Below are 72,089 nucleotides of genomic sequence, written 5' to 3'. Positions count from 1 at the left end.
GCATCCTATCTGGTTTAGCACAAACGGGTTGTACAGACTTGCAGACATAGAAACATAAGCATCATAAGCAACTTCCGCCAAAATCGTTGCAACCAGCGATTGCAACGATTAAACATCCCTGATGCTGTTGTAGGGTGTTGTAGGATAACCACAAATCAATAGAGGACCAGCTTTCTGTTCATTTAAACGTGAAACCAATTGCAGGGATTCAAAGCACGTGTACTTGGTCGGTGTTAAGTCAGACCGGACTAAGTGACAAAATATTGATATCGAGAAAAACGAGTTTAAAATTTCAATCGCAGCATCCTTTACATTATGATTGGAAATTTTTTTTTGCCATAATTCTTGTTTATTGTTACCTATTTCAAATCTGGCAAAAGTCGAATGTAGCTGACGATATTCTTTATCCAGAGCTATCATTATCTCATTTTTTGATGTTTTGCGACTCAGTCCGGTCTGACTTAACACCGACCACTTCTCTTCAAAACAATGCACTTTTTTCATTAAATCTTAATTGAATATGGTTGCAATGGAATGCGAAAAAAAATTCTTCCAGAACCCTACAAAGTGAGCTGCAAAATACTCTGTTGTAGGGCGATTTGGAGGACAACTACAAATCGTCAGAGGACAAGCCCTGCATGCTATCCAACAAACAAACAACTATTGAAAAAATTAGGAAACATTACATTCTTACCATTTATGTAACATTCTCATGCAATTGTTGGCTAATTCGATGAATAACATACTTTGGCGGGATAGGGTAAAATCTCTTTTACACCAGGGACATCATTGAATGGAGGAGTGATAATTTGTGGTTTTTGATTTAATCGAATGAGAAAACATAATTGAGTGTGTTCATAAAGGACATATACTGCTATAGTTTTCAGGATTGCTTTATCTAGCGAAAAAATCTTGACCAAACCCTCATTCTTCATTAAAATAAGGAAAAATTATGAAAAAGTTCAATAAACTCATAAATAACGTCAGAGCGAGTAGTCACACCAAAACAAAATGTTCTAACGACTGAAGGTAGGGGTGACCGGGGCTGGTTGGCCGAGTGCCTTTTATGAAAAGGCTATTATGCGCAGTAGCGACATCTATAGTAATTTTGGTGGGGTATTATTTCACCAATGTACCGACGTAATTTCAGTTATTTTGGTGGTGTCATTTGTACAGGAGCACGTTTGTTCTTTTTTCGGCACTGGTGAGTAAATTTCTGTTTCTGAAAAATAATATGTGTAACGCGAATCAATTTACATCCGATTTCCAATAACTTTGTACTGCTGGAAAGGGTATTCAAAACCCAACAAAATGGTATAACGGTTACTAGTGTAACCTTATATTTGTTTGTGTAAATGGTGATTGTTCTCGAAAATATACATTGGGGTAGGTTGACCGAGTTCTGTGCGGAACTGGTTAGTCGAGTTGTAAATTTAGTGTAGAGTAATGTGCACTTTGATATTTATGAAATGCCAACCTTTTTCCAAGCAAAATTTGATATTATGCTAATATAGATGATTATAAGGAAAAATATACACGAGAAATAAGTAATTAAAATAATTTAAAATTATTACCAAACAGAAATAAGAGATTAGAATCATTAAAAGTCGGAAATTGTTTATTAAAAAGATGATTCCGATATTTTATGAATTGAATGCCAAGCAGGTTTAAAAGGTCTGGCGTGTTCCGCATCAATCCTGAAATTTTTCCTCCTGAGGAGTTTCTGGCAGGATTTGTCACAGATCGACCCAACCCCGAGCAAAACTCGTCCATTAGCATAGAATCTGCTGCAGATGTAAGCCTCTCTGAAGACGTCAGACCTCTTCCCAAGGCGAGTGCACGATCCGATTTGAAGAAGTGGCAAGTTCGTAAACGCTGATCGTCTCAAATTTTGAGCTATTCCCCAATAAAAGCAGTATTGGAGGAGCAGAAAAATGAAATCAAACGTAAGCGTACGCTGGCGGAGGAAAAAAATCAGCGAGATCTGGTAAAAAGTTCACTAAAGCTCCCAAAACTAAGTCCAAAAACATTAAAAAGACTAAAAAATGAAGAGTGGGTTTTATTTTCCTAACCAATATACGAAAAAACTGTTCTTAATTAATTAAAATTTTCCCACTGATACATTTGAAGTGTTTAACTTATTTTACCAAACTCGGCCAACCTACCCCAGCCCTGGGGTTGGTTGGCCGATTTTTCTTTCCGCATTTGTTTGCTAGTAACTTTCCCCTGATTTTTATTCATGAATGAAAAAAATACAAATGTGCTCAAGGGTTATATCTTCATGACAGCGCAAACCGGTTTTCAAAAAGTCTAACCAGAATGAGTACAGAAATTGCGAAAGCAAAACTCGGCCAACCAGCCCCGGTCTCCCCTACATTCTATTACCATTAATTCAACATAATAATATTTCATATCGATGCACTACAACCGAAGGTATTTGGATTTTACTGAACACACTTTTTTATTTTAAAGTTTAAAAATTTAAGAAAAGTTTTCGAGTTACAGCAAAAAAAAATAATTTTAATTTTTTTACTGTAACTCGAAAACTTTTCTACCGTTAATTTATTGGACCTTATTTTTGGATTCAGCACGCAATTTTACATCAGAAATGGTGTCCGAATATTGAAGTTCAGATTTTTATTTTTATTTTGTAAGCTAATGATATCGGTCATTTGGAAATTTCTCTAAGGCGCGTCAACATTTTCGAACATTTACATTGTATAACTTCGATAAGCTAGCAAATCTTTCTACGATTTTCAATTGCATCCACCTTTGGTAAAAATAAGGCTCTCAGTGAAGACAAATACACGAACACATAGACCAGCTCGATCTTATCGCCATTTTCTCGGTTGGAGACGTAATGTTTTTGGATTTGAACATTTTGCCTACAAGTATTTTGCTATTTACGAATTTATTCTGCTTCAGCTTTTAGGCGTGTATATGGCTCAACCATAGCCTCAAAGTAATGTCACAATAACGACGACCTCGGCGCAGCCAATGAGCTGAAAGGATTTCCAAAAATTCGATGCAATCCTGCCAATTCTCGCTCTTCTAATTACACCTTTCAAAGTGATATGAAACATTAGGCAAGGTGGTGTTGCCACCTGGTTGTAACTCTGTTCGAGATTATCTATTGTCGCTTTGATCAATTGTGTTTGTCCGGGAACTACATCACCAGCCAATGGAATAGAAAACGGCTTTACAATATCCCCTAGGGACATGATTGTATCATTCTACGATGATTATTAAAAAGCAATACTCCGTTTAATTAGCATACATAAAGGCAGCGACAGAAACAGAAATAGAAATCTAACGACTACGACCGAAAGGGAAATCCATCCTGTTAATCGATATAAATACAACCTTTCTACGATATGTATGGAGCTCCCGGTGGCTCGCCACTCTTTCCAGTTTGCTGTAATCTGCGACCGGTTTTTCACTTTCCTTTTCTATAATACTCGACCATTTTCAGTGTTCAGAGCTGAAATCCGCAAACGACGCGCAGCCACTCCTCAGTCCAAATGGCAAATTGCGGGGGCCAGAGCGCTTCGGAAAAGCTTGTTTTTTGCCCAACCAACTTGGTTCGGCAGCGGCGCTATAGTCACGCTGAAATGACCATTAGCAGACGGTGGCGTTCACGCTGGAATCTTCTGCGCTATTCGGTCTACGGTTGGATTTAATCGATCTGATCTCGACCCGCGCCGCAAGGCTGGTAGTCATGAAGATCAAGGTGAGTTCCATCGCAGTCAGCGGCGGTGACGACGGCGGCGGCTAAGAGCCCTGCTAACCACTGGCGAAGATGCCAAGTTCAAGGAGGAAGCAAAGTGAAAGACACTCACTTTAGGCCGCAACCGGGCGTCACTCGCCATCGCTATAGGTTTTTTTTTCGAGTAAGTCAGTGGAAATTGCAATCTTGATCTTGGTGGCTGGTACGGACATACCAGCATAGGCGTGAGTTCGTCCACTCCGGGTGGGTTTTGGTATATAAGCATGAAATGAAGATGAACACCACTTGAAAGGTGTTGATACCTTCGAATCGCGCGGAACATAATCGGATTGGAAAAGTGGAAATCTATGGGTTAGAGTTGTAGAGTGCGTACAAAGTGATTAAGGACTGTTATCGTTCAAGGACTAACATCTAGTGGTAAACTTTATTCAGTGATTCGAGCGGAATAATTTTAATGAAAATTTATTGACTCATTCCATACCGGATTACAGTCTGTGAGAAAATGCTGCTCAAGGTGAGTCCAATTAAGAGTTAAATCGAACCAAAAGGACTCAACGATCGGGCCCAACAGAACATGATTTCTGACTCCTAATGTGAAAATGTTGATTTCATTGCACCGCGGCGGCTGGAAATCCGCAACGATGGCGATGAATTCTGCACTTCGTTAGCTGTGCAAATGTGTTGTTTATGATTTCGTTTGATCCTACCTCTGACACTGACTGACTTGGTGGTGACTTGATGCTTACCAAACGATAGATTTGCACTCGGACCCGCACCAGCACCTGTTCTAATGTGTTAATGTCTTTGCAGTTGATTTCGAAAATGAAAAGTCTGACGCTTCGAGCGAGATTAGAATTGCATGAACAAACACGGGTCGGCTGTTGCCAGCCTAATAGGCAGGCCTAAGGACAGCTGCGACATTTGATACTTTGTAATGCGCAGAAATCAGTGTGGTGAGAAGAGAACGTGCTGGTAGAGCGCGTTTCGAACAGCTTTGGTACAACTTTTAACGGATTAAGCATAAACCGCCAGTTAACAATTTACCATTTGCAACAGAGTTGATTGCAACTAAACTAGATAGATGACGAAAAGAACTACACAGAGTTTCAGTGGAAGTTGACATAAAAAACACTCAGCTAATGATATGTATGATATAATGCATTGAGTTTGGTTCAACGACAATCTTGATTCCGTCTTGTCGAGATATGAATAGCGTGCTGTCTTTAACACATCCGATGAGGTTTTCCTTTTGGGTTGAAAGGATTGACACAAGCAAGGTCGTAGTCAGCCAAAGGGCCCGTCCTCTAAAACCAAACTAATTTGTTAGGAAAATAAAAAATGGAAACTACCCAAAGTTTGGCGACTTTAATAACCTGTGGTGAAGTAATTTATAAAAATGGAACGTAACTTTAAAGTTTAAAATCAGTTTATGGAGATATTTCTTAACAACGGTTTAGTAGAAACCCTGAAGCCCTGGTTTTTATTCTATTCCGCAGTTCAGTTCGTTGGAAAATTGGAATGATGTATGAATTACGATATTTGCGTAATTCTAATATAAAAATCAAACACTACAAAAAAATTGAGTTTTTGCGAAAACATTTTCGAACGCTTTTTCGGAATCACTTTCGCTAGTTCCCCCTTAAGATACTATTCTCTACATGCAGCAATATGACTGGAAAGCTGCATGTTCGCGTCCTATTACAGTATAGATACTAATCCTGGTCTAGCTTTGGTCGCAGAATTTTCCGCGAAAAATTGTAATTTTTATTATTATTTTATTATCTCAAAAACTCAACGTAGGAGTTAGATTTCATAAAATGTGTATACAAAGTTTGAAATAAATCAGTTAGGTAGTTTTGAATGGCAGTTAACACCGCAAATCGTGTTTTTCCAGAGACGTTCTACAAAAAGCTTTGTCAGCAAGTGGCTTGACGATATTTTTGCATAGAAAAATTACAGTATGTTATTGAAATGATACAATATAATGTATTCAATTGTTATATTTTATTCGAAAATTGAACTGTTTTAATTATTAATTTTTATTTTTATTATAGAGGTTTAAACCATAAGGTCATTCGCCTCTTCGGGTTAGAAAAATCCCTTATGAAAAATTTCTAACCCTATGTACAGGGTCGGGACTCGAACCCAGGTGCGCAGCGTACAAAGCAATCGATTCAGCAACTACGCTACGCACACCCCCTTTTAATTATTTATCCAGCTTTAATAATTCTATTAATTTTATTCAGTTTTATCAAATTTATCAAGTGTTCAGTTGTATTAGTTTTATTAATTTGATCTATTCATTCATTTCATTAATTTGAATCGGTTTTTTCAGATTATTCATTTTGTTCGTGTTATTAAATTTTGTTTAATTTATGGGGCCTTTCAAATGATTTTATAGTAAATGAAAAACGAAATGTCAAAATAATAACATATTTCTCATATAAAGAACAGAAACAAATCATTCTTCATTATTTATTCGCACGTCCTAATGGCAGCTGGCTAAATCTGATCATAATACAACTAAACCACCATGGGACTCAATTAAGGGTTTAATTTGTTTGTTGTGGCACTCTATTTTAAACACTTACAACACTCCGTTTTCAACACTTCCAAATTTTTATCCATCACAAAATCGTTTTGCTTCTTGCTGCAGTAGCAAATTCATTGCTAAACCATATTTTTTCATGAAAACAAAATTGAATCTGCCAGAAAATTTGTTGCGAGCAGGATTGCTCCAGGATTCGTTTAAAGTCGGTTTTTCCAATGATTCATCGTCGACCAATACACATCCATTGAGCTTCATCAGCACCTGGTCGTACAGCATATGGGCTCGGGTTTTTTGAGCATTGCACTACGGAGTGGCTAGAACAAAAAGTTGGACAAAACAGGAAAAAACTTTTTTTTTCTTTTTTATAAAATTATTTACGGATAGTGGACAACGTATTACAAGAATGTTTGATTGGTAATCAGAAATCTATACCAGCGAATCACAGTAATTTGATGACCATTTCAATAGATTTTTAAACTCTAAGGTATCACGATTGTAACGGTTTACATGGAAAATTCCAGTGTAATTTTACTAGGCAAGCTATAACTCCGAAGCCAATAATCAGATCTGAATGAAATTTTTCAAGGCAGTCAATGGGATTACTGTATCTTTCAAAAGAAATCCGGTTTGTGAAAATTGTTCAAGAATTGGCTGAGAAATAGGTGTGATATTAGTGTAGGAGCTTGGCGATTTTCCCGAGGTCATCAAGAACCGTCACATGTGGCCAATGTTGTCAAAGCTGACTTGATTGGTCATTAGTGATTTTAACCCGCAAATTCAAGTAATGTTTCACCCAATTTAATATGTAATACATCATTCGGACACCATCCTGTTATCAGTTTATATGGGAATTTGCCGTATGACTCTTCAACCCGTAACTCCGGAGTCGGAAGTCGGATCAACTAAAAAATCAATAGCAGCTTATGGGAGCGTTAAACCTTTACTAAGTTTGTGTAAATCGGTTCAGACATCTGTGAGAAACTTGTGTGAGTGCAAATGACACACACATACACGTTTCACGTTACACGTTTTCCGATCTCGACGAACTGAATAGCTGCCCCTAAACGTTCAATATTTTTGTACAGTATTGACGATATTGTTACAATGTTTCAATCACATTGCACAGTGTTTCTAAAACCATTATTAACTAAAAAATGACCATAAATTTGGCATACGGCATTCGAAAGAAACAGTATCCAAGCATCTTCTCAGTGAATTTCAAAATGATCCATCGAGAGATTCGAGAGAAATGGCGATTTGAAGTTTTATGACACGTTTCATAAAGCTACCAGCAAACACCCACGGGTTTGGTCTTATCATTATAGACAAAAAATTTTGTCTGCTTATTTGGTACTTTGCATTCTAAAATTATAGTAATCAAGTATATCCGCTGAAAGTTTGAAAATATTTCATTAACGGAATCGAAAGTTATAACGATTCGAATGCGGTATGCGGTCATGGATGGGTTTTCTACCAGATTTCAAGCATGAAGCCATGTTTGTCCATTGACTATTTAAATCGTTTATACGTGTCGCTGTTTTAAAGAAAAACCTTACCATTTAACTATACAAATATAATGCCCAAAAGGTGTTATTTATATGCTGCGCTGAAAAAATGTGAAAATAGGCTTGTCTACGTAAGGTTAACTATAACGTGTAAATTAAATAAATTGAATAAAAGTTTGAATGTTTACTTGAAAAGGCCATATCTCAATAGTTTGTTGACTGACTCTAATTGTTTTTTCATTACTTAACTGGTAGACGTTTTATCAACAATTTTCCTTCAGAAGAATATAAAATTCAATTAAATGTATTGCTTACTTTTCAGCCGCCATTTGCCCCAACTAAACATGGTTCAAAAATGTAAACAAAGTTATAAAAAATGGCAGTTGTCTTGTTTCACAATGAAATATGAGGTGCAATGATCCCATTAGTGCAATAATAAAGCAGTTATCAGTCTATTTTCTACTTCTGACGCAGTCAGACGTACAATCGAGCCAAGTGAACAACAGGCCTCTCGATCTAGTGTGCATTGTCTCGAGAACAAAGGAAATATCGGATTATTCTTGTCATCATGAGTAAAGTTGACGAAAAAGCTCTACTTCGACCCAACGCTGCGGTCGTTGACTTTAAATTTTGTTTAAAACGACCGAGTTTTAGTGAAGTGGAATACCTTCTGAAGGTAAAAATGCAACTTAGGCTTGCGGAAGTCTTGTACCTTCAGTACCATCATCTTCGCAATGTAGTGTTAATATCATTCAACACGTTAGCACAAGCCGAGCGTTTCGTTTTGAAGAACAATTTAAAACACGTGGTTGAAAGTGACAACGTTGGAATTAAGATTCCCGTATACATTGAGAATGATTATATAGATGTAAGGTTATATGACCTATCACCTCGTACCCCTCCTGAGCCAATTGCAAAATGCATGTCGCAATACGGAGAAGTAGAATCCGTTACACCTGATACTTGGAGAAACTTCTTCCCGGGTACACCTAACGGCGTTTTTGTAGTGAGGATGCTGGTTGAAAGGCCTATACCCTCCTACTTGGAAATAAAACTCAATACTCACGGAACTACAATTATGCAAACTACACTATGCACCCATGAGGGGCAAACTCCTACGTGCAAGTATTGTAATCAGACAGCTCATCATGGACAACCTTGCGCGGAAGATGCAGAGGAAAATGCATCTCAACCGATTACCAACTCATCTACGGCAAACCAACCTAAAACAGAATTTTCAATACCAATGCCTGAACCACAAACGGTGGCCAAATTTGTGGCAGCTGTTCAGAGCATAATGACAACCGCAAAAGAATCATCCAGCACCCCAAAAGCAACTGTAAGCAACATCAGCAACGAATGCAGTAACAATGACGACGGATTTACACTGATCAACAATAAGTGCAAGAAGCAAGGGAGAACATCTGATCCCGGACACCAAGCCAGCTTCGACCGGGACGTGAAAAACAAGAGAGAATTAAATGACCCCCCTGACGCTGTTTGTCAACAGACCTCGCGAAAGAAGGTCTCCGCTCGCAATAAAAAGTTGCGCGCACGAGATCCAATTAATTAATTCTTGTTCGTATTTTTTATTTTTACATGTATTGTAAACGTATAAAAGATCCACGGCTCCGTTAAGCTACCGCTATGAGCCGTGTCAAATAAACGAATTAAAAAAAAAAAAAATAAAGCAGTTAGATGCCAAAATTCTGTAGTAAATACGCGTAAAACGATGGATAGTTCTGCGTATGAAATTTCATACGCTAGGATATAATGGGTTAATAGTCAATGGACAAACATGGCTTCATGCTTGAAATCTGGTAGAAAACCCATCCATGACCGCATACCGCATTCATATCGTTATAACTTTCGATTCCGTCAATAAAATATTTTCAAACTTGCAGCGGATATACTTGATTACTACAGCTTTCGCATGCCAAGTACTAAATAAGTAGACAAATATTTTTTTGTTTATGAAGATAGGACCAAACCCGTGGGTTGGTAGCCTGGTAGCCTTATGAAACGTGTCATAAAACTTCAAATCGCCATTTCTCTCGAATCTCTCGATGAATCATTTTGAAATTCACTGAGAAGATGCTTGGATATCTTTCGAATGCCGTATGCCAAATTTATGGTCATTTTTTTAGTTAATAATGGTTTTTGACGCACCGTGATTTGAAATCCACATCGTCAATACAACCTTTTTTCACTACACCTGCAATACTTTTGTCAATACAATTGAACGTGTAAGGGCCGCTAATCGAATGGTGCCAGAATATGGTGGGGTTTGGGCAGTAGTGAGCTTTATTAAACCTCCAAAAAAGCCATAATTCCGAACGCAGCTTCGACGAAACGAGACTCGTTTCTTCTAAGATCCTTAGATTTTAGAAATCTAATATCTTAGCAATAAAAGTACCCTTACGTCACACTGGTCATTGGGAATGTCAACGGACAAGACACGGATCATAAATTGGACGGCGACTTTGGGATGACAGGCGTGCTGCTCTACTCCCTGAGTAAGGGAGGGTGACACCGACTTTAAATTGCGGGTGAGCTAAAAAACCTGGCAGGTCCTTGGGTATGTTCAAAATGCGCCGTCAATTAGTTGGTAGTATTAGGTTCGGATGAACGCCGATCCGGCTCTGCACACTACTCCCTGTGAAGGCTAGTTTCAACCCTAGCAGAACCCTAGTTAGAAACCGGCGATCGAACTGCACAAATTTGTCGACGAAATGAGTAACGGGCACGTTGCACTGCACAAGGACATCAAGATACTGGTTATGAAGATACAAGGAAACCTCGGATTGGCCGAGGAGAACCTTGGATCAGAAAGCGGAATTAACTAAAAGGGAGTTGGCTATGAGCAAGAAGTCTTTGAAAATAAGGAAAACAGTGGCCCACAAAAAGTAAGGGAAACAGGTAATGCGAGACCCAGCCCGGTCGTTATAGCCGGCGATTTCAACGCTTGGGCAGCATAATGGGACAGCCGCTTCACCAACTCAAGGGGGAGTAGTCTACTCAAACCCTTTGTAAATCTGTACTGAACTGCCAACAATGGTTCAACCAGCACCTAGCGCCGGGAAGGTCGAGAATCAGTTATTGACGTTACCTTCTGCAGAGCCCCGATATGGCAGGAAGTTTGAATTGGAGAGTATGCGAGGAGTAGGGTAAACAGGTCTAATACGCCCCCCTTAAGCAAAAATAGCTATATTTCACCATTCGACGCTATGATCTTCTCACTAACTACTCTAATTTATTGTTTTATTAGTTAGAAATTAGTACCCGTTTCATTTTTTATTAAAAACGCTTTTAATCCACCTAACAGTGTGATGAGACATTTCTTATCACTCTCTTCGGATATTATATCGTTTGAGAACATTTAGAACTTGATGCTTCGCGATGTTTTTGATAACACATACTACATGGGAAAGTGGCAGGACTCAGAGAATCGCTCAAATCAGCATAGGACAACATCAGTGCTAGAAATCTCAAATCAAATCAATGGGAAGCGAAAAAATGGCCCATAAAATAGACATAGCTACGAATTATTGTTAATGCTCTGTTAATAAAATATCTAAATTGTGGTGGGAAAACTGAATTTTCCTAAAGGGGTTATATATTGTACTGAGCCAAAAAAATCGCATTTTTTTTAATCGATTTGAAGTTTATACTTTACCCTTTGGCGATTGTTTACTTTTTCGGTCCCACCTATCACCATTGAAGTATCGTTCTTACGTTTTTTTACAATAACTACAGTTCTACACCACCGATTTCGTCCGGGTTTTTTTCAATAGCGATCATTGTTACTATTTACAGCTGATATCAGCTTGATAATCCTAAAAAAAATACGAAAATGACAGTTTCGCTTCTAAACTGCTAGCAAAAAAAGTATCGCCCTGTTTGTTTGCATGGAGCGTGGAGGGCGAAACTTTAAATAAACAAACAAAAATACAGTTTCGCCCGTTGTATTTTTTGCTGTAGTTTAAGAAAGCAATATCATAGAATCCAAATTTTTAAGTTAATTGGTTGCGTTTCAAAGCCCTCATTCGCATGTATGAAAAAAGCCTTATGTTTACATTTGTAAGTATCGCCATTTTCACAAAAAAGGGTTGAAATGAAATCGCAGCTCCGGATATCACGCTATCTCTGAAGTGCATGCGTGCATAGTTCCAAATTTTACTTCGACATCGACTTTTTCTAAAGGTGACTTCCCAGTAGTATCCTTGATTTGAATTATTATCGCTAATCCTAATGCCAAAGAACAAATAAAAACCTCTCGAAAACGAACCGTTTGGCAAAATCATCATCATTACTGGAATTTTCATTTTCACGAAACTTTTCGATAACCTTCCGTCACTTGCGTTAATGCACTGGGTGCACAGTGCTCTGAAAATCTAGCGAAATAGTCTTAGGGCACCAGCGTAAAGAATACTAAAAATTAATTTCTATTCCATAATTTTCAGTTCAGCAATTCGAGAGATCGTGCTCACCGCAAGCCATGAAAAATAGACTACGTTGTGAAGCGATGGTCACTATTTATTAAAAAATCACGGTTAAATAAAAAATAAAACTATTAAAAAATTTCAAATAGTTTATAATTTTCACAAACTTATTAAGAAAAATTGTTTAATAATCTTTAGTAATATTGTGTAAGAAAAAAGCTGAAAATTTTAGTATTTTCTCTATCTGCAACATATTAACGCTTAAGTATACCAATTAATTGGTATACGAATTGGAATAGGTTCGCCAAATTTTGGAAGAAGTCTATAAAAAACCCCTTGAAAATTACCTTGTTGTAGTTCGATACAATAAAAAATCCCCAAAAATGAAATGTACCTATTAATGTGAAACACAGTGAATAATACATACAATAAAGACCCATTTTTATCAGTCTCATGGTGTATTTTAGGCTGACAAAATGGGGACATTGACTAAATCGGGCAATTTTTTTTCTTTATAATAAACTGAAGCTGTTAAAATATTCTTCCCGTCCCTTGATGTAGTCTGATAACTATTTCTGATTATGATGAACTTTTTATTTTTGCATATTTCCATCTTCATGATAAGGAAAACATGCTCAAGAAAGGATTTACTCGAATTCAGTCTTGTTCGTCTGCTAGAGCCCATCAAACATATGTTCATATTTGGCTGATAAAATCAGGGTTTCAATGTATTATAATAGATATTCAGCATTCGAAGAAGTTTCTTGTGAACGAGTGTAGAACGACTTTGTTTCTACTTACTTGAAGTCAGCGGCGTAGCCAGAAATTCGGTTTGGTCCCCCAAAATCGATCATACTGTCCAAACGGCATAATTCCGAAACCGTAATTTTTGAAGTTTTAAAATTATGCAGAATTAATTTTTCAGAAAATAGTAACAGAGTTCGTGTCTAGCGAATTTGTTGAGACTTTATTGTAGTCATGAATATTAACCTGAGAAAAATCACCATAAATACTTCTTGGACGATATACCGTCAAAATTATTTTATCAAATGATGCGCTGTTTAACGTTTGTAAAACTCATCGAAGATACTAAACCTCCGAAGTTGGCGGTTTCAAAATGATGCTATCTTGACCTTAAATTACTGATTTTAAACATTTGACCTAAACATATAATTGGTCAAACAACAAAATCAAATGCTCATCAAAATCGATCAGAACCTGCTAGAATCGAATGGAAATCGTCATTTTTCATAAATTTCTCTCTACATTCGGAAAGTGTTATCCTCGTTATTAATCATATTACGTTTTCGTCTCAACTCGACGCATTCCCAAAAAAACCTGTCTTAATCCACCTAGTGGTGCAATTGTGCTTGTCTCATTTGTCCAGACTACGATTCCATGGCTGGTTATGTTCAATACAATGGTGGAAATGAATATTACATGTTCAGTACGATTTGCACATACATACAATGGATCGACAGCCACGATCTTGAGATACTATGTGATACTGAAACGTCGCTTAAAACCAGGGGCGGATCATGGAGAAAGGTCCGGGAGCTCCAGATCCTGCCGAAAATTTTCAACTTGTTAAGAAATTTTAAACTAGTTTTAATTTTAAAGTAGCTACCCCTCACTGCATACTCCCTCCGGGCCGGTATGATTGACGATTTTTAGAGTGATTGCATAACCTTTCTATATGAGAAAGACAAAAATGTACCAAAGTCCAAAAAAAGTCAAAATACAAATTTGATTTTGAAAATTTTTCATTTCAGTTTATATGGGAATTTGCTGTCTGGTTGCACTCTTCAACTCGTAACCCCGGAACCGGAAGTCCAATCAATAAAAAAATCAATAGCATGGGAAGGTTGTACCTTTCATTTGAGACTAACTTTGTGCAAATCGGTCCAGCCATCTCTGAGAAACAGAGGTCACATTTTTTTCACATACACACATACATACACACACAGACATTTTCCGATCTCGACTAACTCAGTCGATTGGCATATGACACTCGGCCCTCCGGGTCGGGATTAGATTGACGAATTTTAGAGTGAATGAGAAAGTCAAAAACATTTTTGGCAAATGTTGAAAGTTATGCATTTTTTTGGTGAGCAGTTCTATGTTTCATAGACATTAAATCAATTTTAACTTCTCTTCCTATTAAATAAAGACCCTTATTACAGTACATCTCTACAAAAACGAGATCAATTTGAAAATAAATCTGAGGACTATGATTGATTACAGAACTCTGGAATTTTCTATTGGAATGTTTTCAGGCAGGAATTTGATATTGATGCTATTAGACAACTGTGAAATGAAGACCAATAGATCAGGTACATATCAGGACCCCATTCCGACAATTTATCAAAAGTCCTCATGATGTTTACAACAACAGGTTATCAATCTACGGATCAGATAATTGTTATTGTAATATTGAATTAAATCAGTCTGCATCAATAAATTTTCAACTTCAATCCAATATTTTTTTTGGGTGTGGTGGGGGGGGTGGGGGGGTTGTATGGTGTTAAACCCCAAAACCTTCTCTGGGCTACGCCGGTGCTTGGAGTTATTTATTTGGCTTTTCATTTTCCGATATGTTTCAGATCGATCCGATGGTCATTAGTTAGAAAAATTGCAGTCAGAAGGTTCGCACAAATGAACATTTTTGCACTGATAAGTTATCAAGTTCCTTCCAGACAACTTGGAAGTGTTCGGTGCGGTGATTATTTCTAGCGGTTGTAGATAGAAAAATGAAATACAAAATTCGATTTGTCGAAATAATGTTTGGCTTATTTCAATGGATTATTTCTATACTGAACAATAAATAGGCGACAAAGAGTAATCCACAAACAACAAGCCATAACTTTTAAAGTATTCAAAATAGATATTTGAAGTCTTCAGTAAAGTTATTCGCAAAAGTAAGAGCTACAAATTTGTAGAAGGCATCATTTCGATATAATCACTTCCAAGAAAATTTGTGAAAATATCTCACTCATAGGGGGATTAATCAGCAAAAGCACAATACCAAAAGAAAGGGCATATTTCCTCCATTAAATTCTCCGAAGATACTATTGACCTAAAATAAGCCGTTTTGGCGTTAATAATAGATTACATGTTTTTGGTCATATTTCTGGCAATGGGAAATGATAAAAATCTTTCGTCCGCATTTAATGTTAAATATCTCTTTTGATAATAGTCCGATTTCAACAATCTATAGCTTTTTCGAAAGGTATTTGTTAAAGCTGTCTAAAAACATATAAATTGTTAATCTATATTGTCAATTTCGGCAGATAATTCAAAAAAACTGCAAAAAACGCCATTTTTACGCATTCAAACATTCATATCTTGGAAACTAAACATCAGAATCAAAAACAAATTAATAGCGTTCATACTGTTTTTTAGTCGTTTCATTTAAAATTGGTTTGGATAAGATCGGTTCAGCCATTGCTGAGAAACACGAATGAGAATTTGTCCGTTACTTACACACACACACACACACACACAGACATTGTCCCAAATCGTCGAGCTGAGTCGATTGGTATATAAGACTCGGCCCTCCGGGCCTCGGAAAAAATCTTGAAAGTTTGAGCGAATTCTATACATTTCTTTTATAAGAAATGTAAAACATCCCGATACAAGTACAGTTAAACATTTTTCAAAGATGCCTAAATTCTAGTTTTTTCTTTCACCCAGGGCAAAATGCCCCCGGTGAAAGTCTAATATGCCCCACAGCAAGAGGACGGTATGCCCCACAGCAATCGGTGAGTATGCCCCACAACAATAAGTGGGGCATTTTGGCCGGTGATGAGCTGTTGTGAATACATGAATAATTCTACACACACATAGTTTAAAGCCAAGCTATAAACTAAGATAGTAACTATAACATTCTAGTAAGCTACTTGAAATAGTTCTATCGAATCCGACTATTTCTAATTGGTAATGCTTCTGGAAAAAGTGGAAGCTTACATAAAAGTAGCTCTTTTGAAACTTTTGTGTATATTGTTGTTTTGCAATATATTAAAAATACAAAATTAACTTAGTACGTTGATTTCATGAAACGATACTGTTATCAGTCATTTTTACTTTTTAGATAATTCAGGAATCCTGGGAATCGAAGAGGGGCATTTAGCCCCGGTGGGGCGTATTATACCCTTTTACCCTACACCCACAGCGACCACCTTGCGATCCGGTACAGTATCGAAAACAATAGACAGTCGAAAGCGCTTCTGACCCAATCAAACAAGCGGAGGTGGAAAACAACGAAGTTCGACAAGAGAGTCTTCGTGAAAGCGCTGGGGCGTGAGTGCATCACCTTAATACAGCGCAGATGAATTAGCATTAGCAAGAGTTGCCGCCCAGCCTTCTGATGGAACTCAGCGATTGCTGAACTACATGTATGTTACCACCAAGCCCGGAGGAAAATGCAGGGAGCGCACAGCATAGCTGAAAGAGCAGCTCTAAGACCAGTATATAAGGTGGCATAAGCCGCCTTTAACAAGGAAATCAAGCTCAGTAAGAAAGCCTTCCTACTGGAGCTCTACCGCACCGCCAATTCAAGTCCGTGGGGCGACGCCTATAGAGTTGCCTTGGCGAAGATAAAAGGCCGGATCGCACAGTGGTTCCATTTCTTAAGATTTCTTAAGATAAAAACACGCCTTCGCCATATTTTTTAGCATTATTGGCCTATGGACCACTGTGGATCGGTGCCCGGAGAGGATGAGAATCACCGTAGAAGCGCTATTTCCACAGCATGAACTGACCACCTGGCCGCCCACGCCCTACGAGTTCGGTAACCAACGAAGAGCTGATAATGGTGGCAAAAGCCTTGAGAACCAAGAAGATTCCGGGACCAGACGGTATCCCTAACGAGTTATTTAAGGTAGAGATTACCCCAAAAATATCGCAAAATTGGGAATACCTTTTTTAATTCAAAAGATAGGAAGTAACTATGTTCGGCAAAAATATGTGTTTCGATACCGCAAACAACTTTGTGGAAGGTTCCAAGAAGGTGGGAGAATATCTAAAAAAGTTATAATGAAAAAACTAACTTTAAGGGGTCTTTCATATAATATGTTCCATAACTTGCAAACTATTAAAGCTAGATATATCGTGGCTTCAGCCATTTCTTTTGTAGTTACATTTGCTACAACTTTGCCGAAGACAAAAGTCTCTATCTTGATTAGTTCAGAAAATAAATTTCTTATATCACTTATAGATGAATTAATCACTAAATAATATACTCCTGTAGATGTGCAATCATAAGGGCAACAACTTCTCCGAACAAACTATACTTCTAAAGTTAACGGTTTAGACGCTATTAATTTTGAGCACGAAAACGACGTTTTAAAACACTGTGCATTGGGTTTTCTAAAACGGAACACAGTCGATTTTGTGGATTTCTACGCACTGAAATCTTTATACTGTACAAGTATGGGCGCCATACAACATTCAAAGTATCCGACTGGAACGCATTCAGAGAAGTTTTGTACGATTTGCTCTCAGAAAATTTGCCTTGGAACAACCCTATCCGTCTTCCGCCGTATAATAATAGACGCATATTGCTAGATTTACCAACGCTGGAGTCTCGCCGCACGTTCTTGCAAAGAATGTTCATTTTCGATATGTTGTCGAACAATATTGACTGTCCCGACATCTGTTATAGCAGATTCAACGAAACTGTTTTAGTTTATGACTTCTATACCACTAAATCTAATTATAAGTTAGCAATCAGAAATTTTTAACATTGGCACTAGCTATAGCATTAAGTACAATCTCTACGATATATATCGAAGATGTAATAATAAATAAAAAAATAAATAATAAAGCAATTAGATGTCAAAATTCTACAGTAAATACGCGTTAAACAATGGATAGTTCTCCGTATGAAATTTCATGCGCTAGGATATAATGGGTTAAGACTAGGGTTGCCACCCCTCCGGGTTAGACCGGGAGACTCCGGTTTTCGGGAGCGATCTCCGGGCTTCCGAGTTTTACATCAAATTCTCCGGGTTTGGTGAGAAGAAGCATAATTTCATTTTTTTTTAAATTAATAGATTCTTTACAAAATATTTAAAAAGTTAACTATTACTCAGGTTTAAATTTTTTTTACCCGACTAACCCTTCGTTTCAAGGTGGCGAAGATGAGTTCACCGAATATTGCTGATTTCATTCACAAAGCATTGAAAATGAAAAGCAAATCAAATTTACAACAATTTAAAGATAGTTATATTTCGCTATATGCTACAATTCAAATGTTGCATCCCACTATGTCGTTCAAAATGGTGTAAAAACGTTATTTTAATGCAATTTTATCAAATCACTTTACTGTTAGTGGTGCTTATCAGTAGCTGCACCAAGGTATGGCAGATTTGTTCTAATCCAACTGGCTAGGTCAACATCAAACGAGTTCTTCCGGTATTGTTGCTACTCCTGCGACGACCCTTAATTGTTGGCTAGGGAGAGGAGTTTTGCCCTTTGTTGCGTCCTCTGGTGATGAATAACAGACACCACATAGTGTTTCACACGTGATGTCGAAGCCCTGCCTCCTTTTCCTGTCAGTTGAGGACGAGAGAAATACTCCTTCGACTTATCCTTCACAGCGAGAGTAGCTGGTGCTTTTGTATTATTGGCACTTAGTCGGGGGACTGAAACACTGTACCAGATTAAACCCACAAAACCTTTCTCAAACGTGAAAATTTACAGCTTTATTTTATTACTACGTTAAAAGCGATTAAAAATTACGAACAATCGTTTTGATTCCAATTACAGTCTAGTTCCACTCAAAAGTGAAATTCTCTGTGTCAAAGCCTCTCCAGAGGTGGCAACCCTAGTTAAGACTAAGTCGATCTCGGATCAACTATTTATTTTTAAAGTAGAGCCTAGATCACTATATCGGTAGAAGGCTGATAGCACCCAGTCATCGCCGGTCGAACGTCCAGATATCATCAATAGACTTAGACTCGTGTGGAGCAATCAGAAAGTACACTTGTGGGAACTATATTAGGGTGATGTGCCTATTATGGCAGTAGAGCCTATTGTGACCCTATTTCGTACCCCTTGGTTTCGAACCAAGCATATGAGATAATGACAATATCGATTCGGCTAAAACAGGTGTGCAAAAAAAAGCTCAAGTTATATTCTTTATTTGTTGTGCACATACGTATTCAGAACTATCCACTAAATCCAACTTTTAATTAAAACAAAATCACCTTATTGAAATATCTGCTGATCCGCCTCACTCGCGTAGTGAACCGAAACAGGACGCAACGGCGCTTAGCAAAATAAACACTTTCGAGCCAGCATTTACCGCCTCATATCTCGTTATTCCGGCACAAATATATTAAATATTGCACTGATACATACCTTTATTTTAGCTGGAGAACCTTTTTACGATTATTTCACTTTAAAAGCACTCGTCAAACACTAGAATAGGCCTAGTGTTATAATAGGATAAAACTAAATACGGGGGTTCCAATTATTGGCATGTTTTGCTGATACACTACCACAATCAAAACCAACTTTTTGCATCCATCATACAGAAAAGAATCACCAGTGCGGCCAAACCAAAACATGAACTTGAAAACATAATGTTATGCAATTTCAGGTATAAGTAATCAATTATTTCAAGTTATTCAACTAATTGTTGATCGCAGATATTTTATTTTCATCTGCACATACAATTTGGATCGGGAGGAAGTAATGTGTGATGTGAACTTTATATTCCAGTTGTTAACTTTCGCATGGTTATTTCCTGCATGTACAGTTCTGGGCGCTCTTCTACTAACAGCTGATGAGTTTCTTTCGTGTGCGTAATGTTTACGTTTGTTTTGATCGGCTGAAAAAAGCAGAATAATTCGTTTTACAAATCACGCGTTGGCGTCCATGATCTGGATACCTAGTTAGAATCGACGCAAATGAAATATGAGGCATTGCGTTTCAACTAGATTGTTTTTCGATGAGGTGGAAATCGGCACACCCATGAGGCGATAATTGGAACGTTCAGGTGGGAATAGATGCACAGAATAGAACATTTATTTTCATTTATGCTGAAAATTGAGACAATTCTGCCAAATAAGCATTATACAGATGTTTAAGAAACAGTACACTGATACTTTATTCTGAAAAAGGTTATAGGTAATATGGCTTCTTTTTAAGTTATTCAAAAAATAGTGCGACCCTCTCCATAATGGTGCCAAAATAGGCTCATCACCTATCTCAACGTTTGACGACCCCTAGCCCACTGCATATAATAAATTAATGCTAAATACATACAACTTTCTACTATTGTCAGGGAACGCGCATTCGAAATTCAAAAATCACATTCGCTCCCATTTTTTTCATCGGGTTTAAGCCGCCTATGATAATGAACTAATATAATGATTGAACAATGCCTCAGATCGAGGGAACACTAAAGTTCTCAACCACCTTACCTTTTGCTATATTGTACGGACCAGTGCCACATAAAATTCCTCGCGTCCAAAGGCTCTCCAATACGGTAGCAGAAAATCACTCTTATCCAACATTTCAATTAATTACTATTTGTGACAGCTGAATGTAACATTCTCGGAAAATGCGTCCAATGCGTGTTTGTCGGCAGCAAGCGCGCCGTGAGTTGTGATGACTCAGTTACCGCGAGGTGTCCGATCGATTGCCATGATACCTGCCAAAAGCACTGATAAGTCCGAGGCAAGCGTAGTTCACGTAAGTGAAATTTTACCGAAAAATTGCTCGTGTATTCGAGATCAGTACCACTTACAGGAACGGTAAAACGCTGTTCTAATAATGATTTATCATATTGCTGAACTAAATTCTATCTAGATTTTTTTTCGAATCTAACATAGTTTTGAAACACCGCAACCGCTTACAGCTTGATATCGACGCGGGAACCCTCTTGTAAAGCCACGATTCATCGAGAGTGCTGGACGACAGTTAGTCACTTGTAGCAGTCGAACGACATGCTATCAGCTGGGAATCACTGCCGTGACCACGCTGCTGCCATAGTTTAAAGCCGTGCTGAATCAAAGGAAAAATCAGCTCGAAAAATATTAGATAATCGATTGCATTTGCATGATGTTATAGAGCCGGACGGGGAAGGAATGCAAAGGCGTATACTCGAGTGAGTTTCGTTTTTGTATTCCTGGAAACGAAGGGCTCGACTTTTTGTTTGCTTCTATTGTTTTGAACAAGCATAATGCTTCAAGGCGGAATAGATTTACATACAGTTTCCGATGTTGATCGGTTGCAATTCATAATTCGAGTTCCCGATGGGTGAATGAGTAATTTTTCGGTGATTAGTTTTTAGTTTACAATACAGTAGATATGCTTAATTACATCCTATCGAACAGGTGATAGAGCATTTTATGATCGCTGCTTGTGAAACGTATTACATCAGAGGCGCGCATCGAAACTACTGACAATGAGACTCCCATGAACAACATTGACAATGTTGAACCCGTTTACATCCCAGCTATGTTGTAGACTATTAAGGGTTTCCAATAATTTTTTTACGTAAAATGCTGAAGGTGAAGAATCACAAATTACTTGCATTTAAATTTTCGAATTTTACTCGTCAGTAAAAGACACCAACTTGGACCAGACAGACGATTAAAATTAAAAGCAACACCAAATTGGCACTAGTTAGATACTAAATACAAATAGTCATACAACAAATGTGAACGACTTTTGTATGAATTCATATATATCGTGATCTAATAACTACACATGACAAAACGCTCAACTCCATTTACATCTCGTGTGAGAAAGGGCACCCACCTATTGATGAGAGATATCCTATGTTCGACTCGTGTGATGCATTTAAATGACCTACCCCAATGCAACGACGGGTGGATCAAAGAAACTTGTTTATCGATTCAACTACTTGCCCCGCTGGCGAATTCGTTTGCTTCGTGGCTTTCAGCTGGAACTAAACTCTACGTGGGAATAGTGAATGTGATTAGCTGTTTGATCATATCTAAGTGGAAGGTATCGAAGCTCGACTTCACCTGTTGTCATCGGCTATGAATTGACGATTAACGTAACTATTGATATGGAATCAAACGATTCATATGAGTAAATGATGGAAACCGGAAAATGCTTTCACTTTCACGAGTTGAATTTTAACATATCGGGTGATGCGCAGTGCAATAAGTGTACAGAGTGGACACCAATAATTTTATTTACAACTTAGCCTTACAATATGTTTGGGTTAGTTGTTGTACTTTGCAAGGCCCTTCTTTTTCTTTAAACAAAAGCTAGGATGGTTTTAATTTTAGCAAGATTTAAAATTAAACTTTTCAACGGTTCGAGGGAGAGCTTGACTATCTTCGATGAAGTTATAGAACAACACATTTTAGACAAATTTGCTTAAGACACGCAAGTTCTATCTTTTGTACTTTCCAATGCATGAGAAATACAAATGTAAGCTTTAGGGTGTTCCTTAAAAAATTGGATTTTTCGCAGTGACAGTGAATTTCTGAAGGCACCTCGAAAAAAATACGGTGTGCGTCATACCCCAAAATCTACTGGGCCAATCGTTTCGAAATTTTCCACAGTTCTTCTTTGCATCATTCTCCAGGATAAAATTATTATTACAACTAGTTTTACAAAGTTTTACTAGTTAGTAGATTTTTTTAAGCGACAATGGGACTTCAACGTGTTACAAAAAAGTTAAAAATCAAAAAAAAGGAAAAGCTAAGATGCTTTCCAACCCACAAACCAATAGTAACGGAGAGAGAATGCAAGTCGCGAAAGAGACAGATTAATATTTTTATTTGTTTCTTTAAATAGATGTAAGTTGAAAGTAGTTTGAAGTACATAGGCTATTTAGTGATTATTTCAATGTGGAAATGACCAATGAGCTTTAAAGGTAATGTCGCTCTTTTAGTTGATTGCAATGCCAATATATCTTCTTCATAGTTTGCGATTAATTGTTGTTTCATTTGAAACTCTTGTTCCGGAGAAATAGTATAATAAATCCTATATGAATCAATATCACGAAAACGAAATGGTTAACACTATCAGAATAAGTATTGAAATATATTTTTTTATATTACGAGTGGGTATAAACAATTTTCTTGATCACAAAAGCAGCTTTTGACGATTCCGGAGCTCATTAATATAAGCATGTACATTTTTGAATTTACAAATCATGCTATTTAAAAATTTCAAATATTTGGTTACATTGATCGTGTTAACGGTAAGGTGGGTATTCAAGTACAACTCAGTACCATTTATTGTTACACAGTAATGTTGTAGGGCAAAAATGTAGTCAGATCAACTATCTTTTCAATACATAGACCCTAATTTCAATCCACGCTCATTTCGTTGTGAAATATGAATCAATCAAACATGTACTGAAATACCCTTTTCTGGTAAACTAGTTGAGACTGCCTTTAAAACTTCAAGTGATGCATTATCAGTTTAGGGCAAATTCGGGCAACTGTAATCTTCGCTATAAGTTAGAAGATGCATTATCCTTGCATCCCCCATCGAGAATTCTGGAGAACATTGGGGGACTTTTTTCCCCGGATCCAATTTGTGGATATTTTAGGACTTTGAATGGTTATTTTTTAAATAAATCCATACCAATGCAATATATATATATATATATATATATATATATATATATATATATATATATATATATATATATATATATATATATATATATATATATATATATATATATATATATATATATATATATATATATATATATATATATATATATATATATATATATATATATATATATATATATATATATATATATATATATATATATGCATTTCCAACGATATAATCACAAAGCTGGCATTTTTAGCAATTTTCGATTTTTGGCCACATGCCTCCCCATAGTGATGCTGGTCGTTCCTTATGGTCCGCTGCTGTTGGCGATGGCGAGAAGGCGACGGTTTTTTCCGACCGGCCGAGACTCCAACGGCCGAGTTCTCCTACAGGTTATCGTTTGCTGCTCCGCCAGCAGTCCTTGACTGTTAGTTAGGAACAGGGTTGTTAATACGATACATTTTTCACGATAATTTATCGGCGTTACTCGTTAACGATAATGTATCGTCATCGGAAACTCCGTTAACGATAATGTATCGTCGCCTTCATCGTCATCATCGATAATTGTATCGTCGTATTCATCGTCATCGTCAGTTCATCGGTTATCGCGATACATTTTGCGTTACTTTCCCGTTTATTGGAGTTGAAGTTGATGCGGTTAACTTTCAATTTTTTAGAAATAAATACCTATTAAAGGACATGTCGCTGGCAGTTATCAATAGTTTTGGACATTTTCTATGCACAGCGGGGTCCGACGATAACTTTTCGGGAAAGTGTATTATATTGAAGGGAAAGTTAAAATCAATAATTTTCGACAATACGCAGAAGAGTCCAACGATGTGTCAAAATGGATTTTTTTTAACTTTTCGAGTAAGTTGCACAGAAGAGTCCCAGGTGCACACTGTTTCCAAGCGGCAAAAAGGCGATAAAAATTGTTTTGACCATGAAGAAAACAAATTTTTGAGCCACTGTGTAACTAGTAATTTTTAGCACACAAAAACATACCTTGAAATAACTACTAAATCACTATTATCAGGCCATTCACAAATTACACTACACATTTAAGTGGTGTGGTGATTAACAGATTTTATTATTATTTTAATTTAAACTAGAAGATTTTGGATTTTAAAAAGGACAATGAATACATATTTCCAATGTTTGATTTCCTTTTCTAGTTGGGAAGCTTTTAGCCCCCTGCTCCGTTTCTTCTCTCCATTATGCAACAAGATGCTTCAAGTTTCCTTCTTTTACCCTTAAATATGTAGTGTAATTCATAAACGGCCTCATAATAGTTTTAATTGTTTTTTGAATACAGTGAAGACCCGTTTTATCATTTTAATAAACCGCAGCGGTTGAAATATTCTTCTTTAGTCCCTCGACAAAGCCTCATAACCCGTTCTGATCATTTAGTAAAAATTTCCCTTAAAGATGTCTTACAGTACAGTATTATTATTTTTGTATATGTTGCATCTCTAAGATAAGAAAAATATGCTAAAAAAGGAATTTACTCAAATTTGACTTGAACGTAGGCTAAAGCCCACCAAACGATGTTTGTTGATAGTGTTTTTTACAGATTCGTATTGGTATTCGTCTGCGGAAATTTGCGGCTTCCATACCAAAATATTGCTTTTTGGACACTAAAACATTCGATAACTTCTAAGTTGTAAGAGATACAAATCAACTTAATTTACAAAAATTCTGTATTTTCTTATGCTGAACAAAATCTTGGAACATTTTGAAATTCTACAAAATTACCAGGAAAAGTATATCAAAGAAATCTCCACAAATGTAAATCAAAATCGACATGCTCTCTTCAGCTAAGTTAATACTTAAGATATTCTCAACAACTTTGCCAAGTAAAGTTTTTTTTTATTTTCATAAATGACCAAACCAAAACTTGCTTAGGGGTAGGCGTAGCGTAGTTGGTAAATCGATTGCCTTGTACGCAGCGCACCTGGGTTCGAGTCCCGACCCCGCACATAGGGTTAGAAATTTTTCATAGGAGATTTTTCTAACCCGAAGAGGCGAATGACCTTAAGGTTAAAACCTTAACCTATAATCGAAATAAAAAAAAAACTTGCTTCTCAGCTTTAGAGAGATTAATCACCCATTTAATACTTTTTAAATGCAGAAAAAAATATAAATAAATTTCGCTGAAGACACTATAGCTAAAAACTGTTTTTCGTGGTTGAAAGAATTTCTTTCACCTTTTTTGCCACTTTGGAAACAATGTGCACTGGTGGATCCTCCTGTGAATTGAAAATGTCAAAAACTATCGATTTTCAACTGCCAACAACCTGCCCTTCAATGTAAAAAGTTCGCAAAAACTTGAAAAAAATTCTATTTTGACGCACCGACGGTATATTGAAAATGCCCAAAACTATTGATTTTCACTTACACTTCTTCAATATAATAAACTTTCCCCAAAAGTTGTAAAAATCCATTTTGACACGTCTTCGAACCCCCGATGTATTGAAAATGTCCAAAACTATTGATTGTCAACTGTCAATAACTTTCCCTTCAATATAAAACTCTCCCGAAAAGTTGACAAAAAATTCCATTTTGACACATCGCCGGCCCATTCCTGTGCAAAGAAAATATCCAAAACTATTGATTTTCAACTGCCAACAACATGTCCTTCAATAGTTATTTATTTCTAAACAATTGAAAGTTAACCACATCAACTTCAACTCCAATAAACGGGAAAGTAACGCAAAATGTATCGCGATAACCACCGATGAATTATCGACGATGACGATTAATTATCGATTAACAACCCTGGTTAGGAAGGTGAGCTTTGCTCCTTTGTTGGAACCTCCCCAGCGACGATGACGAATTATCGCCAGTGTACTTCTCACCTTTGGCCGCCCTGCTTCGCTTTCCTTGACGTTTAGCTGTGAAGGAAAGCTAGGCTCGCTCGGCTGATTCTTAACAGCGAGAGTGAAAAGGCGTCTTCTGGGTCCCTCAAACTTAGCCGCGTTAACGAGTGATTCCTTGGCGCTTAGCTTCCTCTTCCGGCAACCCGACACCAAAACACTAGTTCTCGAGCTAGGGGCCGGCACTTTTGCAGGAATATTCTTCCGCACACTAGAACTGGACTGGATTGGTCCAGCGAAAAAACGTCCAAGCAGGGCAAAAAACACACGACGTCGTTCGCTCACCGTGACTCAAATCTTCAATTAGGGCACTTAACATTAACCACCGTTGCTGCCATATGAAATATTATACTATGTTGTATAGATCACCAAAAATTGCAAATACGAAATTGTTATATATATTACAACATTTACTAAAAAATAGTTTTTTTCTAGTAAAAAGTATATATAACTTTAAAACGAAAGAAGCTAGAGGTTTAGTACAGGTATACCTCGATAGTACGTTTTGTTTAGCGTACGTACTATTGAAACGTACGTACTATCGAATCATAAAAAAAAATTAAAATATTACTTTTTATGTTTAACATAAAATGAAACTTTACAAAAATAATATTTATCACAAAATTCATCACACCATTAGTGATAAACTGACCTATCACCAAGTACATAATCTTAGAATTTTAGGGTTACCATCAACGACGATGGTTGAAAATGAAAAGTAAAAATATTTCCTTGGTCTCGTACAACTCGTTTGAATTTGTCTTGAGCATTTCCCCAACTTTATTAGGATTTTGTAGGATTTCATTGATTTTCTTTAAAGTTCTAGCACTGAATCTCTGAAATTCGTAAAATTTGCTTGAAATTCATAGAAATTCTCTAAAGATGTTCTGGAATTTTTGCTTTTCCTGAAACAGAAGGAGTTGTTTTTTGTATATTTTATTCGTGTAATAATAACAGTATATTTTATAACACTAAAGCAACAAACTAAAATTTGCTACACAAAGAAGATTCCGTCTTGTGGGTGCGATAACAATTCTTCTCAATTACATACGGGATTTTAGATTGATTTTTTATTCCTTTCAATTTTGGTCGTCAATAAACTTCAAAAACCCGAAAACGGATATTTAAATATATTCGCAAAGTCGATATGATTTTAAATTGAATTATGCCGGCATATGAGCTAAAACGTATATAAACCATAGTTTTTGACTACACGGAGAAAAATCCGTTCATAAATTCATGAACAAAAGATCCTGATTTCGTGAACTGAACTACTTACAAAAATCTTGACCAAATTCCTGAAATAGTGAATAATAAACCTCGTAAACTCGTAATAATAAACCTCATGAAACTATTTTTGTTTCTAAAAAACTAGTTGACCTCGAATATATACATGGCGTTACATTCGAATGTTTGGTTGGGTTACTGTTGTTGTTTCTTAGACATGTTTAGTTTTTGTTATGGTTATTGTTCATAACTTGAGAACACATAGCCGACAGTCAAACGATGTTCATGATTTCAGGAGTTTATTCGCGATTTTTGTGATTTATCATCACGTTGCCGTGATACTTTATTAATGAGTTTACTATCAGATTTATTTGTCAGGCTGGCGGGATTTACGTTCATGATTTCAGGATCATAGTCGCGCATTTCGTAATTTATATTCACTTTATCGTCATATTTTAGTCATGAGTAGAGTGATTCATGTTCATTATCTCAGGATCTTAGTCACGAGTAATGAGATTTATGTTCATGATTTAAAGAACTTTGTCATGATTTCTGTTTACGTTGTCGTGATATTTTAGTCACGAGTAGAGATTTATGTTTATTTATGTTCTTGATTTCAGGATCTTAGTTACGATTTTTGACATTTTTGTCACGAATAGTCTGGTTTATGCTAATGATTTCAAGATCTTAGTCACTATTTTCGTAATTTCTGTTCACGTTATCCCGATATTTTATTGTAGAGCTTACTTTTCAATTTGACAGGTCTCGCAATGTGACTCATGTTCAAGATATCAGCAGTTTTATTTTGTGAACTATATTACCAACTCGATTTGTGGTGCTCAACGCAGTTTTTGTTTTCTGTCAAGACATCACACTGAACCTTATCAAATGAATAACGATGTTCGAGGCCCTAGTAGTTTTCTTATATCTACTGCTAGTACCTAGCAGGCCGCTAGCAGCTGAACATTTCATGAAAAAGTGCATGGAACAATGATGGAATGATTCCACAAATATTACCCCAAATTTCATACCACAATTGACCTCCTCCGATACTAGATTGGCCTTATCAAGCCGTAACGCGGGTGGCTTCGTGAAAACTGTCGAATAGGAGTTTAGAACAGCTTGAAGCAGCATTGTTGTTCAAAATGTATACAATTGTATACCGTACATAACTAGACTCACTGTTCTCGCTTCACCAATTGAAGGTCAGACTTCTTTGAAATACCTAAAAATATTCATAAACGACTTTTTTTAAATTTTATATTCTCACTGATAAGCGTTTAAAGCATGGCGGGATCAACATCTGCCGGGCCTTTCGCTTGACTACAAGAGGTTTTTCAAAAAGCACATAAACTTTTCTTTCCTGTACTTTTGAGATAAAGGCGATATTGTTAACCATTTGAAAGCTACATGAAAACAAAAATAAAAATATGATTCAATTATATACTTGAATCATCAAATCATACAATTCAATCACCTTGATGTAAAAAGAAAAGGTACAAGAAATTTTATGCGCTTTTGCAAAAATTATTGATAATTTTTTCTCCTTGGAGTGAAAAATAGCACGGTGCAAATTTTTTCGTCTTTTGTTTATTTGATTAGGCTCAATGCGTTAGCACAACTGAGCCGTGGGTTTTTTATAATTTTTACAATATCCAAAAATTAAAATTAACTTTCAACTGTTCATCGGGTTTTCTTGGCGCATCTTGCTGCTGTGTGTTGTAGATTGTAGTTCTCTCACGCTTTCGTTCACATCCGTGTCGTCATCGGTACATCATTCTTGTTGATCACGGTCGATGTTCTTATTTGTTTCTTGTTCGGTTCACTGTTTTAAATTGGTCTTCATCGGCATCTGACTCTTGTTGGTGATGTTGGTTATCGTTGTGGGAGCATTTGGTGTAATCGTAATTATATGTAAAACCTGGTGATTTGCATTGGATGGTCTGGAATGAAGGGCACGGCTTTGTCGGATACATTCTCACCACACGAATTCCATTGCGGAGACCTGGGAAGAAATTCCTCCAAGTATCTTCCTTAACGGTTTCTGCTTCGCCGTATTTTTATATTGTTTGATAATGAAAGCAATAGTACGCGGTGTCAGGTCATGAAAATTAACTTGAATAGTGTCATTGTCTACGTATGCTGGGATGCTGTATAAAACATCATTACATTCGACAACATGTTTCAAGTTCTTTCGCGAAGCAATTGATTTTGCTTGACAAAATTTTTTAAACATAATCATTACCTCAAGACGGTGAAATTGCACAGCATTAACGTCTGCTATGTTGCGCTTCATGTTCATCTACAGCAATTGCTCCACTTCACGAATGAACGATTTTGTCGGACACTTCGAAAAGTCGACAGCAACACAATTCGACCGTATCGGGGAATAAACTGGCTTTGCATTGTCGCTTTGTTTTGTTCACGTTTCACATACTAGGTAGTAAAAATTTGAAATTTTACTTTTGTAACTAGACAAAGCGGTGCACAAGTAAATTTACCTTGGTATACTGCCCATAAAAGCATAAGAGTCCCATACGGATTTTTGTCGAAAATGAGTTATCTGTTGGATTGTATTCTGTATCTCCAACCAAGTTTGTTTTAGAAAATATTGAAAAAATACCAAAACGTGGTTGTCCCATCCATAAGGCTCAATGAAAATGTAAATCTTGAGCAGCGTTTTTCTCGACCTGCTGTTTTTCAATATGGGACTCTTATGCTTTTATGGGCAGTATAGCAGCAGAGAGATTTTAAGCTTCTAAGCTAGGCAAGATGAGAAACCGAAACGATAGTGCGAAATAATTGTTTTTGTTGAAACAAATTTTAAAATATCTTAAAAACGACAACATTTTCAGAAAATTTTGTTTTGAGCATTTCGATTGAAAATGGCATTTAGAATTACATTCTATAAGAAAATTGTATTTTTGATTCCAAATAGTATAAAGTACCAAAATACAGGGTGTTTGGTTCATAGTTAAGAACCTCTCGAAAGGGTGATTGACTGTCATTTTTGAAGAAAAAAATCGTTCTACACATACCATCAAATCTCAACCGTTACAAAGTTATTGAACGTTTTGTTTATTTGTCTGAAATACCTCTAACTCAAAAAATATACTATGTATTTCAAATCTTTTAGTTCCATTGGGAAGGTGAGAAAATTTCCGATGGAGTGATTCTCTCACATGTTTCAGCTAATTGTTTGAGTAATTTATTTGAAAACTTACAATTTTTATCAATTTTTCGTTTATTTCTCCAAAGTCTTAATAGTTAATATCAAAATTTTAATAATTTATGTTGTTAGTCTTAAAGAGCTGCATAATTCGTTCTTTGACATGATGCACTTATCTTTTGTTTCCATGTGTTTGGGTTATTGAACTTGGATGTTTTTATCTTATTTTCACTAGCTCTAATTGAAAAAGTATGGTACTTATTGTACTTTTTCTTCTTTCCATTCGAAAGCCAAGAAAATTTTACAAAGAAAATTGTATTTCTGTTAAGTTAATTCAGAATTTTTTTTGAAGTAAATTAGTTTAAAGTTAGTCTTATTATTAGCAATTTTGTTAATTTTCGTAGAATAGTAAATGATAGTAAAATAGAATAGTAAATAATGGTGATTATAATGGAAATAATGAGTCACGGCAAGTTCTACAATTCTTTCTTTGACTCCATTCAATTATCTCTTTTTGTTTCGACGTAAAATCATTTTTATCACATCGTTTCGCATGCAAAAACAACGATTTCTAACCCACTATATTCGTGGTGAGATAATGTTGTGTTAACTATTAAATAGCAGCGAAATGAGAAGAGATAGGGATAAAGTGTTGAATAAAAAATTATAGAGAATGTTAAGGGGCCCCAAATGAATAATACTAACGATAAATTTTGTTGATTGATAATCAGAATAGTTACAAAACTCCTCGAAAAACGCTAATTGCAAGCTATTTTACTAGTAAAAAAGTCATTTAGTACCCTTAACTAAGAGATATTTGTACATACATCGATCGAAATTTTTCTCAGTTTTCCAATGAAACTTTGGAAATAACGATATAAAGCTTATTTATTATGTTAAAGTCTTTTAAGCACTTGCAAGTCGATTACAGAAATAGTTTAGTAATAAAAGTACAATGAAATGAGAAGTGATAGGAATATGATGTTGAAGAACAAATTATGAATCGTCCTAGTATTCCATTGAAGCTCACAAATTGTATCGCAGCACTGGAACCTGCTTTCGGAAATCTGGATTCCCGGGAACCGTATGAAGTAACCCGATTCGTTTTTACCAAGTCTTAAAGTGGATGAATTCACCCAAAAGTGTTGAAATCGGTTGGAAATTGCTTTAGTTATTGGCATTTCAGTTTTGTGGGTACCCGGGTACTCACGTCGGCCTGTTACGTAAAAAAATGCAGGAGCCCCTCCTCACTCCCCCCTTACTATATCAACGATAATTATAACCCAAAAGCTTGACTTAGTGAAGTTCTAAGACGTCACAGAGTTTCAATTTCCAACTATGGAAAAAACATGATTATTTCATTAATTGAAACTTAAAAAGGTACCCGGGTACCGCATCGGACACATAACGGTTAACTGAAAGATATGAGTACACCATTCAATAGTTAGTTTTCTCACCTTTTGAATGGACCTAAAAGATTTGAAATACAAAGTATACTTTTTTAGTTAGAGGTATTTTAAAACAAATAATATTTTACCCAAAAAATTCAATAACTCTGTAACGGTTGAGATTTGACGGTAAGTCGTCGCTGTTGTGCTATCTTATAACAAACGCCATTTTGGGGTAAACTGTGTTAGATATGCCACATTACTTGTCTAAACAATCTCTACAAAGTGGCGTTTACAGAATTTCGACTTTCTGCATGGTTACTGAGATATAGCGAGAAATGCGCTGAGAAATTTTGTGTAGTGGGATTGGCTCAAATTATCTTGATGAATAAGATGTTTTTATATGTAAAACTATCTCAGAAACACAATGGCATAATCATTTTTAAAACAAAAATGCGCGAATTGTGAAAAAAATGCAATTTAAGTTTTAAACTAGAAATATAGCATATTTGGCAACACTGTAACCAAAAATAACTATTTTTGCTAACTATCGTTTTTCTCGAAATGTGCAAAATGGCGCTTGTCATAAGATAGCACAACAGCGACGAAGTGTAGAATTTTTTTTTCTCCAAATATGACAGTCAATTACTCCTCGAGAGATTCTTACCCAGAGATTCTTCTTATGTTAAAAGTTGTTACGAAAAATTTCTTATTGATAGTTTCTCCATGATAAAAAAAAACCTGTTTTAATCCACCTAGTGGTGCGATTGTGCCTTTCTCATTTATCCAAACTACGATTCCATGGCTGGTTATGTTTAATATAATGGTGGAAATGTCTATTACATATTCAGTGCCGTTTACACATACGTACAATGAATCGACAGCTACGAACTTGAGTTACTATGTGTCGACGCTGAAACACTTTAAACCAGCGGCGGATCCAGGAGGAGGGTTGTTAAAATACAGAAAACCTATGCAAGTAAAAAAAAATAAGTTGACGATGTTCAGAGTGATTACATACCAAAATTTAAAAATAATAAATCTTCTGCTTAAAAACGTAAAAATAATAAATCTTCTGCTTAAATCGATAAATATATGATTGTTGATAGTTCACGAAGAAGAAACGCGAGACATTTCGAAAGATTTTAGTTAATTTGAAATGGCATTTATGATGGGCTAATTTGGCATTCGAGTGGTTAGGATGCCATTTTCACAACTGAAGATGCCAAAATCTAATAGCGTATTCGTTTTTTCTTGGAGATACACCGGTAGTGCAAAAAAAAAGAGATAGACTGATTACACACATGTTCGCATGAGTGTAGCACCGACTACAATGGTGTAGTGCACAGTCAAAAACGAAAATGCCATAACAATACGCGTTATAATTTTTTTAATACACCACGAAAAAATGCGTCAAATTGAATTTGACCCAATTTTGATCGTAACATCCTTTACTAATATAATTTGGTTAAAAACATTAATTTACTTAATTCGAAGTCATGATAGGCAAATTACACATTTATGACAAAAGCACTATTGTTTCAATGGGTGGATTAAGATGGGACTTGCTCTGCTTTTTTGCCAACAACAGTTGTCACTCTGTGATGTGATTTAAAAGGTAAAATCAAACGAAATATCTCCTACATAAATTTAAATGGTTCTTATCTTAATTCAGTAAAAAACCATTTCAATCCAGTTCCAACGAATCATTTTTATGATAGCATGCTTTTAACAACTTCATCAGTCGCACTATTCAATCGAAGCACATTTCGTTCACGCAGCAAATAACATCCATTCGGTTACGCATTACGGTTATGACAGCCATAAATGCATATAACTGCCTGTTCTGCATCTACACACCAATCCGTACTTAATGCGCTCGGTACTCAGTTCAAGTCCGTCCAGTGTCTATAGCAGGATCCAGTTCATAAAATTGTACTTTCATTTATAACTAAAGTGGGAGTGCGTTGCAGAATCGACCGGTCAATCTTGGCTCGGCTCCATCAGCCGGTCATGTCCCTCAATCAGGCGGGCGGCGATTGAGTCCAAATATGCCCATGGCCATTCCCACCGCCACCTACCATTTCGGTTGCATTTTACAACGTTTGTCAAAAGCTGTCAATTGCTTTGCTTACCTCTCAAGCGACCCTCTGCTCTACACCCCAGCAACGCAATCGCGAAGGCTAAAAATGCATTCTCAATATATAGTGACAAACAGTTAGAGGGACAAGAATCTAACATAACATTTTTAGTACAGCAGATTAATGGTCGCCCAGAGGTGCGGACTGTGCATGCGTGCGTAAGTTCTGAATTTAATTGGATCGTGGTGATTTGGGTGCCAATAAATCATCAATAAAATTCCTGCAGGGCTAATTCCGAAGTATGCAGTCCCTCACACCACAGATCTCTAAACTGGTCAATTTTCACTGAAGGTTGTTTCCCACGGAATCATTGGCAGTAAATCACCCGGACTCAAATGGCAATTAATTAGTTTACTTGTTTAGTTTCGGCCTTTAAAATTGACTGTATGCGAGCGGCTTGCTACAAAGCCTTTTGGGCGCACCATTCAGTGATAATTGTATGACGCTAACCGAGTACCAAACATACCATTGCGACAGTTGAAAAGGCATAATCAGATATCTAATCTGCAATTAGCAAGTCGTTATGAAAAATCACATACATTAGTGACTCCGCGGGATAATTACATACATCGATTAGAAAAATTGCGTCTAATTGTCACCTGAAACAGTCGTACATACGCATCCGGCTTCTGGTTACGAACCAATCAATGACATTTCTGTTTGTTTTTTTTTTGTTTTCCTTTCAGGCGCTGTTTCTCGCATATCTATCAGCACTCGGTCCACCGGCGGCCAGAGCCATTAAGGATGCACTGTATGCATACGCGCCGGAATATGTAAGTATTTGCAGGTCTGTGGGTTGTGCAATAAGTTGTGGCTTTTTTTCTCAAGCAATTCATCGAACTACTGGAAAACGTACCTAGTTTACATAATGCAGACTAGTTATAGCATGCAGACTGCCATTTAATTCCTTTGCGACTATGAGACTGTCCGTCACTTTGCATTTATTCTTGAATTGCACATATTATGTTTGCTGTATAAATGATGACACAACGGCATAATCATAAATTTGAAAATTCGTGAGATTTTAGACAATACTCTAATGTACATTTAATATAATATTAGGATCATGCATACATACAGCACCTAAAATAATGTTCTACTCTAATATATTATTGAAGTTATAAATCTATCTATCTATCATAAAAGTCATGTTTATCATTTTAAAGACGTAAAAGAAATTTTTTCAGTGTATTTGGATCATGGAGAAGCATTCAATAAAAAAGTTTTCCTAACAACAACTTTTGTCAAATTTTTATAATTCATACTATTTGCAGTCAAAAATACAATTTTATTTTTTAATATGATTCTAAAAGCCATTTTAAATCAAAATGCTCTTAACAAAAAAATTCTGAAATGTAGTAGTTCTCGAGATATTTTAATTTTTATTTTAACAACACGATTATTTTGCTTTATTATGACCTTTTCATAAGTTATTCGCAATTCTCCATCAACAACAATAAGTTTTTCAAAAGGCCCATAACATTTCCTGTAACTTTCTCTTTGACAGCAAATTGTAAACCATTTGAAAGCTATACGAAAACAATCAAAATACTATTCAACCATAGCGTCTGATGATTGAACTGAATAGCTCAATCATATTATGGTTGTTTTCATGTAGCTTTCAAATGGGTTACAATTTCGCCGTAATGTCAAAGAAAAAGGTATAGGAAATTTTATGGGCCTTTTGAAAACTTATTGTTGTTAATGGAGAATCGCGAATATCTTATAAAAAGGTCATAATAAAACAAAGTAATTGTGCAATAAAAATTGGACTAAACCGTTTTGCGCGTTAAGGGCACAAGACCTAATTTTAATTAAGTTTTGTATTTTTTGTGTTTCGAATTCATCTCGTCAGTAACTAGCACCATCTGGGTGTCTAGTTAGACGATGTATCTGAACTAGTACCCAAATTAGCACTGGTGCTAGTTACTGACGAGATGAATTCAAAACACAAAAAATACAAAACTTAATTAAAATTAGGTCTTGTGCCCTTAACGCGCAAAACGGTTTAGTCCAATTTTTATTGCATAATACCAGGCGTTTGGTTTCTTGAACCAAAAGACAAGAGTTCGTCTTCGCTTTCTCGTCAGCAAACCAGAGCTATATTTGCTTCCCGGGACATCACTCGGGACATATGGCTTTAGGCGTTCACATATGTCGTGTGAACTGTTTGGAATTTTTTGTGTCTAACTAGTGCTAATTTGGGTACTAGTTCAGATACATCGTCTAACTAGACACCCAGATGGTGCTAGTTACTGACGAGATGAATTCGAAACACAAAAACTACAAAACTTAATTAAAGTAATTGTGTTGTAAATTAAAAATATCTCGAGAACTACTACATTTCAGAAAATTTTGGTTAAGAGCATTTTGATTTAAAATGGCGTTTAGAATCATATTCAAAAATAAAATTGTATTTCTGACTGCAAATAGTATGAATTATAAAAATATGTCAAAAGTTGTCTCTTTTACGTATTTAAAACGATAAACATTAGATTTTTGATATTTTATGATGGGGTAACACGAGTAACTTTTAAAAAGGGCATAATCACACGAAGTAACTGTTTATGTTGGAAAAAAATTCAAATATCTCGAAAACTATCGCATTTTGGAAGAATTTTGTTAAATGCATTTGGATTTAAAACGATGCTTAGAATTATATTCTGTAATAAAATTAGAGTTTTGTAAGTGAATCAGTATGGAATTTAAAACATGTATAAAGTTATTGTTAGAAAAACTTTTTTACCGATAAGTTATCCATCATACAATCACATTCAAAATGATCCTTTTTTCTTTAGGTTTTTGTTGACGAAAGATAAAAAATTAGAAAAAATAGGTTTTTTTGCAATTTTAATTTTTAATACAAATTTTTGTTTTTAGGAAAAATGATACAACATTTTTTTCAGCGCATATTTTTTCGTACAGAAAAATTCATTCCTTGTAACTCGTCCTCAGAAAGTTTTGCTGTATAAAATACTGCAACCTAAAAAAAATTTTGAAATTAACGCACGTAGAAATGTCTACGCCCTTTTAAAAAATTGCTCTTGAGTCAAAATAATCTTACTGATTGTGGAAAATGTTTAGTCTTCCATGCCGGTGAAATGTGGAAAGTTTCACTGGAATCTAAGATGGTCGGTCACGATTTTAAAGATTTTCGGACGGATCTTCGTGGAATTCTTCAGAACTTATCGATAACAAAGTTTTTCTAACGATATATTTATACATGATTTTAAATTTCAAATTAATTGACACACAAAACTATACTTTGTAATGTTTGATGTTTTTCCAACGAGATTGGTGCAAATATGGACGAATCGAGCTGGATCTGAAATTCAAAAAGAAATTAAGATGGGTTAGTGGTTTTTACCTGAGTAAATAACCCCTGGATTCAGAGGATAAGTTGAAAAATGAAACAACAGATTACAGACGTTCATTTATTCATTTTATTTTTTTTTCTTTGCAATTTTTATCACTCATAAACCAAATTTTCGAATTAAAAATAGTTGTTTTTACAAATTTGCATCACCAGCTTATAGGATCTAGAGAATTTTTTTCAAAATCGAGCTAATTTTATTTTTCAAAAGGAAATCGGCGTATTTTTTTCAAAAAACTCTTCATCAATCTGACACTTTTCACTGTATCTCAATTAAAAGTAATAAGAAGAGTTTCCAGACTCTTAACAAGTAGATCTCATAAGATTGGAACACTTCTCACTTCATATTCCTGCGTTTTAAACAAAACGAAAAATTGGCAATATAGTTGACACTGCCTTATAAAGGGTTAAGCAGCTGTATCTAGTTTTGAACATTCGAGGGATTTCGTCGCTGTCCTCGTCGTTGCCAAAGTGTGGAATTGAAGTTGTGCATTTCGGCTCACGTGGTTGCTTAGCTGTGCGACGATCACGTTTGCGCTTCGGAGCATTTTTTGGATTCCTTTTCCTTCTCTTTTTTGATCATGTTTTATCGATTATCTATTTCAATATTACCTACAATTATTATATTGTTAACTCACGCGAAATATCTGACCCACTTTCATTGATGGGCACTTTTCTTTCAAACGAGCACCTAATGTTTCGAACGGAACCTTGAATAGTTTAGAGGCTGGTCGAGCACTGGCGCCATCTTGAACAGACGCAATTGCGTTCTTATGTCCTCTTCACTTCGTTTTGGCTTTTTGCACGAAATCACGCACAGTTTTCCTGTCAAAACAATTCAAATTTACATTATGGTAGCTGACCTATTGTGCTTCCAAGCGTGTTTCATGTTGATTTCCGTAATTTTTTATTATTATTTTTTTGAATAACTTATAATTCAATAAACAAAAAAAACTCGTGTTCAGTATTAATTTTTACGTAAGGAAAAACTCACTTGACTTTTTTTTACATTGAATAAATGTACTGTACTGTGGACGAAACACAATGCCTTTTCGCAGAACAGCACGCGAAAACATAAACGCTACTCTATCGAACGGGTTCCAATAAATAGGATTTAATTTTTAATTTCAATAAAAGAGAACAGTAATTTATTATCTATTTTCAATATAAGCATAAGAGATCGCCCGTAGTTGCTACTCCGTTATTGACCAGAACCAAATTAGGTTGCAAAATGTTCATTGGAACAACATGCTCGGGAATAACATGATGAGCCACATTGTACAATCTATTCTGACCCCTGCATGCTGATCAATACCGACGCCGGCCACGACCGAATGCAGATCTTCTGGGAAAGGAAGGAATGTTAGTCCGATACATGTCGCTGCTAGAGACCAAGGAATCCTCTGCATATCCACATATACCACGGGAAGGGGAGAGTTGTTAGTAAGTGTACCAATAGCGTTATCATGTAATAATTGCTCTGAGCAGCCGGCTGCCGAGAATTTGAAAAATTTATCATTTGTTGTATTAATACGATTAGCAAAATAAGCAACTTGAACTCCGGATAGCCGGCTATAAGGAGCACTGCTTATATTTTTTAATAATATTCAAACACGCAACGAGATTTTCCGTGGTTTCTATCGTGTCGGTGCTGATTTTACCCGGTGATCGTTTGAATAAAATGAGGAATCTTATACAAAAGGTTCATCAGACTTTTCCATAGGTGTTGGTGGTTTGGAAGGGAATAGGTTCTAGGATTCGCTCCAAGCAAGCGATGCAACCTGTAAAGCTATTTAAACTATTTAGGTAGTAGTTTAGATAGTTTTCGAGAACACGATCGCTCGAAATAGAAGATCTTGTTTAGTTTTAGGTTCTTTTTAAACTCTGGGTAGCCGGCTACTGAGAGTATCCTAAGTTTTATATACAGCCGATCGTGGGAGTATTGCCTAGAGAAGCTAATCTTAACTGCGTAATGGGCCGGATCACTATTTATTGCGACATTATTTAGACTATACCTTCTCTATGATATGTTTTTCGGGTTGCAAACTACCGAGTGATAACACGTTATACAGACAAAGAGTTATGATAGCTCGAGATGTTACAAATCAACGAAAGTATTTCCTATTTCTAATATCGGATTGTTTGTGAAATACACGTATACGAGCGATTATATCGAACATTGAAGGGAAATATAGAGGATCGTTAACCTGATGCACAGGCTTGTTACTAAATAATGGAAATTGAAATTAGATTCATTGAAACAGACGCGGCGAATTTTCAGTACGTATTGACCCGCGATCATCGATACTAGTCAAATTAAAATCTTATTGGAGCTGATTTTCGAACAACTATTCATTTTTACGGTATTGTTTTCTCGGTTAAATCTGTTCGCACCTTCTCATTCTGCTACTATCTGCAGAAGGCTGATAGCACCCAGTCTTCGTCGGTCTAAGGACCAAGTGTCAGCAATAGACTTAGACTCGCGTGGAGGCATGAGATAGAATTGAAAGCTAACCAATGAACATGACAGCAAAACACTTATTTTTCGTGCTGCATAACTGAAGGTAATTGCCAACCGGTCCCCAATCCCTCTCGCGAATTGTCAATTTTCAAACCTTATACATGATTGAAGTCATCATTCCACTCAAATAAGGCCATTTGTTTTCCCTAAGTACATTGAATGCTCTTTGGATAAGTTCCCCCGTTGGTAAAACAAACCCTAAACAAACATAGAAACTAGTTTGCTCAGTCCAAAGAAAAGTTTGCCGACTGGCAGATACGTGTTCCCTTACAGTGCCATCTCATCAACGAACACCCAAAATTTACATGCGACAAAATATCTGCAATCCCGAACATAAAAGAATCAAAACCTCTACTCATTGGCAATAAAATAAAGTAAAAAAACAGTTGAATATCCTAGGCGGCTCATTTTCAAAGATTGCACCGCCAATGAAACACCCAAAAAAAAAATAGCTGACAAGGGACGCGGACGAAATTAGCTGAGCACCGACAAGTTGTTTTGCCACCTATTTTCCAGGCGAAGAATTTTGGGGCGACACCTGGTAGTCGCTAGTCGCTGGTGAAACGCTAATTATTTGAATTGCCGTATTTTTTCATTTTTCGGATCGAATTTTTTTCTCTGAAAAATCATTTTCACTATTTTTAGAATGTACACTGTATTTCTAGATGTTTTCTGCGCACTTTTATTGTCCTTGCATCGGGAATCGACGACCCGTAATGCGAGGAAAAGAATTTTTTTCATTTGCCAGAATTCGATTTTCACAGACTGTCACCGCTCGCGTCAGTTGAAAATGTGCCTAAAAATGCTTTTATTGTAATTGTAATTGTAATTGTAATTTTATTGCATACGGTATTCTGTTGGTTTACACCTAGTATCAGGACAAGCCACTTCACTTTGTATAAACGTTAAATTGCTCCGTTATTCAAACTTTCGATAACCGGGAGGCAGTAAACTGTGCCGAAAATGATGAAAATTAGCCGACTCGAAGGGAGCTCTACGAGCAGCCCGGGGACAACTTGACAGTTCCCATATATTGAACTCATAAGCAAATTTTGTGGTGATTTGGTGATGTCATGGCGGCTCGAATGGAGCAAAATTTGAAAAAGACGCAACCCATATGACGAATTTCGCGTCAACTTGAACAAATGTTGGCAGCACCCTCTCAGATTCTAATGAAACATTCTGTACATGAAAACTTTGCCACAAAAAGCCACATTGCATATTTTGCTTTTCCAAAAATGATCTAGACTGTCTTTTGAAAAGGGCCAAGCTTTTTTACCATTTTTTTTTTTTTTTCAAATGGTTATAGTCTAAAAATAGCAAATCCTACAAAAAAATGTTGTGAGAGTGGTTTTCACAAAACTAGTCAAGTTTTCAAATAAAAATATTGAAAAAATTCTTCATTGACTCCTACACTGAAAAAAATCGATTTTAAAAATTTAAAGTCGATTTACAAAAGCTACTTCCACTTATATTGGAATTCCCGAAAATCTTCCGGATCGAATCAACATTTCCCTTCGAAGTCGAACAAAACTCTGGCAGGAGTCGAACAAAATTGTACATTCCTGGCAGCATTCTTGCTAAAACTGAGCACTACCGGTTTGCTGCCAGAATTCTGATAAAAGCACACACATTCTATTTAAAACTAATAGGTACAAAATCCTACATATATTGTTTATTCTCCCGATCAAAATACTAGAATTCTTGACGTTCGTAATGAACTTGAAAGGTGTCGTAGGTTCGCGAATTGTTAAGCTTGGTGATGTGCTTTCATTGGCCAAAAAGTTTTTAATTTATATTTCTCGAGAAAAAAAGCACCAATGATTTACGAACTACAAAATTTAGACAACGAGAAAACGAAAACATTGTTTGGAAAAAGGTGAGCTGGTTGCAAAAAAACAACGACCTCCAGCCAAATTTATAATAAGATTTATGTAACATTGCTGACGGTTTCCAGTTTGGGATAAATTTATTCTCTAATAATAGTTTTCTTTATCCACATTTTGGAATACGCTTTTTCTAAATGTTGTTCTAGCCGCATTGACGGCGGTCATAACACACGTAACGAAACACGCGTTTCTCTTGAAACTTTTTCGTTTCGTTATTCGTGGTACTCGTACAGAGAAGGCATACTAGCGCCACCATCAAAAAGGTGGTACATATATGAAACAAGCACTATCTGTCAAGTTGTCCCTGGGTTGTCTACGAAAGTCAACCGCTCGCAGCCCGGGGACAACTTGACAGATAGTGCTTGTTTCATATATGTACCACCGAATTGATGGTGGCGCTAGTATGCCTTTTCTGTACGACTACCACGAACAACGACACGAAAAAGTTTCAAGAGAAAAGCGTGTTTCGTTACATGTGTTATGAACGCCGTCAATGCGGCTAGAACAACATTTAGAAAAAGCGTATTCCAAAATGTGGATATAGAAAAATATTATTAGAGAATAAATTTATCCCTGATTGGAAACCGTCAGCAAAGTTACATAAATCTTATTATAGATTTAGCTGTAAGGTGTTGTTTTTAGCAACCGGCTCTCTTCCTTCCTAAACATGTTTTGGTTTTCTTGTTGTGTGAAGTTTGTAATCGGTAAATCATTGGTGTTATAAATGAAATATAAATGAAAAACTTTTTGGCCAATGAAAGTAAATCACCAAGCTTAACAATTCGTGAACCTGCGACATCTTGTTTCAAGTTCATTAAGAACGTCAAGAATTCTAGCATTTTGATTGGGAGAATAAACAATATATGTAGGATTTTCTACACATTTAGCAAAATTGGTTTTGAATAAAATTTGTGTGCTTTTATCAGAATTCTGGCATCAAACCAGTAGCGCTCGGTTTCAGCAAGAATGCTGCCAGGAATGTACAATTTTGTTCGACTTCGGCCAGAGTTTTGTTCGACTTTTGCAATAATTCTGTCCGGAAGATGTTGCGATGGTTTTGGTATGGATCCCTTCAGAATTATTCTGGCATTTTTCTTGGCTCTACCGGAGGATTTCATGCCTTAGGAGATGTTGATTAGTTTCGGAAGATTTTCGGAAATTCCAATATAAGTGGTAGTGGCTTGATTTTGAAAGTCATCTTCTTGTATTTCCGAAAATCGATTTATTTTCTTTCGGATTTTTTAAATTCCAAATGGAATCTATGTTTCCGTTTAAGTATGGGGGAATGAGGACAGTTTCTAATGTAAACAGCGAAATAAATTTGATTATAGAAATGCTTAAACTGGTTATTTTTTAGATATGGAAAATAGTAAATGGGATGCGCCTTTTTCAAATTTTGCTCCATTCGAGCCGCCATGACATCACCAAATCACCACAAAATTTGCTTATGAGTTCAATATATGGGAGCTGTCAAGTTGTCCCCGGGCTGACCGCTCGCGACGAAGATACACACTCTATCCAGTAATTTATTATCTATTTTCAATATAACCTAAAAGTCTGCATTTGTTGACACCGTTGCATAGTGATGTAAAACTGGCGAAAACTCAAAAAAATAAATTTGATTTTCATCTCCAAAAATATTTTTCCTCTGTTTCAAAATAGTTCTATTAATAACCAGCCTAAAATGCTGGTGTTTGAAGATCACTAAGTAAGTTTTGAATGTGAAGATTTGATTAGAAATAAGGTATTTTCCGGTTTCGAACTCATTTAACACTCCTAACTCATAATTGAATTTAGAACATAGTCATCTCATTCAATTCCTAATATCTTTAATTTTCATACATGCTACATAAATATACAACAAAAATGAACTTGGATTAAAAAATACTTGAAAATTTGGAAATGTTAGCATTTAATGACAAAGAATGGTGAAGCAAGCTAGCCCTGCAATAAATTGCTACGATATAATCTAGGGTACAGTATCCGACCGCATCCATATGCGTTTTACTTTCTAGTAAAATTACATAATAAGTATGCTTAGAAATGTTAGCTAATTAAATAATAACAGAATATGAAACGTATCTATAACCTATAATAGTTTTTGAAACTAATTGTGGTAATGTACGTCTTTTTGGTACTTGCCGACAACCGTGCACAAGTTACCATTACATGGTCATGGCATTATAAAAATGTCTGTTTTTCCAAACGGTCGTTTGGTAAAAGAAGCTCAAGAATGACACCATATGCCTGAAATTTGGTGGTTTCAACCAGATTGAAACACTAAAGCCAAAACTGACGTTTTCCATGTTGGTAGGAAATTTCTTGATTTGTGCGTTGGGACCACCCGAATCAATCAAAATTCATTATTTATGACATCATATATACCGAAATTGAATCCAGAGTACAAAAATAAGCTATTTTAATGATTTCGAAAGTTTTAGAGATTTTGGCCACACTTGTTCTGAGCGGCATCACTGTGCGTTGGTATCGTGACGAAAGAAAAGAAACTACTAAACCGATCACGTGCCGCACGTCAAACCTGTTAGGACAATATCAAATGAAATTTTTCATATGGTAAACTTAAGTACACTGCCGCGACTAATGATCAGTGGCTGCAGTTCCGCTCTTAAATTTGCAAATAAAAATATCGATAGCAAGGCGAACCTAAAAATAACGTGTTATTGAAACTTTTATAGCACCATTTATCAATCAGGCTGCCAATGCCAAAATCCAGACTGCACAGCAAGGTATAGTTGTAAACATTATATAGCCAAGATTCGACATCATTACGTAACAGTAACCGCGATCTTGATTTTATTCGATCACTCCTAGTGGCGCCAGTACGAGATACTTACAGTCGAATCGAAATGTCTCCTGCCCTGATCGCAATCAGTAGACACTATCCACGGTTGCAAATTTATCTACAAATGACTTCAAATCAAGATTTATGATAATGAGCTTTTGAAAGCTTCCAGTAAATCGAATGACTTGTGAAAAGCATTTTATTTGGACCGGTTGATTACTTTTGTTGTAGCAATTATGCTAATGAGAAGCGCAATGGGGTTGATTTTTTTACACGCATTTTCCGAGGTCTGATCGCAATGTCAAGACCGGCGGAAAATTACTCTCGAATGAGACGTCAACCGCTGGAAGGCAATTATAACTCGCCAAACGAAATCTCGATTTTTGACGCCACGCAGTGCAGGGGGAGCGGCCGCATTCAAAACCGCAGCTGCGAGACCACGGTCAAGCATTAGCGTTACACAGGTGCTAATTCTCGCTGAAATCTGCAAAGGAACGAGTTTACTACAGTACGAAGCTGCTCGATCGCTACATTAATCGATAGCAATCGCAATAAATTAATATTGACACTACAAGGCATTTAATTGGACGTTGACATCTGAGTTCACTATTTACATACGCAAACTTTGGAGAATGCTAATTGGAGCAAAATGTGGGATGTTTGTTTTATGTCCCACAACAATCGTGCCTAAACTGCCTCCATGCGAGACCTATTCACGCATTTATCCGCACAGCCTTCCACTTCGAATGGCTTGAAACCCACTAACGAAAACAACCAATGATATTTACGCACGTTTTTCTAATTTATTCATTTATCATTTCCACAGGGACAAATTTTATTGTATGGCTGAATAAAATAGTGTCTGTGAAATCCGTTTTGTTTTCATTTGGTACTCGCATGGTGAGCATGTGAGAATATTTACACGTTTCTTTGTGACGTTACAACAATTTGAAGCATCTTCACTGCAGCAGCTGACGGCGAATAATCCTGGTCTTTATTTTTCCACAGGCTGCGTTTTCTGCCAGCTCCATCCGTTCGGCGGCGAGATATCCCATTACGGCCGCCAACTAGACGGATGCTCTGAAACCGACATGCTCGACGTAGTAACCCTTTCTCAGCACCACCTTACTTCCTTTACCTCATCCTTACATAGCGAGCGTATGTGTGATGTAGCCAGTTCGAATGTAACCCACGGATGATGCCGCACTCGCATACGACCCCCGGTTTTGTACTCGGTTCAGTTTGCGTTCGAAGCAAGATGGGCTGAAATCAGTTTACCTCTATCACCAAAGAGGTGGATCTTTGAACGAAAGCTATTCAAGATTTGCGGCTCAGTGCATGTAATTAGCGGAACCAGGAATAAGCTCAGTCAGATTATTTAAAATCAGTTTTTCCGACAGTGACGATAATAAGGGTTAATTTGTTTTGCAAAGAAAATGTTCTCTGGGTGAGAGATGTTTTTATTCCAACTGGCCCTCGTTACTAGCACGGAGCTGTACAAACTAATAATTAGAGTCAGTTTACGGAGCCGGCTGAATCCTAATAATCACCTTCCCTCCCGATGTTGAAATGTAGTTTCCAGCCATCCAACAAGGTTGCCTAATAAAAACCGACTAAAATCACAAGTCTTTCTGTTCAAGATTTGCGGCTCGGTGCATGAAATTAGCGGTAACCAATCACGAATTGGCTTCGGTCGGGCGTTCTAAAATCCCGTTTTTTATTGTGTAAAGGGTGTCCCACATCAAATTGTATCACGGAAAAACGCTGTAGAAAATAACCCATTGGGAATTTTCTCCTGAAAATTTGAGTAGAAGGAGTTAAGTTCAGAAAATTGAAAAAATGGCGTCAACCGAAAAGCAACGTAGCGAATTGATTTTGTGCAAGCACCTGGAAAATTCTCAACTCTCTCACCGGGACATCGGAACACAACTCGGAATCGTGCAGCGAACGATGAGTCGAGTGATTATACGTTACTATCAAACTCTGAGCATGGAACGGAAGAAAAAATGCGGTCAGAATGGATGTTCTATTAGTGATCAGGATCACAAGCGTGTAGTGAAAGCATTTAATCCCAATGCTTCGGTCAAGGATGTGACCAAAAAGTTGAATCTGACCAAGTCTTTCGTTCAGAGAGCCAAGAACCAGGAGAGACTGTATGCGTCCAAAGTGTAGAATGCTCCAAATCATGACAAACGACAAAATACGGTGGGAAAGTCATAGGTTCCAGAATCTGTACACCCAGATGCTGACGAAGCCTGATTGTCTCATCCTGGATGATGAGACTAACGTGAAGGGGGACTTCCAGCAGCTTCCGGGGCTACTGTTCTTCACCGCCCAGCACTAGTTTTATGTTCAGGAGGAAGTAGGGAAGCAGAAACTTTCAAAATTTGCCAATGAATACACGATTTGGCAAGCGATCTGCTCATTTGGCAAACGGAGTGCGCCGTTCGTGACTATCGGGACTGTGACCAGGAAGATCTACCTCAAGGAGTGTCTACAGAACAGTCTACTTCCTCTGTTGTAGTAACACGAGGGCCCTACGATCTTCTGGTCGGATCTGGATTCGTGCCACTATTTAAATGTTGTCCTGGAGTGGTACCAAACCAACGGGGTCACTTTCGAACCCAAGGACATAAAACCCCCAACGCACCGGAGCTAAGGCCCACCGAAAAATACCGGGCAGTTATGAAGCAGGCACTAACACGGAAGCATTCCAAGGAGGTCAAATCTAAGGAAGACATGAATAAAAAGTGGGTTTCCGTACAGAAGCTACTGGAAAGAACCTAATGAGTGGAATTAAGCCTAAGTTGCGACCGTACGGTTATGGTATTAAAGTTGAAGGAAGTAAATACGCTAAAAGCTTACTAATGAGTTATATTTTGTCTGAAAGCTTGAAAAGGATAGGTCCACTAGGTAATTTTCTACAGCATTTTTCCTCTGATGCAATTTGATAGAGTCGCATTTTTCAGGCTTATTGGATCCTTGAGTAGTATTAGTAATTTTCTTAAAATTATATTACTGTGGATGAAAAATAAATATTTTAGTCTTGGAGCATGTGATATTTGTTTCTGTAAAATTGAATCCACGTAATCCTTGAAACCCCTATATTAACCCATTATATTTCTAAAGTGAGCCAAATAAAATCTTTAATTTCACTAAAAACTCTATCAAAGATTGTGGGAAATACAAAATTACCACTTAAAATGGTTTTGAAAATGAAAATATCCCACGTTAAAAATTTTACTGGGCTCATATAAAAACCACAAATTCTAAGTCGTTTCACATATTTTGTCGGATTTTCTGATAGCACAGCACTTCTTTTACAACTGTGGTAACGTATTGTCACATAATGGGATGATAAGCACTAATTCTAACAATTACATTCAATTAAACATATTGCTCACTTTTCAGCCAACATTTGCCCCAGCTATACACGGTTGAAAAATATCATTAAAATGACAAAAATCGACAGCTGTCTTGTTTCACAAAGCAATACGAGGTGTAATCTTCCCGTTAGTGCAATAATAAAACAGTTAGATGTCGAAATTATAAGTAAATACGCGTTAAACGATGGATAGTTCTGCGTTTGAAATTTCATTCGCTAGGGTTTAATGAGTTAAGTAAATGCATATTTGTGCTACTTATGTATTCCATCAATTCGGTGCCTTTCAATTTGTTATCTAAGCTGCTCCAAATTATGTGGTTGGTATTTACCTCACAGCCAATTATAAGTGGAAACCCATTTCCACCACAATATAATAGAACCCTTTTGAAGTTATCAGAGGGTGATGCTTCCTTATTCAGCAAATATAGCGGACAATAGACGTATTTCCTGTTTATGTTATCAACAGTCATATTGACCATGACAGCACAACTATAGCGAGTTGTGAGGTCGGATGTAAGCCATGCGTCAATAGCACAAGTAAACATGCACGAAGCATTTCACGTTGATTTTTGTTGAAAGCCACGAAGACAGGGCTAAGTAGCTTTGCAACATAGAAGTTTCCTTTTCAGAAAAACGGTTCTTGAACCAAAGTTATGGAACCTTTTTCCCCCTGCACAATGCGAGATAGATTCATAGTTGCTATACGTTTATGCTGAAGAATGAACGTCCACTGTGTCAGATATTTGCTTAACACAGCGAGGGTAAGACCCTCGGAACTCCGTGCGCGACCGGCATATTCTAATCATGCCAGCCATTCAGTCCTCGCCACGAAGAAACAACTCCACTTGTGGACTCATATTTTTATTCACATGGGAGCAGGTATCTAGTGAATCAATTCTTGACCGAGATACTTAAGGTTCAACTGAGAACGCCTCAAAAAGCGGCCATCTTGAAAAAAAAACGAACAAGAGTTTTTTCTCACACCTTTGAAAAAATCTTCATGAAAATGAATCAATGTATTCGGGGCCTTGGCAGTGTATTGATTTTCATGAAGATTTTTCCAACGGTGTGAGAAAAACTGCTTTTTTCGTTTCCAAGATGGCCGCTTTTGCAGTCTCTCGCAGTTGAACCTTAAGCCCGCCGGATGCCACACGGCATCATGACTGGTTTTGTCAGCAGAAAGATAATAGACTGTTATCAACCTCCTAGTGGACCACAGCGTCATCCCGGTTTTCGTCCTGACTTGTGGTACACTAACGGGACTATTTATATATTTTCAACTAAGAGTTAATCATTTATTGTGGAATATTTTGCTGCATTGTAAAACAGTGAAACATTTATTACTTTTTGTAATTTACTCGAATATGTTTATTTTTATTATTATTTATTCAGTTTTGGGGTTACATTATAGCTTTAAAAAGTAACATTTTTACGCCAAAAAGGATAGTTTTTGCTATTTCACAATACAATTTTACGACGTTCAGAAAAAAGCAAGTGCCTAGGAAAAATATATCGTTATCGAATTATTTAAACAAAATAGTCGAACTTTCAACTTTCATCTAATCAAAAATATGCAAATTCTACCACCTTAAAGTGCAAAATAGCCTATAAATTTTCAAAATAATCGCGTTGGTTTCAAGAGATTTGAATTTTTAGATGCTTTTTAGAAGGATTAATCTTATCGAACATTTAGTATAACAATTGTCATATAAGAGCAAAGATACCTTCAACTTTCTTATAGTGGCGGAAGACATCTGACTTAAAAGAGTTGACGAGAATATAGTTTTGGAACAAATTTTCTTATGCATCTAAGTTCATCGTAATTATCGGCTGTTTTGTTATGCGAGTATGGGTCGGGTTCAAGCTCGATTTTTTTTCAAGTCTTGGTATGGATCAGGTTCAGGTTTTGTCTTTTTTAAAAAACAGGATACAGATTGGGTTCGAATAAACTTACAAAACTATTATTCGGTTTCAGGTCGGGTCCGGGTACGAAAACACCAAAACCCGCCCATCTCTAGAATATGCAAACAACCACATGGTTACAGAAACGCATCAGTACACCCGAATTTACGGAAGTGATAGCATACGCGACATAAAACGATAAAAATAGAGCGCACATTAACATACAAATGCTGGAGTCTTTTGTGATAATACAAATCCGGTTTATGATCTCGCAATCAAAAAATCCTTCCAACGACAAAGTCAATGTGTTAGCGCTTACGAATTTATAAACGCGATTTCAGGCGCCAACATACTAACGCACGTTCTCACAAAATCATAAATCGTATTCGTCCCGGAGCTTCTACTCGAAAATGCGGAACTTGTATACTCTAGATAACAAGTTTCAGGGTACCATAACAGGGGACTCCAGTGAAAACGGGAAGCTCAACATTCAAAAGCCCACGCGAATATGCCCGCAATCTCGCATACATAAAACGCTTCGGTGATCAAGTCACTACAATAACACTTACGAATTCATCAACGCGATCTCAAGTGCGATTATATTAGTACCCATTCCCAGCTGGTCATGAATCGTTAACGCCCCAAAACCTTCAGTATGCCCTAGAAATCAAAACCTCATTCGAATATACAAGCAAACTGTTATGCAAACGAATTTATACGCACTACACATACAAACACGCCCACACGATCAATCTCGTTAACATACAAACGCTCAAGCTCTGCGCGATAATACAACATTGATCAGAAACGCTAACATGCAATTGCAATCCACACAAATTCTACACCAGTGTTCTCGCAAACATAAAAATGCCACTGTGATAAGGTGGACTTTTTAACAACTACGAATTTATAAACGCGATCTCAAGTACATTTATGCTAGTATATTCTCAACCACCAAAGGCGTCAGTCACAATACCAGTGTGCTCTCTGCTGCTACCCAAGCCTGCGCAAACAGTTGATTTTTTCTTGTGTGCATTGTCTGAAGAATGAAGGGAATTGTTACTATTATTCTTGTGAAGTGTTCTATCAAGATGACTGAGTCTTATCAACAAAATGTGATTCTTAGGGATCATCCATAAATGACGTAGCATTATATGGGGGAGGGGGGAGTTTTGTATTTTGTGATGATGTGTGACGACAGGGGGTAGGGAGTCATGTCATGCTACGTAGCTGTATTAAAGGAGAATAACTAACATCGTTTTTATTTTTTTTAAATTTTACGGGGACAAGGGGGGGGGGAGAATTACCGTCAAGCTACGTAATTACCAGGGGGGGTATGCAGAGGTTTGTGACGAAATGCTACGATGGGGGAGGGGGGTATTAAAAATTACTCAAAAAATGCTACGTCATTTATGGATCGTCCCTTAGGGCTAACACGGTGGCTATTGACCTCCGGTCTTTCCGCATAAGACCGAGTATTGGTGATGTGGAACATTTGCTGAAGGTGAAAATGCAGCTTAGGTTTTCGAAAGTCAGACACGCAGTGCTGATAACGTTCAATAAATTCGCCCAGACGAAAGATTTATTTCGCAAAACAACTAGAAACACGCGCTGAATTGTGACATCGCTAAAATCATGATCCCTGTGTATATGGATAACGGAAACGTGGAAGTCAAATTACACGATTTGACACAACTTACTTGCAAAGTGGCCATTCGAAGATTCATGTCGTATTTCGGAGAAGTGGAATCCATCACGGAGGACACGTGGAGGAACTACTTTCCAGGTAGTTCAAAATGGTGTTTTGTGGTGAGAATGCTGGTAGACCAACCCATTCCCTCCTATCTTACCCTGTAGTACAAAACAGAAGGGGATGATACCATTATACAGCGAAATCTATGTACATATCAAGGACAAATTAATACATGCCAGTCCTGTGAACAAGCGGTACATTACGGACAACCCTGCCCAGAAACCGCTAAGAAAAGCAAGAAATGCCAACACTCAGTCTCCAATATCATTCCCTGAGCCACAAACGGTTGCCAAATTTGTGGCTGCTGTTCAAGTAATAATGACAACTGCGAAAGCCGCGTCAAGTACAACAAACCCAACAGCTAATACCATCAATGAGGGAGCTACTAGCAATGACGCAGGGTTCACGCTCGTGACCCGAAAGGGAAAGAAGTTAGGAACAACACCTGATCGCGAACAACCCCGATGATGACCCGGACATGTGTCACGATGACAGAGATATGAATGACCCTCATGATACAGTTGGCGTGAATGCAAATATTTCTCCGACACGAAAAAGGATCTCCGCGCGGAATGGCAAATCGCGCGTGCGGGATCAGATAGACTCTTAGTATTAATTGTTTATTATTTATAGGATTTTCGGCTTTTGCGGTCTGATTAATCAGAACGGGTGATTTATACTGCCCGACGTTTCGGCCACTGGTTATGGCCTTTTTCAAGGGAAATACTTTATCGTTCTTCGTTTGAGCGTCGTTTGCCGACGATCGGAGATTTTTTTAAAAAAGCTTCAAATATGCCGTTATGGTGGGTAGAATTGTTCAGTTTTCCCATCAGTCTTTTTTAACCACTGTGCACGACTCAAAGACACGACTCAAAGACACTTCTTCTAAAGTGTCCTTGAGTCGTGCACAGTGGTTAAAAAAGACTGATGGGAAAACTGAACAATTCTACCCAACATAACGGCATATTTGAAGCTTTTTTAAAAAAAACCTCCGATCGTCGGCAAACGACGCTCAAACGAAGAACGATAAAGTATTTCCCTTGAAAAAGGCCATAACCAGTGGCCGAAACGTCGGGCAGTATAAATCACCCGTTCTGATTAATCAGACCGCAAAAGCCGAAAATCCTGTAAATCATATTCCGGTCGTCTCCCCAAGTAAAAATTGTTTATTATTTTTATTTTTTACATCATGTAAATATATAAAGACCCACGGCTCCGTGAAGCTAACGCCTTGAGCCGTGCCAAATAAATGAATTAAAAAAGTACATTCATCCAAACGCTCGTTCATGATTGCAGAATGTGCCACATCCGGAAGCCCCGAACGTCGATGCTAGCAGCTTAGGTTCATACATTCAATAGAACCACTTACACTAGATAATATGTTTCAGAGCGACATGACGGGAACTTTAATGATATGATTGAACTCACTTTCTTCTAGTATCTGAGCCGTACACCCAAATTAAGCATCTGATTCACGGTCCGCGCGATCATCCATGAACGTACGAAAATACACGGTTATAAAATCGAATCTATGCAAGCGAAGTTATATACACGCATTCAAACGCTTTAGCTTTTCGCGATGATCCACGCATATCTACGCTTGCAATCTAACCATCATGAAAACACCCCGGTGATTAAGTGGACATTTTAACACTTATAAACTTATAAACGCGGTCTCAAGTGTGAACCTACGAACGTTCAAGCGATCTTGAATAGGTCACTTACGAAAGTCGCTCAGTCCTAGTAGCCTAGATCCATACCTTCAATCAAAAAATACAACGCTTATATCCACTAGACAACATGTTCCATGGCGACATGACCGGGAACTCTAGTGATATGGGGAAACTTACTCTCTTCTAGCATCTGAACCATATACTGAAAATTAAGCATCAGATTCACGGTCCACCGCGATCATTCAGGAACACATATGCGAATAGTCACACGGTTATAAAATCGAATTTATGCGCGCGAACTTACACACACGCTAGCACACGTAACATACAAATGCCCACGCGATCGAACAAGTTAACATAGAAACGCTCTAGCGCTTCGCGATGATACACAAAGACAAACATGTAATCGTGATCGCACACACACATCTACGACCAAAGTGTCGCAAACACCCCAATAGTTTAGTGAACGCTATATCATTTATAAGTGTCTGAACCGTACACTCAATAACACAACCACATCACACATTTGGCAGTGTTTTAGTGGGTGGCATGTCCCGCATTGTCTGCAATTCTAGTGAGTGATTCGCACAGGGTTCTTTTGCTAGAATCACACTCTACAGCTTCAGTAGGATAACTCAACTACAGTAGAAAAAGAAAAATAATAATTTATTTTACATTTAAATCACTTTTACAGCAGTTGCAAGACACAGGAGCTAAGATTTTAGTTAATTTCTGCCTGAGAGGTATATCCGATAGAAACTGGTTGTGTGTCATTCTAAAGACGTAATGAAGGCTAGTTAGCAATTAGAATATTGTGCCAATTATCGCTAATCACTGGCTGGTCGTCTCTGGTGAGCAAATAGATCAGCATAAAACAGAAAACTCGCTGAGTGAGTTGATTTCAACCTTTCCTTCAGTCACCACCGGAAGATTAGCGTCACGGCCAAAACGGCCCCGCAGTTAAACTGTTTAAGCTCTAGTGTAAGGAAAACAACCGAATGCGTTCGTTGCACTTGAAATTGGCATTTATTTAGCACCCGACTCGATGACAAACGAAAAACTGGAAATAGCATTCCCATTGGCGCCAGCCGAACACTACTTGAAAGCTTCAAAGCATGTATAATGATAGGTTGGTTCACCGATTTTACGATTTTGCATCAACACAAGTATCAATTTGCAGCATTGCATGTTTAAGGAATTTGTTCAATTTTTGCTACAAATATTCCCTTCCTCAAATAAAATAGTTACAGGGTTTATAAATCAAAAATGACCAATGTTTTCCAATAATTTGCATTTTCAGAATCCGGTATCCAACACATGATCCACCCTAACATGTACAGCATCTAGGCCGAATCGTCGGACGCGATGTGAACTTGTTACAATGCTGACTGGAACCGGATCCCTGTGAAATCTATTAGAGTAAACACATTATAAATGTTGCACTGTGATGGCCAAAGGTGTCATAAATTGCTAAAATAGCGAGCCGCCGGGCAGCTGGGGCAGAATAAAAATGTGAATTTCACGCCCATCATTGCTTGCACGCCCACTTTTTTTGTCTCTTCATTGGATGTGGCAATGAATCATAGTGACCGCATGCTTAGAGTGTTAGCCTTCGGTGAGAAATATATGGCGGGGTGTGAAGTAACACGATTAACCAAATTCGTACTTTGTATGGGAGTTTGTATGCACTTTTAAGAACGTGCATTTATTTCAATAAATAAAATATTGCCACTATGATACCTATAGAGAACATTTAAATGGACTCCAGCAGTGGGCGGACTATCTGTGACTATTGAACTATTGCAGAATGCAAAGTAAATCTTTCAACACATAATTTGTTGATGCGTACTAACTTCTTGAAACATAAGCACGCCGCCAGCAGTGAACTGCACCAGATTCGCTTCTCACTTAATTACAGCCGGCTTCGCTCAACTTCAGCTGAAATTATGCAGAGCCGTGGCGAACTAAACTACATCGTCAACGGCAGCACCACAGGATCCGGGTGGTCACCGAACATTAAAAAAGTGCGGTGAAGGCGTATGTACTTGCACCTGAACGACTGACCCAGTGTCCAAGTTATTTATGTTAATGAGATGCAAAATATTAACTTTTTTTCTTCAAGCATAGCTACTACGGTCGTTAAAATAATAAATTTCTTATTAGGCACATAGGTGAACATATTATGGTTTAGCGGTTCGAAAACAGAGGCAAATCGGAACCGACCGTTGCAACTTTGTTGTGTTTGGCTCACACGACTGAAAGTTTATTTTTTTCTTTTCATTAAAACTAATTGGGTGGTTTTGAGTTGCCAAGCGGCAAACTTCTGCGTATAAACTGGTAAAACTGCGCATGATTAATGTGTGTCAAATGGCAATCAGCGCGATTTTGCCGACAATCGGTACGCTTTATGAAGCGTTCTAGATAAACTTGTTTGCGTAGATCTTCGGTTACGTATAGCGGTTGTTAGCATGGGTTTCAAAATCGCAGTAGCATATACCGCTTTGATTCGAATACTTAATTAAATCAGATTCCAAATTCAATTTTACTATCTAAATGTGTATTTGAAAACAGCGAAAGGGTCCCATAACAGAGTAATACAGTAGTTTTTGAATATATGCTTTTTCATGCAGGAGAAAGCATGCGAAAACTAATTATCCCTGAATTTGATATCGTTTGCTTTACAGATTCACATGAATAGGGTGGGGCGCATTTGTGTGGAAAAATCAAAACTAAACCGCATCAAGTAAGCACAAATCGTTTTTTGGTTTCATTTGGGGTCACAAACAACTGTGCAAAAGTTACGGTCGATAGGTTATGATCCGGTGTAGCGCATTGTGTTTGAAATTTGTATGGGAATTCGTATGGGAAGAAATACTTTTTTGCATTTTCAATTCTAGAGGCTATTGAAACTGCTGTCACATAACTCAATCATTTCGCCCATTAAAATCTCCAACTAATCATCACTTTTCAGTAGGCGCAAATTCAGTTCAGTCCACCCGTGCTTTAGAAAAAAAAACATTTTGACATGAGAATTCCCCTCGTATTCCCAACGTACACAAACATGAAAATAAACTAATTTATCCCAACGCAAACTCACAAGCAGCACATACACGTCGGATCCTGCAGTGTTGAACTAAAACCAGAAGCCACCCTACCCATGTTCATCGCAAATCATCGTGTGTACCGTAAAACGGGATATCATTGATCACCGGGTCAACTTTGGTGGTATGAGATTTTTTTCAGTAATGTGCGGTAAGATGATTCTCTTCAACAAAATTATCGAAACAAAAAACCATTCTAAACATGTTCAGCATCTATCGGCAGCGGTTATTTGGTCATTTAATATTTCTTTCATTAGAAAAGTACTGAATTGAAAATTATACCACTCTCTTGCATCCCTTCGATCTGTTCAAACAATCCCTTCCACATTCAAGAAATCAATTTGCTATAACCGAACTCAAAGATTTTCCAGCACGACGAAGGGGTGAATTTTTATAAACAACAATAGCAACAACAACAATAAAAACAACATCAGCTATATTTTCAACAGACTTGTGCAGGTGATTCCAGTTGAAGTTTCAATGAAAGAAAGGCTTAAATAATTTGTATTGCTTGTATTTTCAAAATCCGGTTGGGTCATTATCACACGAAAAACTTTTTTCCTTTGTACCACTCAATTGACGATATTTTCTTACATCTAACAATATTTATTTATTAAATAGACTATTTTTTGTAAAACATTTTTATAGTTTTCTAACGAAAGAGGATCGCTATATTGAGATTAAATATTCTCCTTCAAAACATTGGTAGGTATTTCTAAGGCCATCTTAGCGAAAAACAAAATTACAACAGTTACATTACCAAATCCATTTTTAAAAAACACTCTAAGATTGATCAATATAGAGCTCAAGTGACTTCAACAATGTTTTGCCTTTCTCCTATAGAAAGGCTATGTATTTACTCTGAAAACCGACTTTTTAACCGAGGCCCGGGGGCTCAGTCTCTTATACCATTCGACTCAGTTCGTCGAGTTAGGCAAATGTCTGTGCGTGTGTGCGTATGTGTATGTGTGTATGTATGTATGTGACAAAAAATAAGCACAACAGTTACTCAGGAATGGCTGAACCGATTTTTTCAAACTTAGTCCCAAATGAAAGGTACGACGTTCCCATAGGCTGATATTGAATTTCATTTAATTCCGACTTCCGGTTCCGGAGTTACAGGTTGAAGAGTGGGGTCACACATGAAATTCCCATATAAATCAGAATCAGCATGATATCTAAAAGATGCAAAACTTCATAAAATGTGTTCGAAAATATTTCAATTTATAGCTTCAGCTCACTGATGCCCATTCAAACCCACGTTGATCACATTGGACAACTTCGGCGGAGCCGGAAGCTTCGGGAAAGTGGTTATGTTCCTGAGTTGAACTCACATCTGCTTTTCAGAAATGTCTGACTCGACTTTCAAAAAATTAGTCTCAAATGAAAGCTAGAATATTCCTATGCTATTAAATTTCCTTTGAATCGGAGTTCTGGTTTCTGTGTTATGGGTTGAAGTATGCGGCCATATGCGAAATTCCCATATAAACCAGTAATCAATATATGTATGAATGATGCAAAAATAATTAAAATGAGTTACAAATTGCTTGAAATTGTTAGCCGGCACTCTTATACCATTCGACTCACTTCGTTGAGTTCGGAAAACGTGTGTATTCGTATGTGTGTATTTCTTGTGTATGTGTGTGACCAACAATTGCGCATCGGTTACTCGAAGATGACCGAACCAATTTTCTCCAAACAAGTTTCAAATGGAAGGTATAATATGCAGTTGGGTGCAGTATTGCCCCCCCCCCCACTTACCCTAACACCTCCAACTTTCATTTACCCCCCCCCCCTTTTAGCCACCCACGCACCCGCATTAGGGCATTGCAAAAAACACTCATTTTTTTAAATCTCCTCCTCCTATTGTGACAAGTAGCAAAGTAAGCTCAGATGTCAAATTTCATATCATTTGGTCAATTTTAGACCGCCCACTTTGCTTGAAGTTTTTGACATTGGTTCCATGGGAAAATACAGTGTTTCCCACATTTATACGTTCATCCTAATTTTTCAGAATATGGTTTTTCTATTTAAACAAACTGCACAAAATTTTTCGCATTTGCTTTGAAGCTTAATCAACGATGTTTCTCGATGTTTAGATGCCCTAGTGTGTTCTGTTCGTTTGTTATGGTCGTTTAAGTGAGAAAAGTGAAGTCCCATATTTATAAGTTCACATTACTTTTTTGCCTTTCTTATATAGAAAGGTTATGCAATCACTCTGAACATCATCAACCTAATCCCGGTCTAATTTTTTGACTAATATAGGTTTTCTGTACTTTAACAGAGGCGTAGCTAGGGGCATGCGGTGACGGGTTACCACCACCCTCCCCCCATCATACATCGCCATTATCTAAACCCACCATCCTCCATCAAATAACCACCCCCCCCCCCAAATTTCCTAGTTCCTCCAAAATAAACTACCTTAGTGGGTCTGTTAAATCAGTGAAAACTTTGGCTTGAAATGAATTTGAGTTTAAAAACTACATCAAAATTAAAACTAATTTAAAATTTGTTAACAAGTTGAAAATTTTTGGCGGGGTCCGGACCCCCTGAACCCTCCTCCTGGATCCACTGCTGGGTTCAAGTGTTTCAGCTTCGACACATAGCATCTCAAATCCGTGGCTGTCAATCCATTGTATGAATGTGCAAAGGAAATGTAATGTGTAGGAATATGTAATGGACATTTCCATTATGTTGCAGAAGACAAAGAGTTAAGTAGCCGGAAAACTCTAAGCTTGTTCATCGACCCTACTCCACGCTTTTCTAAACATTCTTACTTCAAATCCTTGCTCTTCCTTGAATACTATGGCTCTTAATATTTGAAAATACTTCACCTTCCAGTCCCTTGCTACAATCCCGTTACAATATAAAAATTATAAATAATAAACCTCGAATTCATGAAACTATTTGTGTTTTCAAAAAACTAGTTCGTAGGGGTGGGCGTAGCGTATTGGTAAATCGATTGCCTTGTACGCAGCGCACCTGGGTTCGAGTCCCGACCCCGCACATAGGGTTAGAAATTTTTCATAAGAGATTTTGCTAACCCGAAGAGGCGAATGACCTTAAGGTTAAAACCTCTATAATCGAAATAAAAAGAAACTAGTTCGCCCCGAATATATACATGGCGTTACTTTTGAATGTTCGGTTAGGGTACTGCTGTTGTTCCCTGGACATGTTTAGTTTTTGTTGTGATTCTAGTTCATGATTTGAGAATACACAGCCGACAGTCAAATGTTGATCATGATTTCAAAAGCTTATTCGCGATTCGTATGATTTCTCATCACGTTATTGTGCTATCTTATTCAGGAGTTTACTATCGCATTTTTCTGTCAGACTAGCGGGATTAAAATTCATGATTTCAGGATCTTAGTCACGTTTTTTGTAATTTCTATTCACGTTATCGTGATATTTTAGTTGTGAGTAGAGTGATTCATGTTCATGATATCAGGATCTTAGTCACGATTTTGGATATTTTTGTGACGAGTTGTGTGATTTGTCTTCATGATTTCAAAATCTAAGTTACGCTTTTTGTAACTGCTGTTCATGTTATCGTAATATTTGAGTCATAAATATAGTCATTCATGTTCATAATTTCTGGATTATAGTCATCATTTTCGTATTTTCTGTTCATATTATTTTAGAACTTACTTCCAAATTTGACACGAAGAGTAATATGACTAATGTCCATGATATCAGCAGTTTTATCATGGTATTCCTAAATTCTCTTCGCCTAATTGTGATCTATTACTTTTTGGTTACTATCGGTTTTTTATTCGTGACAATATGAACTGGATCGTAAAAATGTGACTGATTCGCGATATCTTGTTCTGTGAATTATATCACGCACCCTTTTTTGGATTCTCATCGCAGTTTTCGATTTCTATCCTGACATCATCATGAACCTTATCAAACGAATATCGATGTTCGAGGTCCTAATAGTTTTTTTATATCTAATGCTCGTATCCGTTACTATAGTCGCTAGCAGCTGGCCATTTCAAAAAAACAGTGCATGGAATAAAAACGATTCCACGAATAATTCTCCAAATTTTGTGAAAGAGTTCCCGGAAAAATGTCATTATCATGTTGCATGAAATTTGTGAATGATTAGCGATGTCTTCTAAATATCACCAGCACGTATAATAGATTGTAAATCAAGTACTAGGCATCATGAGCCAATTCACGAATACATGACTAATATTTTATGATTTTGTGAACTATTTCATAAAAATGGACGTGAGTTGTACTGTGAGTGACTTATACTAGGTATCATGAGTTCACGAATACATGAATTATATTTTATGATCTCGTGAACTATTTCATACTGGATATTATAAAGTTTTCAATAACACAGTCTTCCTTGATCCGCCGCTGGTTTCAAGCGATGTTTCAGTGTCGACACATAGCATCTCAAGATCGTGGCTGTCGATCCATTGTATGTATGTGCAAATCGTACTGAATATGTAATATTCATTTCCACCGTTGTATTGAACATAACCAGCTATGGAATCGTAGTTTGGACAAATGAGAAAGGCACAATTGCACCACTAGCTGGATTAAAACAGGTTTTTGTAGAGTGGTCTGAAATACTAACAGAATACGTATATCAAGATCAACATTATAAAAGTTACTGACGACCCATTTTACATGCGTCCTTTTATGATAAATGAGATTATTTATCCTTTAAATAGACGTGTACTGCCGCTATACGCATAATTGTCCCATGTTCAATGGAAATAATCAAGGGACAATTATACGGAGATCGGGTGCGTTCACTACACCCTCGGCGTAGTAACCCTTTCTCAGCAAACGATGGATTTGACCGACCATTTCTACGTCGAGAAAAGCCACGACGGACATAATAACTCTTGTTTAAATTGTCTGTAACAAGAAATTCAGTAAAAATTGAAAGCTTAGTTTTATAATTACTCGACAAACCAAAAAAACCTTTTTGAGGGTTAACTAAAAATACGCTTCTCTTTTCTTCAATATAATGGGAAGAAAATTCGGTTGTTCATGGCTCGTCGACTGGCTACAAATATTATGCATTCTTATTAAAAAAATAAAGTTAATCCGTTGAACAGTTTTTGAGTTGTCGTTTCTGTAGTTTCGAGAAAAAGGCTATTAAAGCTGCCGATAGATTGAAATCTGCGTGTGTTACAGCAAATACAAACGAGGAACGCCTGGCTGTTTAAAATAAAAGAAGTTCTGAACCAGACGCCCCCTTTAAGTTAACAGAATTTTCGAATTTTTGGAATTTTTGAATATGTACGATATAAAATATTGTGGAAAACAAATTGATACACATTTTGGTAACTGGAAATTGGAAGGAAAAGGAACCTATCAAATTCTTTATGTCTTGTTTTGGTGGCCCTTAAGAGGGCCGAAATAAAATTTATGGATCTAAGCTCCCGGCATGTACAACATGTACAACAAAACGAACTCAATTACATATTTGCAAACATGCTATTTTCAATATAAGCCAACGAACGTAGATATGATATGGAGCGTGGCTAACAACGCTGTAGCATGTGTCGCATGGCAGTGAAATTCCGCGGACCAATCATGGCGCAGATAATTACTACTTTCACAAAATGCATTTTTTTTCGTAATTTAAAAAAGTCGTATATTTTACGGAGTCAAATAAAATATACCTGCACATATTTCCGATCAGATAGTGCAAAATTATAGTGATTTCTTTCAGTACAATGGAAGTTATTGGCGTTTCACAAGTGGGCAAATGCCTAAGCAGAAATTTCTGAAGAAAGGGCCCTCGAATTGAAACTTTAGAAATATTCTACTTCAAATCATTTTTGAGAAAAGAAGAATTTTTCAACGATAATAGTTAGATATGTGGCGGGTTGAGAAAAATTATCCGCCCTTAAACAAGTTTAAAGTTGTCAGAAGGTTACTTAAAATAAGACTGCCTAAGTTATATGAATATGTTTTTTTAAGAAACACCCTAAACCTTGATTTTAAATTTATTTTAAAATAAAAAATATGACAGATAGTATTTATTTGTCTTCAACACGCTTTTTAAAGTTAGTCTTTCTTTAAGTTCACTGGAGGTAGTAAGGTACTATCTGGAATGATGAGCAAGCTGATTTTTTGATGTTTGCAAAATTAGTACTACCCTAACTGTTCTTTAAAGAAATACTCTCCTAAGGCATGATAATGCTAGATTACGCAGATTTACTAAAAAGTTAAAATTCCTGCAAAATTTTCATTCTAGGCTACTGTACATTGGGTAACTGAATATAATCAAAGATCGTCAACTTTTATTTAGCAGTTATTTTATTATAATACTGACAATCAGAACTATAGTGTCTATCTGTCTACTATACATCATATTACTACTCTTTCGTCTATTTCAGGCACATCCCTCGTACTCATTCAGCTACGGCGTTAAAGATCTACACAGTGGCGATGTAAAGTCCCAGTGGGAAACTCGTGACGACGGCATAGTGAAAGGTCACTACAGTGTGGTGGAACCGGATGGCTCAATCCGCGAAGTCGACTATACTGCTGATTCGAAAACAGGATTCAACGCGGTATGTCCCGAAGGAGAACCTCCATCTATATATAATTCTCTATAAGAACTGCTTCATTCACTACAGGTAGTCAAAACTCACGGACCGAACGCACACCCTGTTCACGACGAGCACGAGCACTTTCGGTACGACGACCATTACTCACAGTCGAAGATAAACCATTTCAGCAAGCAGCAAGATCACATTATTCTAAGCTCAGATGTGCCACAACATGAAGATGACATCGCGGAGCTTAGTGACAAGAAAAGGCCAACACCGACACTGCTGGAACTAAAACCACACGTAAACTTCGACTCAGATCATAAAGGCTATCGTCCGCCGTATAGCAGCGGAAAGGAACCCTTCTTCTCTCATGAATTCGACTTTTCAAAGGACAGCTTTAAGCCAACTATTCGGATTGAAGAAGTCAAAGCTCCTGACTTATCCAAGCTGAAACCTATCTCACCCTCCGTTGATTTCTCCAAACTAGGAGAGGCGGACCTTAATCCATACTACACGCAAGATGGGCTCTATCAGCCATATGCTCAGTACAAAAATCAAGTAGCGCATCCGATTACCCTCCAGAAAGCCAAACTTAAAGGCATTCGTCAATCAAGCAGTCCCAAAAAGAATCTCCTGAAACCAGCGTCGACCCCGGGTCTGAAGCATTTCACTACACCCAAGGTGTATCAGTTCAAAGCCCGTGGTGGACCACTACCCCCAGATTATTCCAGTTACTTCGGCCCACCCACGGGACAGAATAAACGACAAGCACGAACCGGTCCGGTTCTTTTCCCCGGTACGGAACAGATGATCGCTTCGGAGAGAATGGTCCAAGCGATGATCAATCAGCAACAATATCGACGGTTTCCGGTATATGCCAATCGGTATACGTAGAGTATCACCCGTCGTATCTAGATGGTCTTTTGTGCAATATTAGATCTGTTAGCGGGCCATAACTGTTGGAAATTACCTGTACTGTGTAATTAGGCAGCTGTCAAGCCAAAACTATTTTGTGCTTCCTGTGCCGCGATTATCATGCGATTATTTATGAATCTAAACTACTTGTTTTATGTGATTGCTATGCAAATAATTCTAACTCACCTAGTTTCTTTAGCTTGTAGATAGAATGTAGATATTTTTTGCATTTGGATAATTAAACAGTAACAGAAGTTATCATATATGTATCAATTTGTAGTAAATGTCACAACACTTGAATAAACAACCAGATACAAATTGGTTCGATCTGAACGAAAAGAACCAACCTCAAATCACGTGATTCATTCTACCAACAATCAACCATTCATTATTTAAAGTGACAAAGTGCGCTATCTGTCTGCATATCTTTAGACCCCTACGAGCTGACCTTGGAATTCCGCAAGCAAACTGACTGATTAGTGTCGAATTTAATCGACGGTCGTGTGTTGCCCTGGTAAAGCATAAACCACCCGCGAAATCACGATCCCCGCTGGGATCGTGAAGCTATCAATCAAAAATGTGCTGCCCCGGCTGTAAGACAACGAACCTGTTCAAGTCACCTGACTCTAAAATTCCTGCACGCGACTCAAGTCTTTCGCTATATCACCTATTGGTCACGCTCCCGCAAAGATCACACGCAGAGACTAATGTTTTCAATGGTGTCCATTAATCGACATGAACGGTTAAGTAAATAAATCATAAACTTTGAATTCCTCCGACGCAAACTGTGGCGCCCTTGAACGTTCCAGGTGGGCGCTGGCTGCTTGATCGCCGTCAGGTTGGGCTCTTGTCATACCAAATTTTCGCCAGACATGTCATAGATCACGGTCGGAAGGGTTGTCCCATAAACGCGGTCAACCCGCAACGTTTGCCTGTGTTCTGTAGTCTGGTGCACATTATAATTCGTTCACGTATCTTTCTGCCTGGCAGCACATATTTGCTCTAGATTGGGTAGTTGATCTCTTGTAAATCTGAGTACACCTATTCTGTTCTTTCTTAGTTAAAAAAGTCGAGTTCTTAATGCGTTTAAACACGTTAGTCAGTGGCGAATTGGAAGTGGGTCTTGGTGGTTAATACAGTTGATTGCAGTCTACTCAGTAGGAAAATTGTTTAAATTTACTCGAAATTTAAGTACCGTAAAATGGGTACCGGATTTTCAAAACGGATTCTTGGACAATAATATTCACGGATTCTAAAAAAAATGATCAGTTCAGTTGAAGTTGATTGATTTCATTAATGTACAAGGAACTGTTTGAACAGATTGAAACGATGCATGAGAGTTGTATTATTTTCAATTTGTATTTGTGTTCATTAAAGGTACATTAAATGACGAAGTCATAATTGCCGATAGATGCTGAACATGTTTAGAATATGGTTTGTTTTAAGTTTTGATGATTTTGTTAGAGGGAATTATCAAAGATACCCCGTTTACGGTACCATATTGCTGGCTTGTTTTTGGTGCATTCTGACCCATTGATGTGATGCATTTTACCCCCGCTTAATTGCTTTTGTACCTATATACCAAAGAATAGTTAATGATTTTTGAAATTTAATTATTTTTTTATGTTTTTAAATATTTTGCAAATCGTTATGATTGCGAAGACATAGACCAAATTCTGGTTAAAAGATATCATTAATTAAATTCTCTATAGCTAAGTTTTGCAAATATCTATTTAGGGGTGCGATTTATGATATATTTCATGAAACAGTTCACGGAACGAATGTGAAGTTAGTGAACTTCAGGGTAAGTTGAACTTTGATAGGTTTTATTCCTATGAACTGGTACTATGAATTACTACTCTTTTTACTTAAAGTTACCCCTCCCCATTCCTTTCTGTTCAAGATTTCCTTTGAATCTTGAGGAAGAACTATAGTTATAATAAGTAGTTATAAAAGTATATATAATGCGCCCCACCAGGGAAAAATGCCCCACTTTTCTACCTAGGATTCCAGAATTATTTGAAACGTGAAAATGATTGATAACAGTATAATTTCATGCAATCAACGTACAAAATTAGTTTGACGTTTTTTTATAATTCCGCAAAATAACAATATACGTAAAATCATTCGTTTTCGAGCTCTCCATCGAGACAGAGGTTGTTTTTTCTAGTCCGTAGTGCTGTGTGTGGCGATAAAGAATAGTGTTAATCCGCATTCAAGGTTATTTTGCCAGTTCGGTTCGGTCCTCAGTCTTTTGTTCGCATGTGAGGATTAAACAATAGCCAGCTGTATAAGCTGGATTAAAGCTAAGTGGTTTTTGTCTTTTGTAACACATTTATTGCTTTCTTCCGTCTGCGCGGGCGCTGACCCCGTGCGTTGACGTTTTCTATAGTTCCCTCTCCGGATGGTCAAATGGAAGTTGAATCGGGTTCAACTTCTAAGGCTCCCCCCCGGCCCAAATGCTATCCAGAACTCTCAACTGGTCCATTTGTGGTCTTCTTTCGGTCCAAGACTAAATCACTGAATCTTCTTCAGATTTCTAGAGACCTGACGGAACGGTTCTCGGCTGTGACCGAAATTTCAAAGGTCCGCTCGGACAAGATAAGGGTGTTGCTAGCCAACTCAAAGCAGGCAAACGATATTGCTTGCTGTGAGCACTTTACGCGGGATTATAACGTGTATATTCCAGCTGTAAAAGTACAATCCGAAGGCGTCGTAACCGATGAGAGTTTGACGTGCGAGGATCTGCTGAAGTACGGGGTTGGCCGTTTCAGAGACCGCTTACTTCAGCCAGTGAAAATACTTGAGTGCAAACGTTTGCACTCAGTAGTAGTTGCGGGGGATGGTTCAAAAACGTACCCCCAATCAAACTCTTATCGGGTGACCTTCGCTGGTACCGCTTTGCCAAATTTCGTCCTCTTGCACAAGGTTCGTCTACCTGTGCGTCTGTTTGTGCCGCGGGTAATCAATTGCACAAAGTGTAAATAACTGGGTCACACAGCCACCCATTGTAGCAATAAGGCCCGCTGTGGAAAATGCGGGGAGAATCATCTAGATGATTCGTGCAGTAAGCAAGCCGAAAAGTGTCCTTACTGTGCGGAGAGTCTGCATGATATCTCGGCATGTCCCGCGTACAAACTACGCGGGGATAAACTGAAACGATCCCTTGCGGGACGATCCAAACATTCTTTCGCAGAAATGTTAAAGAATGCTACGCCACCATCCTCAGCAAACATCTATACTCACTTGCCTCCTGACGAGGGCGAGGCTGGTAACCCACAAGAGGGAACATCTACTAGGGTGCCTAGAAGTTATAAGAAGAGGAGGAACATTTCCTCTCGTAAAGTTCCTTGTAAAGGCCAGAAGGTGTCCCTTGACGGGGCTCCGAAAGTGACATCTATTGGAAGTGTTGCAACCAAACCGAAGCAATTAGCTCCTGGTCTCGGAGGATTAAGCTCAGAGAAGGAGTTCCCAGCACTTCCAGGAACATCAAAAATCCCAAGTGTTCCTTTGTTTCAGTTCGAGAATAATCACAGCACTGGAATTATAAAACTCTCGGACATAGTGGACTGGATAATAAAAACTTTCAATATTACTGATCCTATTAAAAGTCATATGTGAGCTTTTCTCCCTACAGTGAGAACATTTTTGAAGCAGTTGACTGCTAAATGGCCCCTCCTCTCAGCGATTGTATCCTTCGATGGCTAACTCATCGAACGAGGTCACGGATTTGATCACTGTTCTACAGTGGAATTGCAGAAGTATCATCCCGAAAATCGATTCCTTCAAAATTTTAATAAATAATTTGAGTTGCGATGCATTTGCATTATGTGAAACTTGGTTAACTTCCGAAATAGATCTCAACTTCCACGACTTTAATATTATTCGCCTGGATCGAGACACCCCCTATGGAGGAGTGCTTTTGGGGATCAAAAAGTGCTATTCCTTCTACAGAATTAATCTTCCCTCGATAACAGGTATTGAAGTTGTCGCTTGTCAAGTAACAACCAAAGGCAAAAGCCTTTGCATAGCTTCCATATATATTCCCCCCAACACCGCGGTTGGGCACCGACGGCTACAAGACATCTTAGAATCCCTGCCAGCACCGCGACTAGTTTTAGGAGACTTTAACTCTCACGGTACAGCATGGGGTTGCCTCTATGATGATAACCGGTCTCCCTTAATTCAGGATCTTTGCGGTAACTTCAATTTGACAATTTTAAACACGGGTGAAATGACACGGATTCCTGCTCCTCCAGCGCGCCCGAGCGCCTTAGACTTGTCCCTTTACTCAACATCGCTGCGGTTAAATTGTACGTGGAAGGTAATTCCTGATCCCCACGGCAGCGACTATCTGCCAATTGTAGTCTCAATCAATAACAGTTCAAGGCCATTAAAATCAATCAATATTTCGTATGACCTCACACGAAATATCGATTGGAAGAACTATGCTGCCGCGATATCCGACAACATCGAATCTACCCAAGAACTTCCTCCGGAGGAAGAGTACACCTTTTTGGCTGGCTTGATTCTCGACAGCGCGAATCAAGCTCAGACTAAGCCAGTACCCGGCACAAACATACAAACACGCTCTCCTAATCCGTGGTGGGACAAAGAGTACTCAGACGTGTACGCGAAGAAGGCCGCCGCGTATAAGACCTTTCGGGACGACGGGTTACCCGCTAGCCATCGACAATATGCGACGTTAGAAACGCGAATGAAGAGTTTGATGAAAGCCAAGAAACGTAGTTACTGGCGCCGGTTCGTTGACGGACTAACGAGAGAAACATCGATGAGCACTCTTTGGGGCACGGCCCGGCGTTTGCGAAACCGAAACAGTACTAACGAGAGTGCAGAATATTCAAACCGTTGGATATTCGATTTCGCCAAGAAGGTTTGTCCGGATTCCGCCCCGGCACAGAAGATTTACCGCGCCGCGTCTCCTCACGATAGCGCGAACGAAACACCTTTTTCGATGGTGGAGTTCTCACTTGCTCTCTTATCGTGTAACAATAAAGCTCCGGGGCCAGACAGAATCAAATTCAACTTGTTGAAGAATCTGCCTGACACTGCCAAGAGACGCTTGTTGAACTTATTTAATAAGTTTCTCGAGACTAACATTCTCCCACTCGATTGGAGACAAGTGAAGGTCATCGTCATCAAAAAACCAGGAAAAGCAGCCTCCGACCACAATTCGTACCGTCCGATCGCAATGCTATCCTGTATCCGGAAGTTGTTCGAGAAAATGATCCTATCCCGCCTCGACAACTGGGTCGAACCAAATGGCTTACTGTCAGATACACAATTTGGCTTTCGCAAAGGCAAAGAGCCGAACGATTGTCTTGCGTTGCTCTCAACTGAAATTCAAATGGCCTATGCTAGCAAAGAGCAGATGGCATCAGTGTTCCTAGATATTAAGGGGGCTTTTGATTCAGTTTCGATCAGCATTCTTTCAGCGACTTTAAACAACTTTTTACTAAACTTGTTGTCGGAAAAGCACATGCATTTTTCGCATGGTGACTTATCGACATCACGATTTAGCTACATGGGCCTTCCCCAGGGCTCATGTCTAAGCCCCCTGTTATACAAGTTCTACGTAAACGACATTGACGAATGTCTAGACAATTCCTGCACGTTAAGGCAACTTGCAGACGATGGCGTGGTGTCTGTTACGGGACCCAAAGCTGTCGATCTACAAGGATCATTACAGAATACCTTGGACAATTTGTCTGCTTGGGCTATTAAGCTGGGTATCGAATTCTCCATGGAGAAAACTGAGCTAGTTGTATTTTCAAGGAAGCGTGAACCAGCACAACTACAGGTTCTATTAATGGGTCAAACTATCGCTCAGGTCTTCACAGTAAAATATCTAGGGGTCTGGTTCGACTCGAAAGGTACTTGGGGATGCCATATTCGGTATCTGAAACAGAAATGCCAGCAAAGGATCAATTTTCTTCGTACAATAACCGGAACATGGTGGGGTGCCCACCCAGGAGACCTAATTAGGTTGTATCAAACAACGATACTGTCGGTAATGGAATGCGGATGCTTCTGCTTTCGCTCCGCCGCGAACATACATTTCATCAAACTCGAAAGAATTCAGTATCGTTGTTTGCGTATTGCCTTAGGGTGCATGCAGTCGACCCATACGATGAGTCTCGAAGTGCTGTCGGGCGTTCTCCCGTTGAAAAATCGATTTTGGGAACTCTCATATCGATTGCTCATTCGATGCGATATCTTGAACCCGGTCGTGATTGAAAATTTCGAAAGGCTTGTTGAGCTCAATTCTCAGACCCGTTTCATGTCCCTGTACTTTGACTACATGGCGCAGAATATTAACCCTTCTTCTTACAATCCCAACCGTGTGCATTTCATAAATACTTGTGAATCTACTGTTTTCTTCGACACATCCATGAAAGTCGTGATTAGTGGAGATCCGGACCACATACGCCCACAAGTGGTTCCAAACATTTTTTATAATAAATTCCGAGAAGTCGACTGTTCTAAGATGTTTTATACTGACGGATCAAACCTCGAAGGGTCCACTGGCTTCGGTATTTTCAATCAAAAGTTCACCGCCTCCTACAAACTCAGTGACCCGCTTCAGTTTACGCCGCAGAACTAGCTGCCATTCAGTATACCCTTGGAGTCATTGAAACATTACCCGCAGGCCATTACTTCATCGTTTCGGATAGCCTCAGTTCCATTGACGCTATTCGCTCGATGAAACATGGAAAGCACTCCTCGTATTTTTTGGGAAAATACGGGAGCTACTGAGTGCTTTATCTGAAAACTCTTTCCAGATTACCTTGGCATGGGTCCCTTCTCATTGCTCCATTCCGGACAATGAGAAGGCAGACTCCTTAGCTAAGGTGGGTGCCTTAGAAGGAGACGTTTACGAAAGACCAATTTGCCTCAGCGAATTTTTCAGTACTACTCATCAGAGAACCCTCGAAAGTTGGCAAACTTCGTGGAGCAGTGGGGAGCTGGGAAGGTGGCTACATTCGATAATCCCTAAGGTATCGACGAAACCTTGGTTCAAGGGGATGGATGTGGGTCGTGACTTCATTCGTGTGATGTCCCGACTCATGGCGAACCATTACACGCTGGATGCACATCTCCGGCGTATTGGGCTCGTGGATAGTGGTATCTGCGCTTGTGGCGACGGCTATCACGACATCGAGCACATTGTCTGGGCGTGCACCGAGTACAGTTCCGCCAGGTCTCAGCTAATGGATACCCTGCGGGCCCGAGGAAGACCAACCAACGTCCCGGTTCGAGATGTGCTGGCAAGCCGCGATGTCCTCTATATGTCCCTTATATACACCTTTGTGAAAACCATCAATATACAAGTCTAACTGCCCCTTCTTATTTTCCTTATCATTCTCAGAACCCTCTTCCACCTGTATCAAAGCATCTGTATCGAATGAGCCAACAAACACGGGACCTACGGCACGAACATAACACGCTTAACCCGAAATGTAGCCGATCCACATCTGAGCCGTACTACGAAATCGTCTGGAAAAACCACTGCCACCTTGAGAAGGACCACCCGGCGTCCCAGTACATGATTCCCATGATGAAGGCCACCCGAGTTTGTGATCCATCCGTTGATCTCACGATGCCTGAAACTGAAATAATTTTCTCTCCCTG

At 37.8% G+C, this 72,089-nt stretch overlaps 1 protein-coding gene across 1 annotated transcript; it reads left to right on the top strand.

Annotated features, from left to right (window-relative positions):
- The first annotated feature begins 20,841 nt into the window (after window positions 1-20,841).
- On the top strand, window positions 20,842-64,415 carry LOC131688074 (uncharacterized). The gene is made up of 4 exons (XM_058972226.1): window positions 20,842-20,925; window positions 35,278-35,364; window positions 63,363-63,539; window positions 63,606-64,415. The coding sequence occupies exons 1-4, from the start codon at window positions 20,842-20,844 to the stop codon at window positions 64,413-64,415; spliced, it is 1,158 nt and encodes a 385-aa protein (XP_058828209.1).
- The last annotated feature ends 7,674 nt before the right edge of the window (window positions 64,416-72,089 follow it).

The sequence above is a fragment of the Topomyia yanbarensis genome, chromosome 3 (genome assembly GCF_030247195.1).
Source record: "Topomyia yanbarensis strain Yona2022 chromosome 3, ASM3024719v1, whole genome shotgun sequence".
NCBI classification, from domain to species: Eukaryota; Metazoa; Arthropoda; class Insecta; order Diptera; family Culicidae; genus Topomyia; species Topomyia yanbarensis.
This window is presented reverse-complemented; position numbering and strand designations above follow the sequence as displayed.

Bases quoted from the DNA above. Each gene is read 5' to 3' on its own strand.
- LOC131688074 (XM_058972226.1), top strand. From the start codon at position 20,842: ATGACTCAGTTACCGCGAGGTGTCCGATCGATTGCCATGATACCTGCC. The intron at 35,365-63,362 runs GTAAGTATTTGC...CGTCTATTTCAG, and splicing joins ATGCATACGCGCCGGAATAT to GCACATCCCTCGTACTCATT. The intron at 63,540-63,605 runs GTATGTCCCGAA...CATTCACTACAG, and splicing joins CGAAAACAGGATTCAACGCG to GTAGTCAAAACTCACGGACC.